Here is a 72,089-nt window from a genome sequence, read left to right as displayed (position 1 = left end):
CTAGAATAATATTGCGTGTTTGTTTTCACTCTTTGATGATTGATTTATTTTTTGAGTAGTTCATGTCTGTAAGCAATTGATCAGAAACAATAAGATACGAAGTTATATCAAGATTGAAAGGCTTGAAACGGTTGAAAGGCTAATTGACTTAAGAGAAACTTTTTTTCGAAAATTTTTAACTAGGTTAAAAAAAATAGAAAAGAGTGCTGACTTTTAATACATATAAAACTTAATGTCGCAAAAAAAATTCGCTCAAGTCAATTAGCCTTTTAACCGTCGATATATTATAATCACAGAACACAATCTTATTCCTGCATCTTTTGTATACAAATACACATTAGTAGGTGGGTTTCTTATGAAAGTATATATTACTATCACTTCACTTATTTCTCCTACTAATATAAAGTCTGGAAGCACTATTCTAGTCCGGATTAAAGAACACCATCGCCAGTCTAATTCTGAGTACTGTAAGACTTAGTATTTTATCTCAAGACGACTGCATGAAGTTTTCATTGATATTTAGGCGCTCACTACTTCGGGTGGAGCTTCATTTCCAATTAGTAGTCTAAAAATATTGAAATAAAACCAAGACGTGTTAATTTCAGTGGATATTCACCTAATTTATTGCTTCATCAACATCAGCTACTATCACTTTTAATTGTGTAGTGTTTCTCGGCAAATTTACAGAGTCTGCGCGAAGACTAGTTATCTGCCGTAGTTAATCAAAGGTGGAAAATTCCGTTCTGGAAATCCGTGTTATGTAAAGCCAACCGCCAGGCTGGCTGGTAGTTATTGTAACTGCAGATGAGTGTGGTTAGATATTCCCGCAACGCTTTGCGCCTATATACCATTACAGTTACATAACCTTACGTTGTTGTTTACTAATGTCTTCAGTCAGTACAACTCAGTTGCATGTTTCTGTAGAGGATTGAATAAGACAGTGATAATATTAATAGAACTCTTTATTGCATAACCAATAAAACACCCTGAAAATATAGAAGAAAACAAATACAAGACATGGTTGCATAATAGGCGGTCTTATCGCTAAAAGCTATTTCTTCCAGACGACTTTTGGATGGATAGAAACAAATGTAATAATAGATGGCGGGATACAATAAACAAGTGAGGAAAGAAAAGAAAAGAAAGGTTCCAGTCAGCCTTTTTTTATTGGAGACTTTCCCGCTTTTACACCCACCACTACAACTCCTGTAAGCTAGGCTCAGCAGTGACACGCATTATGTGACATCGAACGATGAAACTCGGCGAGTCTCATGGAACATTCATCTGTCCTTATACCGCAACGAGATTAGTCTAATAGATAGGAAGGAATGAAATTTAACTGATTTTGATAAAAATCACTGATATTTTAATCGAAACTGGAAAAGCTTAGCCTGAAACTGTATATTTTAGGAGCTTTAACCGCTTCACCATCTCGAGATAAAATTGGTTGTAATTTGCACATTTAATGTGACTAACGAATTGACCAAACACAACTGACTCATACACATAACGGTGACAAATAGATGATCTCATTTGCAATTCATGCATGCACTTATTGTATTCTATGATTTATTGCTACTTCTCTAAGATTGATAATCATAATTATATTGTATCATCGGGCAACAGACAACAGACAATTTAATTATTTTTCTCTCATGACCATATTGTAAATCGTTTTTTATAATGAAAACCATTGCTAATATAGTATAACTTCTTATTCTTAAAATCATTTTCAAAATCCGACCAGTATTTGCAAATATAGACCGTTTAAACAAAAAAAACTCTTGAGCTTTATGTGATAGAATATATATTTGTAAATAAAAAGTCAAAGCGAGCGTGTGAACTTTTGCTAAATAATACTCCGTACGTTCACAATCGAAATGAAAATTTAGGGCTTGTTGTCGACCTTAAAATAAGGGAATAAGAGTTACAGGGTTGCGTGTTCCTTTGTCTTGGAGACACGAGTCAGGAGTAGTCAGCTGCAGCATAAACCAAGAAGCAAGTATGTATGAGATCTAGCCAAAGAATGTTTAAAATTTCAAAACAGATATAAAATGTGCTCCATGCTTATAGTAAAAAAATAAGGATTAGTAAGATTACCGGTTTTTTGGGTCTGGTATCTTCCACCTTACGAAACACAACAGCAAACTGCCTCTTAGTGATAGTTTTCTGTAGACTATCCTGATCATTAATTAATTATTTATAATCTGTATTTTATGTATTTATTTATTTATTTATTTGTAATAAGGTACACCAACAGCACTACATATTACATCAATCAATATTATAAAAAACTATAAGGTACAGCATCTGATATGTGTGCTACTAATAGGTGAACACAGCATTTACCACTAACAACATGTTGAATTAAAATCTAAAAATAATAATAGGAAGTAGAAAATTATACAGTACAAAAAAAATATTAAATCAATGAGTAACAATTATATACTAAATAATTTGTCTATAAAAACTATTGTAAACAACGTCATATAATTGGCAACAGAAAAGGTTATTGAGAATATCTAGTTAACAAAATTTATAAAAAGTTACATATTACATATTTATAATATTACTTATATTATGTTTGTATTTAATATAAATTATAGTTACTTTTATGTATGTTTATGTGTTATTAAATATCCTTGATGCACCTACCTTATTTATCTCTGCACCACCCTTAGGTTGACTGGGAGAGAATGCCTTTGGCATTAAGTCCGCCGATATACATGTTATGTATGTGAAGTGCAAATAAATAAATAAAATCATTATACAGATATGTCTACAGCGTAACTCCTGCCCCTTTCTTCACTCATATAAAAATGTATATAATTATTGCCAATGAATACACCATTGCGCGAATGCGGTCATTAACAAATCAGGCACGTTGGCCGCGCATTTTTGCGTCAGTCAACGACGCGATGTAGTTCTGTGGAATTTATCGAGTGATCTCATGTGTAAACAGTATGGTTTATTTTTATGTAGAGTTTTGCGACATGGGTTGATGAGGCTGATTGCGTGGTTTCGATTAGTGCGTTTGTCTAGCGACTCGTATCGATGTCATCGCAAGTTAATGATGATATTTTTAAGCCATAATAGTAACGTAACCGTGTCCTGGGATCAGCCTGTTTATATCGGGGTCAAACCGGCCGGCATAATTTTGTCGAATGCTGAGTGGCAAGCGGTATTAATCTCTCATCAATCTGGACTCCACTACGCTTACCATCCAGTCACTTACACGGGCCCGCATAATACATATAAATCTTAATATTACAAAAAATCGTCAATACTGTTTAATGCATTATTGGGAATATGGATTACTATAAAAGTTTTTACTGCCACAAAAACTTACCACAAGACTTTGCTACTACATATAAATTAAATCAATAACTATTGTACATTGTTTAGCTGTTTGGAGAATAGTCAATTACTTCGCTTATTTACAACTTTTGTAAATCTCAGGTATCTACAAAACTGCGACATTCTTCAAGTTAATATTAAGCTGACAGTAAAAATTGCTGATAGCTGTCCTTGCTGTTAATGTTCCAAAAACAAAAATACCTTTCACTATTAAGCAAAACCATGTATAATGCGAATTAGATGTTTGTCTACATGCATATATTATATAGTAACGATAAATAGTTCAAACTTAAATATTTAAATCCCGCAAATAATTCGCAAATATATTGTAGTAAGTTTGCTGCCGGTCTTAAACGTGTTAAATATGTGAATCCGGTGTGATTACACAAAAAAAAATCTATAAATAAAGTCTCATTCATATTTTTAATTTCGTTGCAAATTAGCTTTAAACATTCAACAAACATAACTATTTATTATACCAATGAAAGACTGTACAAGGAAGCTGTCTTGGTGTTTTTTTTTTATTGCATCTGAATGACGAGCATGCTCCTCGCCTGATGGTAAGCGATACGACCGCCCATAAACAGTAGCAACACTAAACAAAACTTTTAATTACAGAATATTGTTTGGCACTCCACTGCGTTTGTCACCAGACAAAAGTTGTTAAGTCTCATAATGCTCAGTAATAACGCTTACTATAGTGTCCTTCAAGCCTGAACATAATAGCGCATGCACACTGTTGCTAGGCGGTAGAAATAGACAATGCGGTGCTATCTATCCAGACGATTAGATTGCTGCGGTGGCGTAGTTTTATTCCATGCGCGGTACGACGACTTCTCTGAGGTCCCGGGTTAAAATTCCGGGTCGGGCAAAATGGTATTTGGGTTTTTATGCCAGATAGATAGGCTTCCTCCCATTACGTCATGGGACAAAGCACTCCGAAAAGCGTGCCTTAGTTGCAGTTCTGCTTGCCCTTTGAGGGATCATACCTTTATGATGCGTTTGCGTGTGTATTGTATCTTCCACATGAACCTTACCAGTTTTATGTGCAATTTTTATTTCTGAGAAAATATTAAATTGTAAACACACGCTATTTTGATAATTGCGTGAAATCTGTCATATGTTGTTGTCAGTCCGGTTTATAATCGGCGCTTGGAAGTCAATCATACCTAAGCGACAAATATACCGAAAATGCATTGTAAAATATTTAAAATCGCCATATGTTTCTGCGTCATTTGATCTAGGTTTTGTAGGTCTAGGACAATTTTAATATCATTAGGCTATATCTTTATAAAATAAAAACTTGAATTATTATGAATTTTTATATTAAAATCGAAACTTTAAATCAATCTACTCAAACATTTATTGATTGTCGCTTAGATATCATTGCCTTCCAAGCGTCGATTTATGTATATCACTTTAATTTGCTTTCAAATGTTTATGAATACATAATTTTACCCATAAATATCACTTTAATTTGAAACACCTGAGCACTCCGACATTATAAGAATAATAAAGTAAAGAAACATATCAAATAACTAAAATATGGCAATTTCATTCACAGAAATGTTTTATATACAGCTATAAAATAGATTTAACGAACAGACCGGCATAATTGTATCGACCGGCGATGTATAATCGTCACTCGTCTGCCCATACTCTATATGAAGACCACTTCATGAGAAAGCTATAGCCAGTAGAGCCACTTTCTTGTGCCAGTACAAAAGAAATATTTTTTTCGAGGGCACATCCACTGATCACTGATCTCCATGTAACCGATGGTAAGTGAAGAGTTGTCTACAAAGATGACCAGCAAGAAATTAACATCCCCGGACGTTCGGCAAAATTACACCGCCCTGCTTTATTGCTTCTTTACACTCCGCTTGGAAGACCAGGTCTTAGGAAAGAACACATATGCTAGAAAACTTTTCCACAGCTTGATTAAAAAAAAAACAGTACAAATCACGCGTACTTAATAACACTTTCAAAAATATAATAAATTCCTAATGTATTTCTTAGAACTTAAAAATGCCCTAATAGGTATTCTTATTGTTGTAAATATATGATCATAAATCTGGCATAATATTATTCATTCCACAATAATATCTTTATCGTTAATGTAATTATAAATTACATGCGAAATAAATTAGTGTCAAGGAAGTATTTTATAGCATTGCACAATTATTTGTAAGCTCTACGATTAATTTATACCGTGACATAATAATGTATCCAGTTTTGCATTGTAGAGAATTCACGTTATCCCCATATTCCTATATAAAAAACGGGATCAAAATCGGTCCATTAATTTCCAAACAATACACAGACACACAAATACTTTAAACTAACACCCCTTCTTTTCCGACGAACGTAAAAAAATACGTGTCCTTAAAGTTATTTAAATATGCAAAAAGTTACAGAAATCATTAGGATATTTTAGTAAGGGAATGAATGTCTTGAAATAAAACTATATTATGGTGATTATTATATATTATGATTTCCTGATGTGTCTAAGACTGCAGCCTTCATGATCACGGGGCAGACCAAGGGAATGTATTCAGAACCTGTCCCTTTCTTAACTCCAAAATAGAAGCAACAACGCCACAGTTAAAAAAAATAATGTTAAACGCTCTTTTTACAGTAAACATTATATTAGCAAAATAATTACAGAATACAATTTTTATACATTCTTTTGACAACGTCCAACCAGAGAGAATAATAATAAAATAGTCGCTGCGTGACAATCTTCTCTTCTGCCAACCTGCCCGCGCAGCCGAATACTTCCGCAAACGCCCGATGTCATCGGCTAGGATAGCGGCGCGTAACATCGCAGCCACTAAACCATTAACCGATAAAGAATTAAATCAAAAAATTGTCACTTCAATTGGGGCCTGCAATTAAGCGTTATGGTGCGTTAAAGGGAGGGGGGGTGGTCAAAAATCTTCATAAATTGCTTTATGTAATACTTGAACGGCCCCTAACTTGCACCCATCGAAAATATTTCCTTTTCATCCAATTTTTAAATAGATGTCGCGGACGTGCTCTACTTTAGGAACTTTTCTACCAACAAAGGATTTCTATGCGAGCGAAACCGCGAGTAACATCTAGTTTAAGGCGCCACACTTTAATTTACCATTACCCATATTTAGGTGCAAAAACGCGTGAGATCAACATTATAGTACTGTTATCACTACTACGTTGTTTACATTGAGTTTATCTTTGTGAATGGCGTGACGCGCGGCCGTGCCCCCGCCTTATCAATCGCATGTGAGTGTAATTATTCGTGTGATTGCGTATTTTCTATTAATAACTACACTTGCCACCCACGTTGGAATCATCTGGGATCTATCGTTATATTACCACAGGATTATTTACTTGCAACTTATTTTGACCAACCTGACCAACAAACTGGTTGCTGAAGAATAAGAAGGCACTTTTGCATTAATTGGTTCTTGTCCAATAAATTAAAAATTGTACTATATTTAGTCGGTGAATAAAGGCTTTTATTATTATTATTATTATATTGTATCTTTCCTGCGGGAAATCACGGCATTAAGGCCGGTCCTTTTGGAAGGGTTGCGTGGGGACAAGGAGCCATTATAATCATTATTATAGGGTTTTGTAATCTGGGTGTTAGTGAGACCGGGTGGCAATGTGCTACAGAAAGTAGCGGATATGATCACTTTGTGTTCAAGCGGGAATATCCTCATCCCTTTGGTTGAATGAGGGCGTAGACAATATTTCACGACAATTTGTTTTCGATGGCTATTGAAATAGATTGATTGATTTGTTGTTTTTATTCGTGCACGCCAAAGTGACCCACTGCACCTGATGATAAACGGAGTGGGGTCCAATAGACTGTCGACTGACGAGAAATGATTACCCCTCGGCAGTCGACACAATTATGCCGGCCTGTTATAACTAGATATACACAGGCTGATCCCGGAACGGACCACATACGTGCGCTACTATGATGGGTTTTGACGCCTTGTGTATGGTGGTCACTATCTGGGCGGATATAAAATATATCCTATCAGCAAATATGAATAATTTGGTACAATTAACAAGAATAGTAGAAAAGTATAATGCGAGTGTAGTCAGTCTATTGATCAAGGGAAGGTACCGTATATACGTATTTGACTATAGAAAACAGCGTGGAAAACCCACCTTAGTAGTTCGTCTTAATGAGTCATGTTCTGGAGTCCACCGGTTCTTCCAGTAACGCATGTCCGCATAATAATGGCGCCGGTGAGAATTTAGTTACCCTACCGATTACATATTCAACAATACGTCATAATTTTCGAGCCATCAAAGACATTTACAATTGTCTAGTAAACACAATTATTGATCTACATACAAAGTAGACCTAACAGTCAATACTTCCAGCCGACAATCGAAATCATATAAAGCCTTACTATTTTTTAACACGGGAAAATCCGTTCACGGATTTCTGCCGTTCTCGCCGGTATAAACCATCCTACCGACTAAAACACCGCCATTCGACTCTCTCTCCCTAATTTCGTAGGTCGCAGGGTGCGCAAGCGCATGCAACCGCAACTTTACTATCAAACTTAGTATAATCATTTATTTAATACAAAAGTCAATCTAAAAACGACTAAAAAGTAAAGATTCAATATACGAAATTCTATATTCCATTCAACAGTAAAGAAACTATGCGCCAATATACACTAACATCAGGTTTAATATCGTCTTTTACTGATATAGGATACAAAAATAAACCTAATAAATAGCTATCCAAAAGATACGATGTTGTGTTCCAGTTCATGGCTCTCGCGACATATGCGTGACGCAGTTACTCCATATTTTTCCGTTGTTATCGTAAAGGTCATAATTTCGGTTACTTATGTGTGTTACTCGGATACTATATTGAGAATTTCATACAAATATTATTGCAGCTAGCGACGTAACAATGCCGTAAAGGGCCCGTGGCGAATCGAATGTAGCTCTGCTAACATGAAAAATCTTTGCCTTTTTTACGATTTTATTGTAATAACATCAGCCCTGTATTATATACTGCCTCACTGTTGGGCACGGGCCTCCTCTACTACTGAGAGGGATTAGGTATTAGTTTACCACGCTGGCTTAGTGCGGATTGGTAGACTTCACACACCCTTGAAATTCCTATAGAGAACTTCTCATGTATGCAGGTTTCCTCACAATGTTTTCCTTCACCGTTAAAGCTAGCGATAATTCACAAAGAATACACGATTTTTTTATTAGGTCTCAAAATACAAAAAATGTAGTACTTTTAAAAACATTTCAGGTCCCATAATTCGGAGTCGTAGTATTTTACCTGTCATGCCACAATAGTGTTACGCCACTGATTACAGATATGCTCCATAAGATCATGTTTACAATGACTATTAAATATAACTTGATGTAAGAGCATATCATTTTTTTCTTGATTTTTTTTTTCATAGCCACTGAATAGGAACGAGTTAACAGCCTATCTCATGGTAGATGACCACCATCGGTCATGTATATTCACATTGCCAGGGGTAAGACACGTTTTTAACCCCATTTCGTCGAAGAACATCTGGTGGAACTATTAACGTGTGTAATATTAAAACCCATGTTGGTTATAATGCATTGGATTTTGAACTCTAGGTACATAGGGTTGGCACCTATTACAGTTGATGAGATAGAAACGCTCGATTATACATACGTAGCTAATAGGTATAATAAATTTAATGCATCTCTGTCCTTGAGGTTTAAATACAGCTTATTCATAGCAATAATTCTGACACGTGTATGGGATTCTATGCAGTAATAGATCCATAACCATCATTTGAAGATAAAATACGATTTATGCGAGTTTTGTTTTACAAATATGCGTGAAATGTTGCAATATTTATTTTGGCCATTCCAACGTTGTGACGTACTTGGTTATAAATTATGTGTCCTGTGACCCCCAAATACGTGGGATGCAAGAAATAATTACTTGACCAGCTTTTTCACGCAAACACCAATAAAACTTGGCAAAGCAAAAAGCAATTTTCAGGCATAAAAGATTGACTAATGCCTATTTCCTATGTTATGATACTCCTGGGCCCGATTTACCTTGCAAATCAATTAGTCATGTAATACGTTCTTATTGCCAATACAGTGCCATTTTTATAAAAACCTAACAAAAATCACACATTTATCCCCGAAGGGGTATGCAGAGGCGCAACATGGACACTCACTTTTCGCCAAGTGTGCTCCGTCCCATGATGTGATAGGGGAGAACCTATCGCCATATCGGGCACAAATTCCAGACGCTGAACTGATACTGCACAGACCCAAATTTTTACATTTATAATGTAAGTAGGATTTCGCAAAGGTAAGTAATAAACTATATTAAGTAATCGCTAACAATAAAACAACAGTGTTGTATGGCTTATTTTTTGGGTTATTACTCGATTATAGCAATTATATATTACAATATAATCTGAAATATTATGTGTATTAACGCTTAATTATCTTACCTTATTTATCTTCCTTCTTACTATGTTACTAATTTTATAAATGCAAAGAGTTGTAAAAATGTTTGCACCATTGGATGTTTGTTCGAAATAAACGCATATACAGCTCAATGGACTTATAACAAATTTGACAGATGGATAAACAATATCCTGAAGCCGCGAGGAACACCTAGTTTTTAATAAAGATGATATTTTTGGAAGAATTTAGAGTTGGCTTTAGAATTATATATCTGGAATATATTCACTGAAAGAAGTTAATTGAATTATGAATGTTATGTTTGCGCATTGATAGTGTAGGAGAAATCTGGATTTATTCTGATCAAGAATCAACAATAAGACCTTAAAAAGAATTGGTCATTATAATAAAAATATTCGTTTATTAAAAGCTATCATTTAATGATATTTTTATGTAACAATTTCAGTATTACCTTTAACCTATCTTCAAATCCTCTTACCAGCGTAATTAGCATAATATATTCTCTGTTAGTGTAAGTACGGCCCTGTTATAATCTACTATAGTGGCATTGAAAGTAAATTTGAGCGGCCAGTGTGCTATCGAAACGAATAGCGTTGATATTTGCAAGCCAGAGAGTTAGGACTTCATCGTTTGATCGAGAATTGTTATAAATGGTCATTGTTTCAAGTTTTGGAACGAGTTAGAGTGAGATCACAGAGATCAGAGATCTTGGTGTCTTATCGGTTTCGAAGCTCATGCTCGATGTTAATATTAAAGAAATAGTTCACAAGGCTTACCGTATGCTTGCTAATTTTGTTTATGCCTTTAGCAAGCGATTGTACCACAGTCAAAGAGCTAAAAAAAATACTCTATAGAAGGGGACCAGCAGGCACTAAAAATATTACAGGGGACGAGTGGGTACAGGGTACGAATTTCAGGGGACCAGTAGGTGCGGAGCCTGGATTTTTACTGTGTTCGATCATGATCATGATTTCTATGTTTTTGTGTAAACTTGATGGATTGTGTTTTACGTATTTTATCTTGTTTGTGTTTGTATTGTTGTTCTTATAGTTCCCCTAATAAAATAAATTGTTTATGTTACAGTAAGTAATTTGTAACGTTTATTTTATCTAAGCTCCCGACGGGATCGTAAGTTGTGCTGTAAACTTATGTAATTACGAGCGGATTATCTATGACCCATTTTCTGTGTAGTTTGTGTAGTGTGAAATTATTAGAGTAAGTTGCCTTCTCCGTACTTTTTCTTTGAGTTGTTATTTAATTATTTTCCCTAACTGAGGTAGAATAATATAAAGACCCGGTAGTGGCACATTGTTTTTAATAGTAAAAAAGAAAAAATGAATTGCTGTTTTATACCAAAGTTTCATAATATGGTTCAATGACGAACAAAAGACTTTCGAATTTAATTTGTTACGCATGGAAAAACCATATTATGCCAACTTTGTACGCACTTCCTTTTACGAAAATAGCCGAGCCGGGTATTCCCTTTAAATATTACCTTATTTATAGTATTTTGCATTTCACTTTTAGTGTATCTAAAGCTCCGACAATATCTTAAAAGATGTTTTAAATTTATTTATCAATATTTTTTTAATACATTTAATTTAAGGCATGAAATGAAAATATTTACCTATCTTATAATAACTCTATTGAATTGACAGATCTAAAGCCTTAACATATGATTTATAAAAAGGATATACTTTAATATTTAATTATTATAATTTTTTTACGTGTACTTATAAGGTATGGGTTGTAAGACTTGGTATCCAAAGTCCATCTGAATCGACGTCACCGCTCGTTATGATAACGCGTGCCACTGCCAATCCTAGCTCACAAGAGATGCAATGGTGGGTTTAAGGAAATACATACATAGACTCTAAAAGCGTCGGTGTTGAAATTTATCGAAAAGGCCTATTTCCACCAGCAGACCTCCTGATCATGACGAATGACTTGATCATCTCTTCATTCTAATCGATAAACAAAGATACAATATTTTTCTTTTGTCTCTGTGTTCATTATCAGATTTTTCAAAACGATTACCGACTTGCATAACACGATAATTTAAATTCAATAGATCAAAATCTAATAAAAATGTATTTCGTAGTATCCAATGCCTTGACATTAAGTAGTAAAAGACAATGCTTATTGTTCTGGTACCTGCTCGTTTACATAATAGTTGGGCAATGGATAATAGAAACTACTATGAAAATAATAAACTATGATAACATTTCCTTGCAAGAGGAAATATTGTCTGTCGCGAAATCGTTGTTTTAGTAAAACTTTGTATAAATAAAAATGAAGGAAGATAATTCGGTTTATAATGTGTCTTAAAAATTGATTTTAAGTTATAACTTTACGTTATGTAACAGGGAAAGTTAATAAATTTCAAACTATATAAACAGACTAAAAAATTCTAATTAATGGGTTGGGCCAGTGGCGAGATTAGGGGTGAGAAATAAGGCAACCCCCAGGTGCTCGCGCTTCGAGAAACAGGACTTGGGGACCGAGGAAAAAAATCATTACCCTTTATCGGCAATAGGGTATAAAAGCCTCGCAAGTCTGCCGCCCAGGAACTCGCATTAGATAAGGTCACTACCATGTGGGTCTCTGGTTCTATGGATGTTAAGTCGACATCACACTCTTGATTCTTTCAGTATTATGTATTTATTGAGGTATTGACTTAATATCAGCTGATCCATTTGTATGTTAACTTAATTAATAAAATCTATATAAATTGAAAGCTTTGATCGTTTCTCCATACTTGGAGTCTGGTGAGAGTCCTCAATATTGACTGTTGCCAAGTGGATACAGATATCTACCTACCAGAGTATTATAGTTTATAATTAATATTTTATAAGTATATCCATTCTAGGAAATTTTATCTCGCCGCCATAATTTGATCTCTGACCTATAGTATCGTATATATAAATTAATAATGCTAATTTGAAGTTGTCTTTGCCAATATATATCGAATATACATCAAAACAGACAATACAGCAGGTAAAATTCTTTTAAATATTGTCCTGGCAATCTCAGCTGGCATAGTTTAAAAGTTCGCTGGTTTTTTTTTTAACTATTTTTAGAGTTATTAGAAACACTTTAATCAAGTTACCAGAGCAACATAAACCAATATGGCTTAGTAATAAATAAAAATATCTGCTTTGAAATCACATTCGTAACATCATTTACATTAACAATGCGATCACGTTTGATTTAAAATGTATTGTATATAATATCGAACAAAGACTATAAAAGCGGAATCTATTAATACTCATTTAAATAAAAACAATAATATCAAACTGTTCGTAATAGGTTGGTGACACGAGAGGTGAGTTAAAATACATTATGTATTATAAAATAAAATTAAAATTATTAGGTTTAAATGTCGAATGAAAGGCGTCCTTGATTCGCAAATCGAATTTGAAATTGTTCTACGTTAGTAAGCCATTTAAAAAGCTGCAGCTACTAACAGATATAGACTAGAAAAATGAAAGAATTCTTAGTATCTCAAATTTAAAAGAATCCATCTGATCTCCAAGCTATATTGGTCCGATATCGTGGACTACGATCCATTACTTGATAATGCCACATGGACTCTAAGTATTACAGCAGATTCTAATTGGAAATTCCCTACGCCACGAAGGTCATTTCGAAATTCTGCTGGTTTAATTATCATAAGTCTATGGAGTGCTACAAATAAATTTAGTTGGATCGATTAGAAGCATTCGTCATCGATTTATTTTTATACTACCGGGACCATCCAAGGAGCAACAGACCTAATTTGTGTCGAATTTTTTGAATGTGTTCCAAAACGGAATTCGTTTTTATATTTGATATTTGTTAATTTATATTCAGAACGCATTCTGTATTAATCTTCTATCGACTTTATATGTTACGGAAAAAATATCTGATCTATTGAGTTCTTCGCACTTTAACCTTCATAATGAAAGTTGGCGTAAACACAAAAATATTGTTTTTATTTTAGGATTTTTGCTGTTATCAGTTGGCGAGTTGCATTTTAGTGACACTATTTTTATTATAAATTGTTTTTCAACCATAATATTGTGATTTTAAATATTTTTTTTTATTGTTTGCAATAGTGGACAGTATTTGCTAACCCGTTCACTCACATGGATACGGACTACATGCTTAGTATTGAGTTATATCCTGGTAATGTTAGGCAGAAATAAGTTTTGTAGTTTGTCCATAGTAGATATATGTATATTTTGACCCATAGTATAATTGGAACGTTTCTACAGTTATATATTTTTAAACGAATCTCAGTCAAAGAAATCTTTAGATACCTATGTATAACTCAAAGCTGCTTTAATATATTTATTTATTATCTTCATATTAAAACCCACTTACAAGGTTTTCTTGGTTAGATACTTAGTATAGGATACAGATCCAACGTAGTCCGAGTCCGGTGAACTGCATAGTCTGCTGCGGCGTTGCTCGATTCTTTACCGCTTCCGCAAATAGTTGTTATATTTTACTAGGTTGCGATATTGTAAGGGCAGATATTTCGTAGTTTATATATACTTACTTCATTTTATTGTCTATTGTGATTCCACAGGGTTTAGGTTTTCAGTCGAATAAAAACAATAGATTAATCACTTCGATACGAATTTAATTTTTTATATACAATACTCAGGTAATAAAAAGTCATCCGCTCAGCGGAAAGGTACATACGGACATAATAAATTAACTTAATACTAAATCAGTCTAACGGTCGCGCCGAGCGCGGAGCGGCTTAGCCTAGTATCACAGATGAGTAGAGCGGTGGGTCGCGGGGCGAAGCGTACCCGCGCGGGACCGGGCGGGGCGTGCGCGGCGTGCCCTGCATGCGGGGCGTGCGCCACCACGCGCACCGCCAGCGGTCACTCGTCCGACGCGGACGACAGCTGCGTGCTCCCGCCAGAGCTGAATGAGCCTCGGCAGGTACCCGACTCGGCGGTCGCACCCGTCGCTTCGCCATTGCCTGGCGATAGCGTCCGCAACAGATCGAGCGCTGCGCGTGCGCGATGCCCGTCTGCCGCCGCCGATGACGCCGAGCCTGAAGTCCGCTCCCACGCACTCTTCTCAGGCAACAGCAATCTGCGCGCTTCACGCTGAACACGGCGCGAGCGCAGCGCGAATAGGAATGGCGAGGCCGCTGACGCAAGCAGCAGCAGTGCTAGTGCAGGTGTGCGCGCGCAGTCTGCCAAGCCGGGCACAGCGGCGGCCGCTACGGCGTTCACAGCGTGTGGCACGTGAAGCATCACCAACGCACCCGTCAAGAGGCCGACGCGCGCGGCGCGAGATTCTTCTCTATAACGGAACAGTGAAGCGTTCGAGATCCTACAACGTATCGAAGTTATCCGCGATCCGTTCTGCGAAGGCTGCGATGAGCGCTGTTGTACCGTCAGAAGCGGGGCTGCGAGAGACGGAGCCGAGCTCACCGACGGCAAGCCTTTCCTCAGATCTTCGTTGGATTTGCCCTCTTTTCGCGAATTACGAAGACTGGCGACAGAGGGGCAACGAACCGGCCGCTCCGGCGGAAGCAGGAACGGGCCAAATTTGCCGTCATTCTCCCCCGAGGCGACGTTCTCGGCGGCATCTATTCTAAGCGTGAGCCCCTCGCCCTCCTCGACGAGATCTGGCAGGTTTGGCGGGGCTTCATGCAGCTGTAGAGCACTGGCTCCATGCGCTCGCGCTCGCAGTCCTGACGAGCGCGCCGCACGGTATATCCTTGCGTACATGATGCATACGACGGCAATCGGCGTGACTACTCCCAGCATTAAGTACACCGCGTAGTAGGCAAGTTGTATGTCTTGCAGACTGGCCCCAAAAGGACAGTAATGCCGGACGATGGCAACTGCAGCGCGGATCACCGCGGCGCAGATAGCCGCAAGCCAAGTGGCGGCGCAGAGGGTGGCTGGACGACGTTGCAGCAGGCGCGTGTGGCAACGCAGCGGGTCGGTGACGGCGTGGTGCTGGTCCAGCGCGATGAGCATGACTGCCAGCAGCGCTGCAAGGCTGCACGCCGACGCTACTGTGTCTCCTGCCTCCACCCACAGCACCGCGTCGCTGTTCGACGAGTGCTCGCCGAAGAGCGCTGGCGCGAGCAGAGTGGTCGTCAATAAATTCGTCGCCAGAAGGTTGATGACGAACCTGTAACAATACATACGACAAAATGAGTACGTTGTATGTACACCTACTTACATAGAGTATTTACGACGAGCGATGAATGTTTACATTCGAGGCGCGTTCTCAAACAACGCGTTCCATTGAAGGCTGTTTGCGTCCCAAAAACCAAAGCGTAGTTGGAGCGTAACAAGGGTACGATTCGATTTAACGGTAATTAATTTGATATGTTTGACGGAAATCAAAACTGAATTGAATAGCTCTTGGCAGGTACAGCTTGTTCAATTGTTTGTTTACAAACATAACTTCATAGATGAATATAGAACTACGGAGTACCGATTCGGTCTGCAATAACTTAAAGCTTTCCTTCAAAACAACGAGTGGTCTCAGCGGGAATTACCAACATAATGGCGACCTTACAAAAGAGATTTACTTCTAATTTTGCGTTTCGCAAGTTAAGATGTGTTCACAGATATTCAACATCGGAGTGTGCAAGCGTACTTTCGTAAACCGTCGACGGCATCGACGCAATGTGACCGAGTTCTTTTAACGTGCTATTAAATATGATATCAATGTTACCATTCTTGTTTGCGCCCATAATTGGGTCAGGCCGGGACATATTGACTTTAAGAATGGCCGAGTAAGAAAGAACTAATTTCTGTTCTCATTAGCACTTACATAATTATTTTAAAGTTTCTTCAGGTTTATTAGATTAGTTCCTTTCATCGAGCTGTTGAGCTCTAATAAGTATCTGTAGGCAGTAATTAAACTCTGATTACATCGTAAAATATAAATATGTATAATAATATAATGTGAAAATATTTTCCGCTACTGGAATCCATTTATCTTATCATAACCCTACTAATATTACATGGCAATGAGGAAAACGTGGTTCTCGTCCATCTTTACCAAGGATCCTTCAAAAGTCACGACTTCTGTTAATTATGTCTCACGCGTTTAATAAGAAATACATAGAACCTTCATAAACATCTGTTGGAAAGTGAAACAAAATTTTATAAATAATCATCAATATATTAATTGAATTGTTGATAATATTTTTGGAATAATTTGGATGAACGATGCAATATAAAAAACAATTATAATAAGTTCAGCTATTACTGCGAATACCTTACAAATTCTAATACTTCATAGTTTCAAAACTAGATTTATGAAATTAGTAGCTTTAACAAATGGCCGAGGTAACGTTTTATAATATTACTTCTAAGTTATCAACAAAAGCACGTACTTCGTACCGTCTTCAATGAATCCTTAGTAATTTCAAACAATGATTGATGATATTGCAACGAAATAACAAAGTACATTACTGATTCGTGATTCATTATAATTATGACTCCGTGGTCTATTGTCATATGTGACGGTCTTATTACTTTTCGCACGTGCCAGATAAGGGATTTTTTTGTGAGACAATTAAAAACCTGTCTAAACCTTGTTAAAATAAAAATCATTTTGGACATTTCACATTTAATTTTCTTACTTCATTATGTTTTGAATTTATGTAACCTAGCTATTTTAAGCTGACCGAAAGCCACATGGCTACATCATTAAAATCACTCGATCCTTAACAACAATGTAACTAACTCGAACACATTATTAACTCTTATACAATTTAATCTAAACAGTGAATACACATCCGGTTCTTAAATTAAAAGACAAAGAATAAAGTGCATTAGATTATTTCTGATCTAAAAAACGAGACCTCTAAAGTTAACTACAATAACTATAATTAAGTCGGATAATGTCAAATTTTTACTTCCTCTTTGTTACGAAGAACGTTAGTCCGAGTTGCATTTTAATTTTGGTTTAGAAGATTGAATTTATTGTTTCTTTACTTCGTATAAACTTATTAACAATCTATTAAACCAGGGTTTATGTTAGTAAGAAAATTTCAGGTGTCTTTTTGGAATCTATTTTTACTGTGCAAACATAAAATTACTACAAATTAAGCTTGCAGGACTTGTGTCCCATGTATATATAGAACTATAGAAATATTGCCACTAGTGTACACGCATCTTGCGCAATATATTGCTACGAGAACTTGTCTAAACATATTTTAAAATCCATCTAATGATTAAAGCCTATAGTTCAATTAAATTCTTTTGTACCCTATCAAATAAATATTGTTATATATTTTTAAATCAGACCCATTATTGTCTTAGCCTGTCAAATTTCATCCTTGAAATAGTAATGCCTTTCCAATCTTAATGTGTAACAGTTAGTAGTTATTGTTAGTTGCTTAACCTTTAATAATAATTCATCAAGCCTTGTGCTCAGTACCCCGTACTGATGTTTGCATAACGTATTTAATTTTAGATTCAAACGAATCAAGACTGCATTTTGTTATCAACAATAAAAAAAAACAAAGTCTTATTAATACTTTTAACTACTGCCAATTGCTGGCTTTGCTTGTTATTTGTGTCTTTCATTACAATATTTAAAGAAGATTTCATTATGAACTAATTGTTATGGTATATAACCTTTGGGGAATTTCGGAAACTAATTGTTTATGTATTTAGACTAGACAAGGTTATTTTTATCCAGTTATAAAGATGTCTATTTCTATTTTGTTTTGTTACCGTTGTCTTCCTGTTGAATTAAGTTTACCTCTTAAAAAATATATTTTTATTAAAGTAGGTGTTATAAATATTTTTTATAACATTCAATACTCTTATTTCACGCATAATTATATTATCGCGTTCAAGGCAAGGTCATTCTCAAAGTAACTTCACCTTAGAAGTGAAGATTGACATAGATTCGATATACTAAACATCCTGAATATCTAGACGATTTTCTATTTTTATTGTTGCGAATTCCGAAGTGTATATCGATTATAATCAAACATTAATTAAAATCGATAATAAAACATTTAAAATGAAACTCGTATCTTTGAAAGAAATAATGTAATACAATTAAATTTAAAAAATCGACATAATAATTTGAAGAATTGAATATAAATTTTCATGACCCAAAATGATGAATTAAGTTATTCAGATTTTATAACTAAAAGATAAATGATATCTAATAGTCTACGAATGAATTATAATACACAATTTATATGTTGATCATACAAAAATATACAATTTTAAGTTCCCAGTAAATAAAATATAAACAAATACTATCATCAATAATTTCGACTACGATGAAAACTTTGATGTAGATTATAAAAAATAACCATCAATTAAAAAAATAAATGTCTTTATTATTCTCATAAAAACAAATTCACAGGTCACATCAACCATTCGCCGGCACAAAAATAATATTCAAGGCAATTGTCACTAAACGCACTCAAAATTTCAACAATAAATTAACCCTCAAGGAAACTCCACTTTTATACCCGGTCAGCCGTACAAACATAATTATATACAGCACCATAGAAATATCTTGGCTCTTCAGTCCCCATAGTAACCTTCCAACCGGCCTATCTATTTAAATAATCCAGATTGTTCGTTAATTTGCATACTGCCCTTGCCGACGAGTAAGATGTGACATTGGGGTTCATTCGACCTTCGGTATTGAAGATTGGCATTTAAAAATCAAATCGCCTGCTAACAAAGGCATATATGCAATTGTGTATGCAATTTTGTTCTAGTAGGCGGAATCAGTTTTGTAATGTATGGAATCAATGAATAAGGTTAACACGCATATCCAAGGATTAGTATGCATTTGCTTATGGTTTGTTTATTTTGTTGTTTTTGGTGGTGCTTTCGTTTATTGTTATTTATTAGAGATTATTCTGCTCCAGGACATAGTCTTATGTGTTTATAAGCTGGCCATTTCCAGGCTAGCTAATGTTAAAAAAAAGTCCAGGCCAAAATTGTTGCAAGTTATTTAAGTGTTAATGTTTATTGCAGAATAAAATATTTTGATGGTGTCACCTGGAGTGGCGCGGTATTCATTTGAGGAAGGTTAAAGGGACAATTAAAAAAGTCAAATTTTACGACATCTATACGTGAATGTAATAATTTAATTAATCAATTTACTATCCATTAATCTCTCCACAAATAATTTTATGAGTGCAATTAAATTTTCATTATCATATAATATTAGTGAAACAGAATTCATTGTACGAACTAAGATTAAATCAGTGTCCGGTTCGAAGGTGGCGCAAATCGTTTTCGCCACAAAGCTTCGTATATGGACGCCGCTTGCCATTTAAAATTGTGCCAAGATCAAATAATATGTCATGTACGTGTCTATTTTGTCAATTAATTCCTTTATTGAGCAATTTATATTTTGTTTTTAAGGTAAAACTGACGATCGCGAAGTCAGTTTGCATTATAAGGACTGCTGTTCTGACCAATCAAAATAGACGATGGGCAGAGATCTGTTACTAGATTTTATGACGATATTTATTGCATTTGCTGATTTAGTAATACATCTAGGGTTTAACAAGGTTAATAATCGGAAGCCATAAACGCGTACCTTGATTTCTAAATATTCAATGTCTTGCAATCGATAAATTCTCGTGTCCGGAAATCGTAAGGTAAATTGTGTCAAATGCCATTTTCCATCATATTTTAATGTATAGTTTTGATATTTTTACAGCCTATAAAATTACACGCATTAAACCTCAATGACATTAAATTTGAAAACTGATTCATGTCCGACTGAAAAAACATTTTCTGTTGCCTTGGTGCTGTTTATATTTTAAGAGTTCTTGTCTGAAGATCTCAAGTTTATTTATTTATATGTGTAAGCATTTTAATATTATTGATAAATCTTATGCTTTTAATGACGTATTAAAAAGCAGTTTATTTTTTCAAATTCATAATTCTAATAACCTAGTTTCGGTCTGATTATTAATACATAAGGATCTGACCTATATTTTGTTGACATTCCAATTTTAAAAAGTACACTCAGACGCACATAATTTATATTAAACTAAAATCGTAAAAAACTTTATTTTTGTATTTAGACGATTTTAATCGACACTTTTACTTTGCTGTTAACTTTAATAATATTATTTATTGCCCAACTGTCAATACTAGTGTGAATTAAATAACTCAGAAAGCCAACATCTCAGTATTTAAACGGTTTATATCGAGGCCGGGAAACCCCAAACAAAATTTACCTACGAAGATAACATGCGGCAAGTTTCTTTTGCAATAACATTAACAAAACGTTTATGGCCGAGTTATAGTCACGTATTACATTCGTGATAAGGACATTGTTGCATCGAGTTTTGTTATTGTATTGGATTGTGACAAAAAGTTTTAGTTTTGTCTGTAGTCCGATGTTATGTTTTTAAAATAAACGTTAAATAGGAAAACAACATTTTTTCTTAAATCATAATATAATATCCTCAATCTAAATATATCATGAGTACCTATTATATGTATGTTCTAAATAAAATAATTATCTATAGTAATCCTGAAGGATTTGTTGGTTTGAACTACAAAACCGATATTTACATTTTATAAGCTACTTTTATCCCGGAAAACTTAGTCACACAGGTTAAGTATATTCCTCTGTGTTTACGAAATATAACAAAAAATATAAAAGTCTTTTAATAAAACACGATCCATATTTCACCCACTATTTTAAAGAAGTAAAATTAAATATACATGTATAGTATTTTACTAGATATAATTTAAATATCTCAACAAATACAATATACTCAATAATTTGAAACAAAAAACAAAAGGTGGCGTTCCATTTCAATTAGTTTTTCATTAATTATAGCAGGGAAAGAGAAGCTTGTGTTTGCGTTATTTCTAATAATTTTTAACGATAGCTACTAGGAAAATCGTATCTATTCTAGCCATAACATTCATAATTGCATGGCATTATCATTTTAAGAATCATTATATCATACACAATTCCAAGTATTGAACACCGGAAAATGCAGCTGTTTAAATCTATACATAAAATCGCCATGTTTCTTTTTCCTTTACTAATTATATCAATACTAAATATAACCTATAAAACATCGATTATAAATAAGTACGGCCAGCTCCCAATAAACGTCAACAGTACAACGTCCCATATAAAAACTTCATAAATAATTATGGTCTATGTCCTTGTACAGATTTATTTGACGCGGACTGTATGCAATCCCAGGAGTGTTAGACCAAAATGCCGTCATCCGTTCCACGTTAACAAAATGGCGGCATTTATGAATTATTTCCATAGGAAGAACCCAGTTATAACAAGGAACTAGTTTGTTTAACACTCGAAACACGGCCCGCTAACGTGCAAGAAAATGGCTGTTCAGACCGACAAAAGGATAGAGATAAATTGAGCAGCATCCTTTTAGAGCACTTGGACTTTAGTGCGTGGATTGTAGCATCAAAAGAGTTTTAAGGTTGTATATGCAAAATAAGAAACAAAATGGATATTATGTTATAATTAAAAGAAATAAAAAGAAGCCAGTTCCAGAATTCTGTAGTAAATAAAGGAAAATACCCGATAAATACAATATGTTAATAAATGGAAAATTAATGATTATAGAAAGCGAAGGTTGAAAATGTTCTTCCAGTTTAATTTTATTTTATAGCATGCACATTAATAGTGTTATAATTATCAAACTTAAAACATCACAATAATACTAAATCTATATATACACTAATTAAAAACAACGTCTCTTGTATTCTTCTTGAGCTAAAAATAGTTTTTCTAAACCAAACAAACTCGCCCTTCTTACGTCGCGTAAGAAACGGTCCCATGACCTGCCAAGCTGTAGTGGAATTTACCGACCACTTAACTTGATTACGGAGCTTTCATTGATGACAACGCTGCAAAATAAACACGCGCGTCGGCTCTACGCGAAGGACTCGCAGCGACCTACATTACAAATTGGTCGAGTAATATGCTTTGGATACGCTGATTAGATTTATATGGTTGGAGTATATAAACCAGTAAATTGATGGGTGTTAGCAAGAGCGGAATAGTTGTTCCTGGTGAGGTAACAGATAAGTAAGCTATAATCTATATTTGATTTGTATATAATATTATATGCACTTTTGGCAGTATAGTCTTTGACCTTAGCCGGTTTTTTATGGAACAAATAAAGAAAAATATTTATGCAATATTCAAAGAGTTTGATTCTTAATTTAAATTTTAAAATCTAAAATATGGCCGTTGAAGACATACTTAACGCTTGACCACGTTTGAATTATCCCATACGACCTACAGACCATGTGCTACTAAAATTATTATTTAATTACTATATATCTTCCGCGTATATTATGAAAGCTAACTGTGCGCAGTACTGAGACCGTGTAGGAACTAGGAAGTTTCACTACCCCACCCATAACAACTAAACCGCAATAATACGCCTGACTGACTGTATGCTTGTTTCTTATGCTAATTGGTTACAAAGAAACGTAAAAATAATCGTTTAAATAAAATTGGTTAGCGTAAAAAATATTTAAATACTTGTTTATTGAAACTCTTTACATTGCATTTCTGTTTATCATAATCCGTAATTGTGGAAATGACAACCCTAGACGTGTTGGTCAGTGTAGTCTAAATGTTGACTAACGAGAGTCAAGTCCCTAGTCGGGAAAACTATACCGACTATGTATTTTCACCGTCTGACCCCGGAACGACTACATCGAAGTAAATCTACCGTTAACTGAACATAGTTAAGGTTTCTGCGCCAAGAATGTAATTACATAATTACGTTCGGCATATTACGTCACTTTAGTTAACAAGTTATTCTCGGATCTTTAACCTTATATAAACCAGAGTAAGATATTGTTTCTGTATTACTCGATAACGGCAGTGAGGAAAGCCGCGGGCTATACTACAACATATAATATAATAATTATTCCACAATCTCGTGAAATTAGCGGCACATTTAGATTAAAATAAATTTGTTGAGAATTTCCCGCCATTATATCCGCATACGTCAACTCTTTGACAGTGGTAATGGTGTAGGGCTACACATATTTTTTTTTCTTCGTCTTTAGAGGACAGGCTATAGTCTTACGACCATACTGCCTAGTCTTACGTATTTAGGGCTACACATAATCGCCATTTTTGTTATTATACGTAAAGAATAAGCAAAGGTATCAAACCACATACAGATGTCTGTAGTTTAAAAACAAATAACCTAGTCATGTCAATTTCTAAAAAAAAATTCATGTTACAAATGCGGTAGAAAAACAATGTTATTAATTATGTTTCTCGGAGAAATCCGTGATTAATGAAAACATGACTTTTTTAAAAGTTACACTATTTTAAGGAGAAAGGATTTTTAAATTCAACCTTATATATTTGCTATGAAGAATACAAATAGCAACTCATTAATATCTATCAAACACTACTTAACCCTTAACAGTAAAAAATAATGAGTATTACCCGACCAAATACGATAACAAAGACGCGGCTCTCATTGTATCGGTCATAATTAACTATTACTATGTAATGATAGCCTTGTCTATTATATTTAGACACGTGCTATACAACAGTGGAAAATTTTGTTTCCGTGACTAGGAAACCGTCCGCACTTTATCTTAATTAGATGGTATAATAAACCTATTTTTTGGTAGACGCCATTGCTAATGACTTTTTGAATGGTAACACAATTAGCTTGTTTCTAAAATGTAAACTCTGATTATGAATGTTGCTTTAGTATTTTTAAGTACCTACTCCCGGATTTGTAATTATTAATATGGTAATGAGAAGTATTGATTGCTGCTTAATAATTGAACGGTTAATTATTTAATGCGCATTTCGTCGATAATGTATTGCAATTTATAAAAGATAACGTTTACAGAAACTATAACAGAAATATCGTAAAAAAATCTGTGTAAATTATAGTCTATTAATACGCAATTTAAAAATACTATACTTCGCTTTATTCAAATTTAATTCTTAGAATTCGATATTCGAATGTAGTCTGGTAGGCCGTTATTTGAGTTTAGAATGTGTGTTTTCTTTTTTTTTTCGTTAGCGGCCAGTACTTTTCCGGCCGTGTCGAGTAAAACCTGTTTCGGATCCTGCAACTTCGTGTCTAGAAACTGCACTCTCTCTTGTTGTTGCACAGGTTAATAGACTATAGTATTATAAACGATTATGGTAATCGCTAGAACGCCGCACACTAAACAACACGAGCCTTGATTCCAATTGTGATCGAAAGTCAGAGAAAGAGTCGTAAATCTACATTAATGAATAAAATTTTAAGTATTTTTTTTGTCTTAACGATTGCTATTGACGTACGTAATATGTAATGCCTAATTATAATTTTAGAATTAACGTAAACAACGACGATAATTTGCATTTTGTCACCAAACTTATTGTCCATATCTAGAATAATCAATCGATGATACAAATTTAGAAAAACTTACAAATCCAAAGGTTTCCTATATAAGCTATACTCGCTTGCTTTGAGCTGTATTAAATTGATTTTATAGTTTACAAATAAATTTAAATATTATAGAAATCTATTTATCGATTAGTTATGCTATCGTAAAAAAATCGATTAAAAATCTACAAACAGACAACTATTGTGTATTGAATTCATAGCGCATACGATTGTCGCGTTTCGACCTTCTGCAAGCATTGTGTTGAATAATGCACGTTTTTGTTACTTCACACATTATAGCCAGGATAATAGTAATCATGTTTGGTTACTGATAACAAAATATTTCTAGTCGAATACTGCTTTTTTCAAAGTAGTCAAATTATAATTACTAGAGGCTGGCATATTATGTCGACTAGGGAGGGATAATTATCTCTCATCAATACTGTATCTAGACGCTATTTTATTTAATATACTGTTTATTTCATGTAAATAATCAAGTCATTTAATTAGTAGAGGCTGGCATACTGTATAGACTAGGGATGTATAATTATTTTGCATCAGTCGATAATTTATCTGGACCCTATTCTATTCACCAGAAGGTGTAAAATCACTTTGCTCATAAAAAAGTCAGTCTTTATACAAATCTACATGAGTCCCAAACACAACTAAAAATAACACCATTATGAAATCCCACAATGGCCCCGTCTACAAGATATTTTCCTTGTTTATTATTAGACCATTGTCTCCAGTGATGGTATCAGCCAAACTTCGGTTTCAGGGGATCTTTTGTCAAATTTCCAGGTATTTTTCCTTGTGCATTGTCCGTTCGCATCCGTTGTTTGTGTGCAAAGGTTTATGTTGTCCCAGTAATGTAACCAACTACTTACCAATACGTATTAAATAACTTACCTTGTTTATGGTTCTTGTAAACGACTGTCTATATCTATTTTTTTTTATACGAGTATGGCAGATACCATTGCATCTGATGGTAAGTGGAGTGGGGTCCAGTAGAATGTCAATGCACGAGAGATGATTACTCCTGACAGTCGACTCAATTATGCCGGCCTGTTGGAATCGGATATACACAGGCTGATCCCAGAACGCGACAGTCATGTGGACCGTGGTTGTCTCTATCCCGGCGGATATAAAATATGTCCTACCAACAATCTATTCCATTGAAATAAAGTTAAATATTCGATGATTACAATAGTGTAAACATATCATGAATATTCCAGAATGTAATTAAATATTTAAAAATTATTTATCGAAAGTATGTATCCGTGTCGAAAGTCCATAATATAGCGTAACCTTAGCATAGTAGTCAGAAATCAATCAAAACGAATGGCGGAAGTGCAATATCTGTTTTAGCGTGTACTATATCAGCTCGGTGCACCTGCACTGGTGAAGGGAATGGTTCAGAATATTTCAGTTTTTTACCTTTTAAGTAATTAATAAGTTAATTTGAGAAGTTTTTTTGTTAATTTAATTAATGCGAATGAGCGCAAATAATTTTTGTATTTTTTGGGCTTAACAAAGATTTTATTAAAGTTTTTTTGTTCTTCAATATGAAGTTCTTTTTTTGTTTATTTAACCCAAGTAATGTTTTTTAATTATAATTAATTTATAAGAAATTTTTTTTTTTATCTTAATAGTGATATTAATGATAAGATTTATTAAATTTCATTTTGTGTCTAAACAAGCACTCATGATGAGCCAAGAGCTGTTCCTACTTTCCCAAGTTTATATAGAGTGGAATTTCACATTCTTCCGACAGTAGGCACGTCCCTAACCATGTTGTAATCAAACAATATTTAATTACGCCTTAAGGCTCATTATAATCTGTAATTTGTCTGCTTCTGGGGTTATCTGTGAAACGTGACGATAAAAACCACGACATTGGACTACGAAGCGTGTATCATCGATTGTTAGTAATGAATAAGGAGTGTGGAAGGCCAGCCCAATGCCAGAGTCAAAAGTCTATGCATTATATTTAAATTGTTTATATTTTTCAACGCTTTAAATATTTGATGCATTAAGGAATTTATTTTTAAATAGAAATCAGAGTATGAGAATAGTTTACATTGGAGACTGCATTTAATATATAGTTTCTTTTAAATATAGTTTATGTTTACAAAACATTAATAGTAAACCTGAATAAAAATGCAATCCATTGAAAGATTTTAGAACAGGGTGTTGATTGAGATAATATAAATAAACAAAGAAACTGAAGATGTATCGATCTTCCAAAAACATGCAGTTTCATTCTTAATAGAAAAGTTGGATTTATTTGGTTAATCTTTTTACAGTGCATTAAACGCTGGCTGGTTGCTACCAACATTAAAAAATTTACAACAAAAAAAAGTATCAAAACAAATCATGTTCTATACCTGTTTTAAAAATAGAATCCAATCACGACATTTAAATTTTAATTATCTATTTTCCGTATCACATCTAATGGTCCCGGGAAGTCCGCAATTGGTTACAATAAAATCAATTTAGAAATGTATTCAGGTGGATCGTAAATGCAAAAAAGTCTTGTTTCATGAAATTGACACAATGATGTTGACGAGCATTGTGTGCGCGGAAGCAACGACGCAGCCATTGTTCTGCCTAGACACGGCGAATCATCGGACGGTAATGTTAACAAATCAAAAAGTATTTCAATCAACACACGATAAAAGGTTTGGAAATAACTTAGGAATTTTTAGTTCATAGAAAATTCATTTTCTTCGTTTACCCTCAAGTAATACAAAAATGTACATTTTATAATATGTATAGAAATGCAATTTATCTTCCGACATTACTTGTACATACTCTCATAAACTATCACAGAACTAAAAGGCTATAAATCTAACATAACCAGTCCATTACGAAAGCAGTTTCCACTAAAAGCCATTAATATGGAGAATGGACTCAACGCGCCGGCACAACTTTCCTGAGTGCACGAAACTATGCACCGACCTTCACCCAGTGCCCGTTGACCTAATTTTTGAGGCTTTACAGCGAGCAAGGGCGTGTTGTGCAAACAAGAAGTTGATATAACGTTCTTTCAAGGAAATATGCATCGCGGCCGCCATTTTGAGTGAAATATGTGATTAACAAATGGCGTAATTGGCAGCCATTTTATAAACTCACATGTTCACAATGATTTTCGCGCCTTTTTTGTATCTGTCATTTGGAATATTCTTTTGATATCTGATTCGCATGTACTAACTAAATATGAATCTAATTCTTCCTAACTTATGGTATAGAATAGGAATAACAGTTCCTGTATAAACCCTGTATAATTCATCAATAGCGAGCGGTATGCAGTATTGCACTGTAACGTTCAAAATAGGTCAATGGCAGCAATAAATGTGGTGGCATCAAGGTAATCGCTAGATTTACCTACCCCAGCAGGGCTACCAACCTAATCAAAATACATGACTAAAAATGTAAAAAAATTAGTTAACATAAATAACAAAATAATTAAGTGAAATTGTAATGCAAACAATTTAGTAATAAAAAGCATTTTAATAGGTTTAAATTCTAGGCCTTAGTCTGGAATACGTCGTAAGTATCTTGACCCGTGTCTTGAGTTTAACCATAGCTTAAAATGTTTGGCCTACGTTCTCCTAATATAGGACACCAGACCGATTCCTCAATGCAAAGCCAAAGTCAAGTTTGACGCATGTTCTGACGAATCAATAACTATTTCTCTTCCCATTATTCATCCGCCTTTTTACAAACATCAAAACGTCAAAGTAGAGCCAGGTGGACTATTTAATGTACCATTAGTCAGCGAGGTTCCTAACCCTATCTGGGTTTGAGCCAAAAATGTATTAAACTTTTCCGTTTCTTGTGAGGAATGGCAGTTACTTGGTGGTAATGACACTAATTCCGTGTTGTTTTTTTCTTATCTAATTATATTTACGGAGCAATTAAAGGTCTTTTAATGAGATTTGCAAATTTTTTAAAAGTTTAACGTCATAATTTGCCATCCCTACCAATCCATGTTTAGTTTGCCTCAAAATATAGTAAAACCGACTATAAATAATAGTATCTACAAGCATCAATATTGTTAATACACCAAAGAAATATCATGGCCATTTTGACATGTCCATAATTTCTCCCAGCACTTTACATACATTGAATGGCTCGTTAATATGATTGTGTACGTCGTGAAATTTTGCGATATGGGTACCTATTACATGTGATTTATGTTATTCATTATGTTTTTGTTTACATTCCATTGCTGATGTATCCGGATCTTTCCTTTTCATCTTTTATGTACATTTATTTACAAGAATCTGTGCTAGCTTTATTTGTATAACATTAATGTACTTACAAATATTAGAAACCTCAAACTGTTCCTATTTTAATAAAATCATACATCTAGTATCGCGAAAGTTCATATTTCATTGAAGTCGCTGACACAATCAATCATTCTTCGATATTACGTCAGAAGTACTGTTAACAAGGGCCAACTTCCTTAACACAGCTTCGTTACGTCATTCGACACATAAGAGCAAAGAATTCAAATCCACCATCTTCAATGAATTTACGACGATTTTTCTGTACGGAAATTGTAATGGGCCCTTATAATTGTCTCTAGTATGTTATCGTGTCATCTATGACGTAATCTGTATTATGGAGATCAGTGAAGTCTGTCATGTGGAAAACCTATATATTTAGGAATTCTTTATACAAAAATTCGTAGATAGACCTTCCAACCCATGCTAGGCTAACATGGTGGAGTAAGGCCTAATCCCTCTCAGTAGTAGAGGAGGCTCGTGCTCTACAGTGAATAGTATATAATACAAGGCTATTATTTTCGTTCCCAGTAATAGAATATTATACATTTAATACAGATAGTACCACCTGGTCTGGTTTCGAAAATTCTGTCACCAATAGGAAGCTACTTTTGCCTGATTTATCATAGAGACCGGTTTCAATGTATGTTGTGACTACATAATCAAAATTATGAAACGATATACAAAAGATTGTATTAAATTTCTATCATAAGTTTAAATTTCCTAATACAGGAAGAAAATAATCCGACTAAGAATTAAATTAGATATAATATTTGTACCGTTATTTAGTCATGGTCCCATTTCTATTTTATTTATTTATTTATTTATTTATTTATTACACTTTATAAACAAAGAGTATAAAGGCGGACTTAATGCCGAAGGCATTCTCTACCAGTCAACCTTTAGGTGGTGCAGAGACTAAAGAGGTAGGTGTACACAACGAGAGAAGGTGGTGGAGAGAACATTAACAAACAACACTGAAATCAATTAAAAATATAAAAGGTACGTCATATAAATATGCCCACATACATAAATACGTACATACATACATACAAACGAACAAACATACATAAATAATATTATATATATATATATATCTACATATATATCATATTGTCATAATTGAAACTAATGACGAGATTCTGCCAACCCATCCAAGAGTAGTTTCCGAACTCTCGTTTTAAAACCAAGCCGTGTAGTGGAGGATCTTACTTCGAAAGGGAGCGCGTTCCACAGAAGAATAGACTGAACATAGAAAGAAGAGTGGATAAAGTCAGATGTATGTGAAGGACATTTAAGTAGGAGATTATTAGAAGAACGAAGATTCCTGTTGTGGTTACCACCCAGGTACTGGAAGTGGGGGGATAGATATGAAGGTGAAGAAGGAGACTTGAGAAGCGAAAATAGTGTAGACAGTGCACGCCATTTACGCCGCTCTCGGATTGGTAACCACTTTTTACACACAAATAAAATTCAAAATGTATTTCGAAAATGCAAAAGAGTTTTGAGATCAAGCTCGCTGCGACCTATTTCATTAAAAACAATATTAAATAAATTATTTGAAATCTTTCATGCGTAACATCTTTATTTTAACATTAATATACAACTGCTCTTCACTTTACGCTGTTCTACTTTTTTATAGGGCAACGACTTACTTGTGTCATTCTGGGTGTTTTTATATGAGTTTATATTAAGAATTCGCGAAAACTATTTATCATACATACTCTTGGGAATTATATATTATTCAGTATTATACTGGTTGTATGCATTTAAGGTGTCAAAAATTCATTGATTACAATCAAAATAATTTAGTTACGATGCAAATCAGCCAATGGAAGTTTCTTCATATTGATTGACTGTTACACTAATAATTACAATACTAATTGGGAATCTAGATCAATCGCATTATCAACCATTCATGAAAGCAAAAATTCCGTAATACCTGGAAATTCAATTCTAATTATAGTAGCTCGCAAAAATCTCGTAATTGAGAGTACAAATTGTTGTCTACTGTAAGGTCAGTGACCATAAGGCTATATGAAAGCCGAGATAATTGGTTTTTAAAGGCCATATGGTATCATAGGCTCGAAGCAGACGGAGAATTAATTTTGCTAAAGACGTAATGGCATCGATCCCGGATGCTGTCGGCACTGATCGTCACTAACTTGTATGAAGCGTTGAGGTACAGTAGCCAGTTGTGGACAACTTTTTCCTATACGCTAATGTAGAATACGATACTTTGATCAAGTAGGATGCGTGCGAACAATATTTGTTATGTCTTTTGTTGATGAAGATAAAAAAATCATTTTCAAATTAATTCTAAAAGATTCCTCGTTTGCTTAATATACAAACACCCATAATAGAAAGCATAAACAAGTTAATAAAAAGTGCACATAAATAAATTTAAATATCGAATACCTACTATAATAAATAATCAAAAGGATTTCCACGGCCAAGCTTACGTAACACACCAAAAATAAATGAACATCTATAAATCCCAAGCATACATTTTATTTTACCCACATAAATAGCTTTGACGATACTGCGAATTTATGGTAACGATACAAACTGCCCAATAGCATGCGACGATATATTTTAATAATGGAAATTCGGTTTCCCTTACTAACTGTCTTTCGAAATGTGTTATCGGGCATACAAGGCTGAATGTAAGTCCAATTTCTGAGCGTTACTCAAGCCATCTTACTTAACATTACGCGAATTTTTATTTTCAAATTTATTCTGGTAAATTGGAATTAAAAAATATGTACACAGGTTTATGGACCCTAACTATGATTTATACGGAATTAAAAGTAGTATTAAATGTAATATAGACATAGGCTATTTTTTGTTCTAAGAAAATATAGAGCGGGACATTTGTCCCGAAAAACCTATTTCACGGGAGCAGTAGCTAGTTTAATATGTCTGTATTTTATACTTTTGCCTTTAACTTTTTTTTATTAAACAAGAGATTCTTAATAATACGTATCGTATTGATTAAGGATGATAAAGGATCTATCGACAACCAACATGTAAAAAAAATATATAAGTGTATCGAAGGCGCGTGGTACGGGCGAGGCCTTGACCGTGAAATCCATTTGACTGCCAGCAATTTTACCATTATACGTCTAATCAAAACGTGTTGGACAAATTATTTCTTATTTATCATCATTGCCTATTAATTTGTATTTGCTCTAGTTATAAGCATTACAATGACGCAATGATTTGACAAAATGTGACATGTTAATTTATTTTTATGTACAATAATACATATTTCCTAACAGATAATATATAAGTAAAAGAAAACACAATTTAATATTTGAATGAATTGTTATCTGTATAAAAATTGCATACGTGACTTTCGAAATTTGATTTTTTAACAAGAAAAATTGATAAGAGACTTTTTGCACCTATATACTCATAATATAACACAGGTAAAATGTCTGTTTATGAGTGTCGAGATAATCTCTGAAATTTCTGAGCTGATAAAAAAAAATGAACAGAGGTTTTATTGTATCAAAATAGCATATTTTTTATATCAATTAAAAAAAAATCGTCATCGAGTTTGATGTCGTGATAAACGTTCGTTCAAATACCTGTGAAGTTTTATTTAAGACTTCCGGTGGTAGCTCTATCCACACTAAAATATATGTTTTAATAAAAACCGCAGAGCGACGTCTTATTTATTCATTTAAAATGTCATGTTATGATCGCGTGGACGTCTAAACTAGTGCCAAATTTACGACAAGCTCAATTTATAAAAAAAAAAGACAATGTTCCTGTACGAACTATTTATAGATTTTAGTAGCGAATTAATATATTATGTGCGATTTATGTCGGTTCCGAGTAAATCGTATTTTCAATAATAATGTGTCGTTTTAAAAACTCGCTTTAAGATAATTCAATTTTTAAGCCCAAAATATAGAAATATAAATTTGTATTTGAACAGCATTCATCATAGTCTGACTATTGCATGCCATCTATTGTCTTAACTGACATGTGAAGAACTAGCCACTGAGTCAATAGCCACCTGGCACAAGCGAGAAAATTCTGGTCTTATGCCAGAGTAATATGTATACTATAAACCGTAAATGTCACTTTACCACAAACATTTTATATGAAGTGACAGCATGACTTTAAATTTCGAATGCGAATTTAAATCTTAACTTTCTACGTAGTGAGTTCAGCACACGTCACTATTTTTAATCTGTTGTTTAAAAAACTAGATTCTAGGCTTTATAACGACACTATATTTACAGCGCAAAGAAAAATTTAACTGACACTTGTTATTGTGACCCATTTACCGCCTCAGTGGAATTATTAATATTACATTATTCCACGAACTTGTTGCGGTTTGGAGATTTTATTTAATTCTAAACCCTGTATAATGTACAGCCTTATTTTTACTTAATGGTTATGACTTGTATTTTTGTCTGCATTCTTCGTCATTAGAAATTTGTAAAAACTTAAATGATGTCTACTAATATCGTTTTGTTATCGGACTTATAAATGTGGCTTAAAGTATCTGTACTTACTCTAATAAATTAGAAAGTAAATATTATTATGTTATATAAATATATTAATTTATATAATAGTAATTATGTCGAACCTTCTTCAATCTACACTAAACTATTTAGAAACAAACTCATTCTAATTAAAATGACTTTGTTATGGAAAGGACTATTTAATTATTTATAGTTTCAAAATTCAAATGTCGAAGCCATATTTCTTGGAATAAAAAATTAGTCACGATCTCTATGGCAAAGCGGAGATTCCAAAAGTTATGGTTTTTTTGCAAGTAGGCGGGATACTAGATCAAAGCGAACACGGCCAATTTAAGAAGGCCGATTTTGCAGTAGTTTTTATTATATTTCATACCTTCCCTTAAAACTTACAAAGTTATAGTGTAGGAGTTTACTGATTCATTGTTACCATTCTGGTAAGTTGTTTTACTCATTATGGTTTCTAATGATATGCCTGAGTTAAAGGGAACATTAAAAGAAAATAGGAAACCGTTGGTAGGTTAATGTTTTAGTATATTAGAGACCATTAGAAACACTTTGTGGGTACTTTAAGGAGTGTAATGTGTGATCATGTTTGATAAACCCATGTATGTCATGCATCCAAATTGTTTTTTTTCTCACTTAGTTCGATAAAATAACTCACTCTGTAGTCTGGGGAGACTTACATGCAATTGTTACGTCGCCCTACAAAATGACTGTTAACTTGGAGCGATTGTCATCTCTAGGTCATTGCCCGACGGCTAAAATTTACTATCAATGGAATATTTTTTCAATGAAAAAGAACTGTGTAATTAATTACTTTTATCAGATAAAGTGTAATGTACTTAACAAAATAATGGTGAAACAAATGTAATTTAAATTAAGAAAATTCTCATCATTGCCAAAGCCGTAAATCTTGTAAGTACTTAGTTCAAATATTGTGCATTTTAATAAGCGATCGTTCACACTGCAATACAATGTCGACAAATTTCTCCTTCAAACCGTCCATTCCAAATTTAAAGTGCGCACACGTTTCCGTTACGGTTTAAATTCAAAGCATCCTGTGCCGAAACGAACGGCCGCGGGTGGTTATCTCCGTGCCCATCCATATGTTTGACTATTCATTTATAAAAAAATACACAATCTCCAAATAGTTAAAATAATACTATTTGTGCATTTTTAAATTTAGAACGGCAGATATGATTTAGCAGCCTGTATCACATTCTATTTATATATTTTTTTTTAAGTTTGATAAAGGATCCGTTACATTTTACATGCATTGATGACACGGTCCATTATACAGATTTGAAATTCTTAAGACTATTTGAACAACTATTTAATATGTGTACATAAATATAGGATATGGAGAGTAAATATTACAAGGAAATTACACGTTTAAAGTAAATACAAGAGCACGAACGGCGTAGTAAATTATAGCGTGCCGGTGATTCACATCATCTGTATTCCGTTCATCAACAGTTGCCCAATCGTTTTTCACGGCCCTTGTCTTTTCTTGGTTGGTAACATACGCATCAATATTTAGTTAATTCTTATTTATAACATGGTCCAGTTACGATGCTTGAGTTTTGAAGTTTATATCTACGGTGTCAAACTGTCTGCCAAGATTTTGGCATTGGGCCAGGCTACAGGCCAAACCTTACAATAAGGCCTGTAAAATACGTACTTGTCAGAATCAAACGCTTGTTGAAATTTCAAGTAAACATTGAAACGGACTGTCGAATTTACACGTGTTTAATTTATAGGATCATTATTCATAATATAAGAATGAAATGCTGATGAAATGTCCGTCATGATTGTCAAGCTTTTGTACCAATAATTATATAATAATAAATGCAAACACGTCAAACGAAATATTATTGACGTTCATGTGAGCTTAGCGATTACCAAATAATAATGTCAATAGTATTGAACAAACATACTTGATAATTAATCAATCATTATTCACGTCATGCCAACGGGTAATAAAAGGTGTACAGACGAAAGTCCAACTATGGGATATAAATAATATATTTGGAATGAAAGCAGATATTTGCAGACTTAGCAACAAACCGCATCTAACTTGCCTTCAAAACACGATCAGTATTATGTCATTATTCTTTGATCGTCGAATGAAATGTCAGCAGCTTTAGGTACACGCGAATGTTTGTCAGTAAAAAAAATTCGAGAAGTTTCCGAAACTACCGAACTGAAGTTAATTTGACATGGACATTAGGAAATCCGATTAGAGTTAAGGTAATAGGTGGCTCAATGGCCCGTAACCACGCCGTAATGGCTTTTAAGATCCTAACACTTAAAAATTTAAAGTGTTGCTTCCGATTCCATTTGTACAGTAATTTTGTTTTTCCTTTTTAGTCATCATGTCTCATATCTCCAAATATCTTTAAACTCCACTTGTGTTCCATCGGATACTGATCCGATATATTTCGAAATAAAACAATAGCTTTCTATTATAGTTATTCTGCTGCCGGTTTTGTAAAGTGATTGCAATATGTCAAATGTCAGTGAAATTACAAATTCAAATACATAATGTCAGGTGCTAGAACCGGCACGAGGAAGTGTGGTTGCCACACTTGTTGATACAAGGGGCCTTTCGCTTCTAAATAGGCCGTGGACAACGGTAACCTCATTCGAATTACGAAAATTAAAAAAAAAATGTTTTACGAATAGAAATAAACGTAATATGGGTTCCTATCTATTTTTTATGATAATAAATAACTGGCCAGCATCATATAGATTTAGCAGTTAATAATGTTATTTCATAGAGTAATAAAATATGTAAAATAAATGTAAATACATGATTATTTAATATAACATTTCATTAAAAGTATCATTCATGTATGTGTCATAGATTTTTTCTATTCAACTATCGAAATCATTTTGTTGAAAAAATAGGTACGTCTTGTATGTACTTTACAAAGTAATTTAAATTTTTAAGAAGTGAATATATTTTTTTTGCTTTAACATATAAAATGTTGTGTTTAAAACCTAGCATTTATATATGCAACATATTTCTTAATACCAGAACCAACGTGCGATACCAAAATGGCCGCCATAAAAATTAATGAAATAATAACATTTCAAACGAAGAATGCGAATTGAAAGTTGAATTGATTGTTTTAAATGAAAGTATGCGTACGTCATTCGTCAGACGTCAATCTCCTGTCGATTTTAAATTATAGAAATCGCAACCTTATTCAGGGACAGTTAATATCAATACATTCAAAGTGATCTATGCTTAGAAAATGAAAAGTAAAAAAGTTTTTTTTTAAATAAAGCTATTTTTCGCGGTATTTTATAAAAAAAAAATCCGACGTTTCGAAGACTAGAACCTTCGTGGTCACGGAGCAGACGGCGGCGTTTTTTTTACGAGAACAACTATAAGATTCAGTCTGTTCTACACCCAACTAGGCTGTTGCTATAAAAATTAGGTAAATAAATATATTAATGACGGAAAATTTGGTGTTTTTTCCGACTCCAATGCAACAGGTGTAATAGTATTGCCAACATTATTGATAAATCAATCACTCCCATGCAACAAGCTGTTTACTAGAACAGTGGTTCTTAATTTACGGCTTGATTTTCACCTAATTTCCAACTCCAGTCTTAAGACATCATTTCTATTTTGAAGTACGCTAAGGCGCCTCAGTCGATTCAACTATTTTTTCATTCACAATCGATTTTAAAATGTTTCCCACGTTTTTCGTTGTAGTCGATTATTTCCACACTGGCGACGCGTCGTCCCACATTCGTAAATGTATTTGTGTTTTGTATATCACGGAATTTTAACAACGCGCTCATTAAGATATGGTGGAAATGTAGAAACTCACTTTAGTTGGACGATAACGTTTGAGCAATAACCTTAGGCTGTATGTGTTTTCCTTTGCTATATTGACAGACGTAGCGTTTTTCCACGCATACCTGGGTTTTTAGCTGACGATTTTATTGTTTTAAGTACAAATTTTTTATCATATAAAAAGTATGATATATAAGGAAAATTATAAAACATCGTTATGTCGCTTACAAGTTTATGACGAACTACAATTTCAAGGGCAATATTATTTAAACCGTTATTATTAATCCAGAAATATGATAATAATAATTTCCAAACAAAATACATAACCGTGCATTTTCAATGTTTTATATACAGCCTTAAGCAATATACCGAGACATAATTAACTATTTTAACATAGATATTTCTAATTAGCATACAATTTTCCATGGTCAGTTGATTGCTTTTGGTATTTCGAATGTATAATAAGTAATTAGACCGTATCTTGTACTTCGATCGATTTTATATTTAAATTTAGAACATGGAAATATTATGTATTACGTAGTTCAAGTATTTTGTTTACTTTCCAATATCTGTACGAAGTTGATTTATTTATAGGCAGAGAGGATTTAGAAATGCATAGACAATATTTATAAATTGTTTTTTTTTATAGGCAGAGGTAACCCATGTAACATGCGGTGAAAATCATTTTTATCTAGGATACGTATATCAAATCCCAAAGTAATATTACTAAATACATTTCACAATGAACAATGAAATTGTAACGTGACGCTGCTCTATAACACTAATCATTCGAGATAACTGTCGCAACATGAAACTAATTAGATAAAGTGCAATGTGTGTCTAAATGATTCATCGCTATATACCAATAAGAGAGACATCTAGTTTCTTAACATGGAACTACGACATTCTCAATATGAATTCTATATTCGGGGAATGAAAGAATAATTTTAAAAAACCTCTTTTCAATTATCTATCAATACCATTATAAGGTTGAAGAGTTTGGTTGAACGTGCTAATATCAGGAACTACTAAACCGATTTTGAAATGTTTTTAACTTATAGGGGGCTACATTACTCCTGAATGCTATAGATTTTTTATCCCGAGAAATAATTACCCCGGATTTTTTTTTCACGCGGGCAGAACCGCATGCAAAAGCTAGTAGAATATAAATTAATTTGGCTGTGGTGTTTTAATGCTTAATTTTAAACTCTTGTTGTGTAGTTTATGTTAAACCCGGACACAATCCGCATCACCACTTTTAATCGATACAAACAAAATCGAATAGCAAACAAACGTAAGCTTCTGTGATACATCGCTGGTTTTATTTTAGCAGTGAATCAGAGGGCCGAAAAGAGATACGCCGTACCGATGTAAAGCAAATCGATCAGCAAAACGATTTAATATCGATTAAAATGCGATTTATTACAACACTTACACGAACAGACGTGAACAAATGGTGGGACTATTTACGTTTTAGAAAGAATCTTAGTATTACATTTGGCTTTATGTAGTTGCGTTGAAGGAATATGTACAATAATGTGCGAAGATAAGGTGTAATTTAGGATGGCAATAGTATCAATACCGTTGTAATCAGTGACACCATTAAGAAAATTAAATAACAAATGAATTGTATATCGGAACATTATTGTTTAACGGAAAACATGATTGTCCGTTTTTTTAAGTTTCCGTAGATAAATACTTCGCGTTTAAATATTAAGTCAAAATTACTCATACAGGTTACTTATCAATAGCATCATACAATCATCGTTACAGGCACAATTTCCTATTATCTATGACAGTAGACTACAAATGAACTAACATTATTACCCAACTAATGGAAATACAGACATTAAAAAAAATATTCGACTCTATAGAATTTCCTCTCCTACTGACAGTTTCGAAAAGAGAATAGAATGTTTTTAAAAAAAGAAGCATTAGCTACATATACGTATTGTTGGTTTATAAACAACTTCAAAAAAGAAAGAAGTTCTTAATTCGACGAATATATTTTTTTTATACTTGAGCAGGCGACTTAACTGAACTTTAAAACTGATTTTATTAACCTAATTAGCATAAATACCGTAATGTCTAGTAACACTGGCTGCATATCTTCATTACATCATTTTCTTATTCCAGCCAGCTCTAAACGATGAATATATTTAAAATAAATAAAAAAATATTTTAAGTTTGTGAAACACGAATATAATAACACGTTGCAATAGCGTGATATGCTCAGCCGAATACGAGATATTTCAACGTGTTCTCAAGAATGCAATGATTTGGAATACTAAGAAAATTATATGTAAATTAATTTTTTATATTACGCATAGATTACACTCCAAGTCTCAAAATTGTTAAATTAAAATGCTTAAGTAGTTAGTAGTTTGTATGAATCCCTCCTAGAAAATTTTGGCCACGGAGGCCAATCTCAACGGAGATCAGGCAGGTACGCAGGAGATATTAGTCCACAAGTGTGCGCAATACACAGGCGCACTCTCTGTTCCTATCTCATTGTCCGGTGAGACGGCAATCCGACATGACCGGAAAGAGATCCAAGTAGTTGTAGTTTTGATACATCTGTCTATGGTTATTGTATGATGCCACTAAGGCTTTAACTTAATGTATACTGTAGTGTTTAATTTCTAGACGTACTAAACTAAATCTTAATTTCTTTCCGTAATATAAAGATACATTAGTAAAGTAAGCTTCAGTATCGCCTCTACCACGCGAAGCCGCGACCAAAAATGAATGCATATTCTCTATGAATATAAAATGTTTAATTCTGTGGTTATATTCGCCGCAAGGTTGACCGCTAATTAAAATGCAATACTTAAAAACAATGTTGCCTACAATTCAAACTTGTGTTCTAAATTTAAAATATTATAAATCAAATGATTGATTTATACATTTTCATTGTATACGCAATGACCAATGTATACAAATGTCATTCAGAAAGATTTTTATGAATGGATTGTGTAGATTGTTTTGCCGGATATCTATCGTAGCATAATATGAGTTATGACGTCAAAATCTCAATAATTTACCTTTCGTAATTTTTTTAAAATTGAAATGACTTAACACAAATGATCATAAAGTTATTATCTCTTTGCTATAAATCAAAAGGAATGTCTGCTATTTGAAGAGTAATAAACTTTATAAGAATAGGTAGTTACTAACAAAGATTAGCTCTTATCTTTTGTTTCTTTAATTCCATTTACGCTAATCTTCTAAAATCCGCAATTTGACCAGACTGTACAGATATCTAAGGATTATGTACTTCAAAATAAGTGTTTCCAATAGGCAGTTCGCGTTATAGTTTTCTAATTAGATAATGGAAAATTACTATGCTTGAATATCAAAAAGAGGATAATTAACATTATAAGCTAAAAGTACGTATAATTTCTATGTGGCCAGTATTACCAGCTTGAAGGACTTGAAAGACTTTTAAAATTGTAATCGATGTTCCTTTTTCAAACATTTAAAAATTCTATATAAATTTAAATATTATTGATTATTTATATAGTTCGATGTCATTTTCCATTGTCTATATCATCGACATTCTGTAGATTAGAACAATTTTTATCAAGGGCAATGCGGTTTGCTCATTTGATACGAGCTATTAATTATATCGAAAGGGCGTAAGTCGTCTGTTTAAGAGACGCTAAACTAATTCTTTGGATTGTTGGCAAGATTTATTGGATACATTTTGTTCATGTAGAAATTTGAATAAGGTTCCATTAGTAACTAGCAACTAAAGATAAAATATTCAATATTTGCACAAAATACATAGTTGAGCATCGAAGACTTGATATAATATGTAAATAATTCTGTCTAATCAATCCGTAAGTCTATAAATAAAATAACAGGGAATGAAATATCATTTGCTTTATAAATGTTTTCTGTATACTTCAATATAATAATGTTGTTGTTCTCGAAACGCATCGGTTTCTTCCATTCGATAATGTAGGGTTATCCTGCGTCATGCAGTCTTCAACTTTGAGGCCATCTCGAATGGTTTTATTTTTAAATTTAGAATGTCATCTAACTGGCCAGTATTTTAAGTTCCAGATTTGAAAATCTATATTTTGAACATGACATTTTTATCTTTTGACCCATCGTGCTGTCATATAATTTTAAGATATTATTTATTTATACACTTTATGTAAAGAGAAGTATACAGGCGGATTTAATGCTAGAGGCATTTTCTGCCAGTCGACCTTAAGATGATAATTAGTGGTAGATAGATAAATTATATAGTATTGCTATTATGTTTGATTGAATATTGGTCATTATTGTTAAAAATAATAACTAATATGCAATCTAACGTAATCGCATTATCATAATATATGAATCGGATTGCATAACAGATAAGATAGTAAAATTAATATAACAGGTACATTCCTCATATCAAAATTCGCAAAAAGATTTCAAATAAATATAAGCCCACGCTGGCAACCGAGATAGTATAATGTCTGTCAATGCCTGATTGAATAACGATTTTTTTAAATTCTGATCACATTTCTTGTATTAATATTCCATTCATCTTACCTAAATGATAGCAAAGATATTTTAAAATAGGAATAGTTTCTTGTTTTAGAACATTATAGACAAGCCCCTGTGGCCTAATGGATAAGGCATCGGCCTCCTAAGCCGGGGATTGTGGGTTCGAGTCCCACCAGGGGTACAAAACTAATAGTCAAGTTTTTTTACCTTGGATCAATACCTATACATATTTTCGACTCAGTATTGTTTTTGCATCTAGCAACTAAAAGGAAACAATAGATAATTCTTAGAATTAATATTATAAGCCTAGACTGACGCCTTATTATTTATCTTTGATCTATTGTGCGCTAACGCAGTTAATCCTAGCGCTATAATTCACAAAGGTTTTAGATAGTAACTAAGATTATTTATTAGTGTTACTTTGCGGTAATACACGAATCCTGATATGGTGAATAGTAAATATTTTGCAGTGTTTTCAGTTCAATAGAAATTTCACTAATCTTGCAATAAAAAATGACGGTAAAATCCGAAATAAAACAGTCTAACCCTAAATAAATTCTAAGAAATGAAATATACCCAAACAATATCAAACTGCGATCGAAATATGGAAGCAACTGTAAATATTTACCATAAAACCTGGCTATTGTTAAAAATTTTAGATATTTTTCTTTTAGTCTATTGGCGCGCAGCCATTGAAAGTAATTAGTGGTTCCATAATACAGGCGGCAATTACTTTACATTATTTCATAAATTAAACGACCTTCAACGATGCTCAAAACGCATTAGCATTTATTTATTAGAAAACGTTCAACAGAATAGTCAAATATTATTAATAGTTTCATTATCTATGTTCTGTAATATGCCTTTCAGGTTTCTCTATTTACTAACTCAGTTCCAAAACCACTAAAAAGTTAATAATTTTTTTTTATGGGTTTGGTAATATAATACATATAAGGATATGTTGAAAAGTGGAAATCACGATTTTAGATACCACAGTTTACTTTGGAGCCATCGTGTTGAAACAGTTTCCACAGATAAGTATATAAGAAAGATGTGTATTGTAATATAATCAGTTAAGAAACTCCAGATGCATCATAATCGATGAAAGAATAAAATATTTTCCTAAAGATAGCATATTACGTTAAAATCGAACTAATGCACACAGACGTGACAATTCCATAATTAAATACAATATGTTAACGTAACAAAGTATTGTAACATTGTTTGGTAACAAAAGAAACAGGTCACAGTTACAGAATCACTTAATTACATATATAATTATATGTTTAAACTCGTATCATGGAATGCAACGTTCAATACGATTTTGAATTATTATTTTAAAATTCGCTTTTGTTGTTTTGAGGATTATCGAAGAGTTTAAAGTTATTTAATTTAATATGAACTGGTTTATATGAAACTCGTGAATAAATTAATTGAATATATTATTGACGTTCGATTTAATATTTTTTTTTATAAGTTTTTTTATAAGTTTTTTTACGCCATTTTCTTGTGGCAACGGGCATTGGGTGCATGCGTTCCGTCGATTGTTACTTTCATAATTAAAATAAGAGTCTTAGTAATGCAATCACAATTTAAGGCCATTTTTCATGTTGAAAAAAATGGTCTGATTTAACTTACAATAAAATACGAATTATTTATAAACATCGTGGGTTTACAATAAACACTAGCTGATACTACACTTACGAATACAGTAACAAATTATATAAATAATCAGTCAACCAGAAACTCGTATTATTTTTGTCGATGTAATTTTAATCTATATGCTTCATTCAACGTAAATTTGCATATTCTTCTAATCTGTATACATATATTTATTGCATTTGACCAAAAAATACAATTTTTATTGGCCATTTTAAATTTAAATGTGCCTTTTTTATCCTTTTTAGAAAAACATTTCACAATTCAAATTCAATAAAGTCGTATTTCCTTTGAAAACTTGAGGCCATACAAAATTGTTGTTGCCAAGGAGATTTCATAAATGCTTATAATAATTGTTAAGTGTATATAAAGATTAATTGTACTCCATCGAAGGATATCGCATCGGAATTTTTATTAATTCAAGCCTAACCGGATAAATTAAATAGCTCTACTAGCGAACTATCCGCCCACAACAGCCGTATATTTCAATTGGCCGCGTAATAGTTTGGGGTCAGGATTGAATGAGTCAGTGGGGGTCATGAGAATAGTTTATTATCAAGCGGAGAACTCCAATGAAGGCAATAAAAATAAACTCAGGAACAAATTATCAGGTCAGGAACCTTTGTTGATAGCTAATTTTGCTTGACAACAGAGATCTACAAAACAGATTTTGGCGTAAGAGGAAGTTATGTACATTATCTTTTTCTCGCATGTTATTAATTAATTTATACCGATCCTAAATAAATATATTAATTACTTTGTGTATGTATTTCCTGATATAATTTACAGAAAAAATAACAATTGGCAATGTATCGCAATTTTTCATTTTAAAGTAATCTTTTTTGACATGTTAACTAACTCTAGTTTGATTTATGTTCTCGTAATTCTTCGCGTTTGAATGATTATATACTCTATGTTACGTCGGCCAAACAAAAATAGAATGGGATTATTTTCGCATTCATTTTCTTGATATTTCAATTCTCAAGCTTCCGGCACGTGAAGACGTTGCTAGTCTAAACATTTATGTTTTAAAGCAGATTGTAATTGTAAATGAATCACACTGAAACCCAATAAATAAACAGTGTTTACTAAATTAATAATTAAAACCTTCTAACACCATTGCAAATTCTATACAAGAGTTATAAGAGAAATACTTATAACAAGTTTACGAAATATAAACCTCTTTCTACAACATGCGATTCTTACTGCTGCCCTATCAAGTGGACCAGCGTGATAAAAAACCATAAACTCTATTAGAGATCTTTAACAAACAATGTAACAGCAAGACAGTTTGAAAAGACACAAAAAATTTAAAAATAAACCCGAGTTTCTCGAAAACTCCAGACTTCATTACGATAGGTTTGAATTAGGCGAAAAAATTTGGCATGGCCGACGTGGTTTGTCTTCGTTGTCACCATCGCTTGGAATAGCTGACGAAGCCCAGACGAGGCCTGAGATAACGTCATTAAGATCTGGTTGCACGTGCAAAAATATTTATACAAAATCGATTTTTAAACGTTTTGCGTCAATAGTTGGACTATTATCTACTTCTGAGGGATTGTATACTATTTCTTCGTCATTGATAATATGAATCCTAATTATAAGGCTATCACGAGTAACCAAGTATGCACTTACATTATCATTATGATTGTTTTCTACTATGATTCTGGGGTATTTCTTGTTTATAATGAATTTTGTTACAATACTGAGGCCATGCGTGCACTTAAAATGCGAAATTACGATCATATTAGTTGCATTTGGTTCATTTTCCATTTACTCATTGTCACAAGCCATTGTAATGCTTTACAATTAAATGGTCTATAAATTTAGGTTCGATATTAATCCGATCTCCAGCAAAACAAAAAATCTTTTAGCAAGTCATTGTTTTAAGAAGTCATTAATGAAGATATGCATACCGGTTCCACAGCTGACTCACTGTTCAAAAAAATGGTTGTTTAAAGATCTCATGCTCCGTTTTCACGCTCATAACTTGCCACAATGGAATGGAATGGCAATTGTCTATGTTTGTTTAGGTAGAAACATCTTTAATGAGTTTAGATGAAACGACCAGCGTAATTTGTTGGGTTAATTGGTTCGGATAAAGCGACGCGCAGACTGCTATCTTGCTAGGAAGCACTACCATTGAACTCATAGTTGCTCTAACAATTTCTATAACTTCAGCAACTGTCAGTTTCAAAGTAGAGTAGTGTTTCCCAACCACAAGTTGACAGCGTCTGCACGAATCCTTACCCCCTTATTCATAGACGTTTTTTATCGAACGACCGAGTAAGGCTGTGATAACAAGTCTGTTTCTCAGTGCTGACGGCATGGCAGTTTTCGCAGTGCGTAGACGTAGGGACGTTGTGATTGGCTAATATTGAAATACAACAATAATAACCAATCACAACGGCCCTATGTCTATTTCTCAGTGCCGTTGGGCACTGAGAAACAGGCTTGTTATCACAGCTTTACTCCGTCCTTAGATAAAAAACGTTTATGAATAAGGGGGTTAATGTTTAATGTGTATCATAAAATTCTTTGCAGTCATGACTGTGATATACAAGTCGTTTTTACAATAGAAATGATCGGCTATTGTGTTAGCAGGTGATTTCTCAAGCACGATATATTTTTTATGAGCCCATTCTTTGACATCTAGAATCGTGAACCGTATTAAGACCAAATCTTTTGTCCTTTTATCTGTTTGTAGACTGATATATATAATTCGACGTTACTAAATGATGTCAGATTAAAAAACGAATAAAATTTTCAGTAATCAAATATACATGGACCTCATTTATTTATACATAGATACGAAAATTGAAGATATAGTTTACCTTCTTGTATGGCAAATAAATTTCCTTAAAAAGGAACGTACCGCTATAACCTAAAAACATTTGGCAATGTCTAAATCTGCTTTTAATTTGCTTAAAACAATAAAAGATGTTAGTGAATAAAGTTTTGTTTTTACTAAAAAGGTGTAAACGCAATGTTTAACCCAAATTTTATCGCATCTTTTGTTGCCGTTTTTGTTTTTCGAAAACAGAACGGATTTGTTCAAACAATCTCGTACTGTAGATAAATAAAGACAAATTGACACAAATACAAATTGATTGGTACATTTTGGACACATACCTCAGAGGATTTGTTGGTTCAGTAAAAACAAAAACAAATCAAATATTTTAAACTCTGCCTTATACCTTGTTTGTAAATATAAATTTAACAATATCAATTCTTTCAGTTTTTTGCATTTTAATTTACCTCGTAGACTATATCATTAAAGGCTCGACTTATTACAATATTGTTACTTGTTAGGTGGGGCACGGGTTAACTCTAAGTGATCTTGACACACCTCTTTCGTCTCATCTATTTTTATAGCTCTCTTATGCATTCACATCGGTTTAGGACGCTCTTCACCTTGTCGAAGGAATTTTCTCATTATAAGTTTTCTAGCTTTTGTTTGTGGCTTTGCTCGATGGGAGTTCGTTTGGAGATTCATATAAAAATGTCCTTAGGGTTGAAACATACTCTGTTCCAAATTTTATTAAAATGTAGAGTAATTTATGCGTGGAAGCGTAGCCACTAGAAATTCTGTCGCTATTATATGAGTGTGGATAGGTTCTAACTTTAAAAGAGATATTTATCGTAAAAAACCTTATTCATTGCATTTTACGATAATAAGTTAAAACTTCAACTGCCCACTGAACAAACGACCTCACCAGAACTAAAAAGGCCGAAGCAATAAATTGGATTTAAATTAATTCTTGGTTTATAACAGACGTTGATTATGCTCAAATGATTCAATGATACATTAACAATTTAAAAATATATTGTCTTAAGGTTTTGGAATTCTTATCTTTGAACATCTATAGCTATACTTTTGAAAATGCTTTGTTTATGATTATGGACTAAACTTACGAAATACATAATTAAGTTGAAATAAAGATAAAAACACTTAAAATCCTTGATAACAGAATTTGGAACTGGAAATAAACTAATGAAATGTCAACATAGATTTTCGCAATTTTAATAAACTTTAAGAATGTTCGAGAAACTATTCCATTGTAGTTTTGTTGTATTTACTAACAGTGTGGTTTGCTTAATTTTTTTAGTAAAACGACGAATTAGTTTTAGTATAAATAAGAATTTATCTCTTTTTGAATTCGTGTTGACAAACATTAATGGTTTTGCAGTGTTCCAGAAACTTCTCATAGATTTATTTGAATGCTTTTAGGTCGAACGTCGAGATATTCTTTATTGTCTATAAATCAAGGTGCAGGTAAAATATCTTTGTCTTTAAACAAATCGACTTGTAAACTGGATCAAGGCGAGTGTAAAGAGCGCATGAAAGTATTATGACCGATGTCTCATAGATTTCGACCAAAAGTAATCGCTTGGCCACTACCGGCCTACCGTTACGATGATCAGCCAATTTTTTATCACGCGTCTTTAAATGGGAAACGGGTTGTGACCTTCTATTCTGACGAAACATCGTGGGAATAACCGTCACAGAGTCTGCTTGTCGTTTTAATTATTGATAATTCGTTTGTTTTTACAAATATTTCGTAATGTTTTGTCTTATGATATGCAGTTTACGAGTCATAAATCATCCGTTACAGGATCCATTGAAAACGAATACAGGAGAACAGCTCAGGTAGAGCGTCTTGCCGATGCTAATCGTCTAATAATACTTGTGGTTTTTGGCTCCCAGCCCGACTCGGGGATGTTACCAACATAAAAAGTAAATATTTTTAAATCGGCCCGGTAACTTAGCCTTTGTGATTAATAACATAAGGTTTTCTATACGCTCTAACTTAGTTTTGAACACTGTTGCCAAGCGGCCAAAAGTTGATTCAAGGGTACAAACTTCGGTATTCCATTATTCATTGATATTCTTAAGTGCTGTCGAAAGTCATAATCGACTTTCGCTTCGTCCTAAGTACTGCAACTAGTTCGCCATGTATTCTAAATATACGTATCGCTCTCTCTAGTTTCATAACTTACGACTTCTTTAAGACATCAAAAGACATCGCTATATCCGGACTCCGGCGACATTTTAAATTCTGCATTAATTTGACAGCCGTCAGCCTTGATGCTGTATTTTACAAGCGTTCCTGTATTTTATGAGCGGTCATATAAATCTTTAATATAAGTTTAAAAACTTTATACAAAATAACTTACCTATTTGAAATAGTTCTTAGCGCAGGGCGTCGGCAAAACACTAGAAGTGGTAGCAAGTTGGCCGCCGTCGATACAAGGAATAAAGTGAGGAGCACTATCTCCTCGACGAGTCGGTCCCTCGGTTCCATCCCCTCTGACATCAGAGCTTGTCCAGGAGACATGAGAGCCGACGATTCCATGGAAATGTCATCACTAACACACAACACTTGCAACTCAACACTCGGTTCAAATGTTTTAGTTTGCACTGTTTGTTAGTCGCGTAAAGTTTGTGAGAACACGCTGGTCGGAGCGGCCGCGTCTTTCTCGCTTGGCTGTCTGGTGACAACTGGCTGGTGTGTAACGTGTTGCGGGTTGCGAGAGCGCGGCGGGCCGGCGGCGGGCGCGTGGCTCGCTTCCCCCACTCGGCCGTCGCTGCTCGCCGCTGCTCCTCGCACTCGCCGCGCTCGCTACTCACGCTGAACTCGAACGCTCAAATAAATCTACAATAATCTCGGTCAACACACTTCAGCCTTTGTTTAATCGCCGTGAAATTTCACATGGTACATTATTGTCGTTATTTTACGTCATGTAGAGGCTCCTTAATCTTTGACGAATACCATTCTATTGTCACGTTGTAATAAGGTTTCGACTTAAAGAGCAGTTTGAACAATTGCGTATAAGAGTTATAGGTTTTAAATTGACTAATGATTACGGTTTGTTATCTAAATTCTCGTGGTTGTACCCGTCTTGCGCCTTACCTCAGTTCACTAACGACTCTTCGGGACTCTACCGGCCGGCTTTACGCGGCGGTTAAGTATAGCCGCAGAAACGGCTTAATACCCGCTTGGAAAATATTTGTGTATACAATATTTTCTCTCACTGGCATGATACAAGATAACTCGATTTATTCATAGTCCATGTGCTCTACTGTCTAAATTTTATTACAGACTGTAATATCCAACATGGCTAATTTATCATTATAGTTTGTTTAAAAGCGATTAATATACTTTATTCTAAATCTATCACGTCATTTACTAATATGAACTAATGGTATTATACATCAAGCTTATATATTGTTTATCTATTTTACCAGCGTTTTGCTCCTTGGAGCAAAGCATAATGCTGAGCTGGGGCCTGATTGCGGCTGCAATATTTCGCAAATGGATATGTATTTGTCTATTATCTATTTATATCTTTATACTGTGTGTTAATTGTAGCCAAAACATTTTTATTTATCTATCTATTTAGTATTGGCATTATGATATTTGACATCTTATGTCTTAATATGAAGAGTGCAGTGCAGGGGCCTTATTCTCTATCCCGCACGTTATTTTGACAGTGCGTAACAAGCACGTAACACAACGCGTCATGTTTAGGACTCTAGAAATTTGGCTTACAGAATACCATTCCACGCACATTTCTCGAAGATAACATGACACGGCTGCGTTACGCGTTAACACTATCATACAGAATAAGGGCCCTGACCGGTATGGCTCCTGTTTACGGGCAGTTGTGTAATTTACGATAAGGTAAACATTTTGCTTGACTTCTCATTCTGTCGTATTCAACACCAAACAGGCCGGCATAATTATGTCGACTGGCAATGGGTAATCATCTCGCGTTAGTCGATATTATTTGAACCCGACTCCATTTATAGAATGCAGTGACTGAGTGGGGTCACAGTACCCTTATAAAATATTTTATTTAATTTTCAAGGGTATACAATACATTCGTGTATAGTCCATGAATTTGCTTTTTCATGGCCTAAAAACTAAAATTGCGCAGTAACCATCTTTGACGTATTAGGGTCGGCTTCAGGCTTCCACCGACGGAAGTGTCTATTTGTCTGTTGTGCCCTTGCGTGGTGCCGCCTAATACAACCCGGAGTTCCCCACAAGAGGAGACCCTCTTGTCGGGAAACTCCGAAGCCTTCGCACTCCGTAGGACGCTCTCAGCATCTACGCAGCATAAAGACATTTTTATGCTCCGCAATTGTAACAAAAAATTTCTTATAATGCAAGCATGGTAACATAGCTAAGGGAAATATTTTGTGTGTCAGAGTATTATTATTACAATTATTTTAATTAGTTTTACGTAAGATTAAGAGTATTAATTGCAAGCTGTATTGCTTCGTAATAAATTATAATAGAGATGATAGAAATTGAAATCATGCTTTATATCATTGCCAAGGGTTCCTTTCTAACCGACTTCCAAAAAGAGGTTCTCAATTATTGTTTGTATTTTTATGTATTTACTCTGATTACTTTGAGAATTGTAGACCGATTTTCATGATTCCTCTTATTTAGTAAATAGCTTTTGCTCGCAAATTCGCCCGCGTGATAGAGTTTGCCAGGATAAAGTTCTCGCTATATATTTTCCCAGGATATAAAGTAGCTTATAACCTTCTTAGGGTCTTAAACTATCTCCATATCAAATTTCATAAAAATCCGTTCAGTAAATTTTGAGAAAATCGATGACATACAGACAGACAGAAAAAAGAACTTTGTCTTATATGAATAGATTATTTATTTTGATCTTGGTAAGATTATTATCAACTTAAAACAATATGGTATATAAAAAATACTTGTAAACCGATGTTACATACTACATCACGTGTATTTATTCATTCAAAGCTTGTCATTGTTGGCACAGTGGGTGCTAATTTCAGTCTAATTCCAATGTAAATAAAGTAACATTTACATAAATATCATTCATATTATGCAATTTTCTCACAGTTGAAATGGCGGAATGAAGATGTCCGTAAAATAGTGGATACAATGTTATCCACCATCTGTGTGATGTTTTAATTTCTAATAACAGCTCCTAATGGTCTGAAGCGGATGTTCTTGAAATCAAATGGGATCATAAGTAATACGATCATAATTTGTTCGTTCATATGGAGATCCGAAACCCCAACCAGGCTAGGCAGGTCGTTAAAGTAAATCTATCATAATTTGATCGTCCAACTGGAGGCAAAAGGCTAGGCAGGCTAGGCAGTCGGTCATTACATTTAAGTCATATTGAAAAAAAAAATATTTTACGGATTTTATCGCGGTTTTTTATATTATTATTTTTTCTAAGATTTTACAGCTTTCGTGGTCACGGGGCGGACGTATGATGTTAAATGTTAGATACATTTGTGTAAACGTAAGATCATTAACTCAAATTGTTTCTGCAACATGCTTGAAAACATACGTTGGCCTCAACAACGCGCCTTTATCTCTTCATCGAACATAATGAATCAGTAGATTAGTTCAAATATTAAATACTACAAGAGTGATACTTGTCTGGGACCGCAGCTATATTATAGAAAAGAGCTGTTCAAATCCAAACTAAACTCTAATAGGGGATTAAAAAGATCTAAATTTCAAAAAACAAAACCAATATGGCCACAAAGGGATATACCCGAGCGGGCGATACACATTTCAAAACAAACAAACTTGAGCCGCTGAGCGCAAGGCTCTTGTCATTGTTCTGAGGCAAGGCTCGTGTCGGTTGCGGCAAAACTGTTGCCATGGCAACCGCGACAACAGCTGCGGAAACGTGTCATACTTTTAAACTTAGAATACGATTTTAACGCTTTTGTCTTAGACTGAGAGACTCGAAATGAGCGAAATATTTCAACAGGTTAAATTGGCACAATTCCTTAAACAATCTAGGTGAGAGCTAATAAGGTTTTTATAATCTCTTTTTATAATCCCCAAAGAGGATTGTTTGACAAATGTTCTTTGGATAGAATATTACAACTACGTAGAATAAAAAAGGAAAAGTAAATAAAATAGGGCATTGACACAATCAACAACTTAAAAACGTATAGAAATGTCATTACTGTATTTTAATACTCTTTAACGATTGAAAAATCTTGTTTGCGTCTAAATATAACTTGTTTGTTGATTCTTTAATACGAAACATTATATCTGGACTTTACCCGAAATAAAAAATATAATCAAAAACGTCATAACATGAGTTCACATCGTTTACTTTCGAGGATTAACATTCAACCGAAACGTTGTTGCAGGTGAGTCAAATGACTTAATTAGTTAATATCAGCCTTAACACATATTCATAAAGTCTTTAATGGCTCGATAACCTCTTGGACCCGTACAATGTGACGCATATAAATTATGGTAGATTCCATGTTATTAAGTCAATAATTCTTGTTTTGGTGAATATGACGTCACTGGTTATTTGAAATGATTTTGGTTTTTAATTTTTTTTAACCTCAATAGATAATAGACAAGACGAGTAAATTACTCGTTTTATATATCCCGCGACTGCGTAAGCCCAAAAGTAACACCATAAACAATTGTAGAACGCGATGCATTCTGAATCTCAATAAACAAGAATTTAGATATAAAAATGTAACAGCAAATAATACGAAACAGGAGCCCTTTTGTGAAAACTGCATGGAAATTGGTTGAGGTTGAGATAAAAATTTATATTTCAAATATTATAATGTGCCGAAGGAGACGTGTAGTGGGAATATCGCTCCATCTCATTATTTCCCATCGTTATTCCTGATGACGTCACATGCGCGTATTATCTTTCTATTTAAATTTAAAAGCTTATAACGTATACATTTTTAAAAATTTGTGTTAGAATTTATATCAGTTAATTAATTCGATAAACATCAAGAACAAAAATTAGTCAAATTATTAAAGTATTGAAAGCGGAACAATTCAATGTTTCCTTACTGCTGCTTGGTGGCAATAATAGACAAAACGGTACCTAAAACACATAACAGAAGCACCACATTCAAATTTATGACTCATTCTGTTTTCTTAGTGTTCAAGTTCACGCTAAAAGCGGAAGAAGTACGCAAACCATGTCATTCTGCTAAACAATTACAGGCGCGTTTGAACATATTTGTGAAAAATGACTAAGAAATACCAACGATCGTAGTTTCTTAAAACTCCAATAACAAAACTGATGGATGGATTTAGATATTACTAGCTGTGCCTGCGACTTCGCCCGCGTAGAAATCATTGTGTAAAAGTTTTCCCGCGTAAATCCCGACCCACGAGATTTTTTACAACCACACGACCTCTTCAACAGTAATCGTTATATTTCAATCAATTAACATAAAACCGTAATGTACTATTAACGTAAACCTTCCTTAACAATAGCACTATATTTAGTAAAAACCGTATAAAACCGTTCAGTAGATTTTGAGAAAATCGATCACATACAGACAGCTTTTGGGAATTTTGTTTCATAATATGTATAGATTTATATAAAAATTCGAATGTTTGTCAGTCAGTGTCAGTACTAATATCCTTAATGTAAAAATGTATGTAGTAAATTTTAATAAAAGTAACAACAGAAAACCCTAATCGGATTTAGATAAATAAAGGGGAAAAAGTATACATACACTTTTTCAAACTCCTAAAAAATACAAATTTGTAATCAGTAAAAAATATATCCAACTATTTTTTTCTCCGTATAAAATTGTATTCAGAAACGTCTCTTTTTCTTATTATGGCAGAATATTTGACACATAGAAGAACATATCCCGGATTAACATATCTATAGGCTGTGTTTCCTGAAAAACTATATATATAGTAGCGTTTTTGTAACAGGAAAATATCTTCACGCAGGTAAAGCCGCGAGCGATGTCTAGTCTTTCATAAATGTAAAATAGTAGCTGTATTTGTAGAAATATACATGTCACAGACCACTGCTCAATTCTTGGTAATATTTATTTCAATTCTTCAACTTGGTTTTAACTTGTGAGATATTCTAAATGATTTTATGCATGACGCAGTTTTGAGATGTTCTAAAGGATTAAATGGATGGCGGGGATTTCAAACACAATTTTCCGTGACTCGATATTACTTAAGGTGTGACGTCATGGACGAGATAGTAGTAAATATATATCGAAATGATTATCGTAATTTGTTCAATTCATTTTTAAATATTTCTTCATGCATTTCATTAGGAGTGGGAGTCCTATTCCGTTGTATTTTTTAGAGAGTTCTACAAGTTTAATGTTTCCATAAAATCTATACCTTATTTTGCTAGTGGTATGATATATTTTAAACCCGCCATAGTGGCCCACGTAAGTGTGTCGCGTTCCCGGATCAGCCTTGTATATTCGAACAGGTCAGCATCATTGTGTCAACTGCCGAGTTGTAATCACCTCTTGACAATCGACATTCTATTGGACCTCACTCCAATCATCATCAGGTGCAGTGGATCACTATGTCATGCTCAAAAAAAAAATACCTATAATTCTATAATGATTTCTTATGTTTACGCGAATGTTAGACATTGATTTCGGTATGTAGATATTGTAACTTTGACTTTACGGATGAACAACACGTCAGTCCCCCCCGTGACCATGAAGGCTGCAAAGTCTTCGAAACGTCGGGAGAAAATAAAATACTAAAACCGCGATAGAATCCGAAAATTAGTTTAATTTCAATACCTATAATTCTGTTAATAGTCATTTTCATCATATAGCTTCATTGACATATAAAAAAATATATATGTTTTATAACCAACACACAATAAATATGAATCAATAAACGCCATTTGTCCAAATCGGCTCACTAGGAGTTATGCTAGAGCGGAACAATACGAATATAAATACTTTCTTGCTTCGTCATAGTCAGTTAAAACAAAGTTACCTAGTCAATCTTAAACTCTACGCGAAGAATTTCCAGGTTACCTTAGGGGACATCCATAAATAACGTCACACTATAAAAGAGGGGGAGGGAAGATTCGTGATATTATGTGACAAGCGAGCCGGGGCAATAAGTTTAGTGACGTCACATAACAAAATGTGAAGCATTAAATACAAAACAATAACTGTCAACGAAAAAATTAAAAAATATTCTTTCCCTGGCTATATAAGGTTTATTTTATAGTGAATTCTCACTCGCATCAAGCGGCTGTTGTACCATAGGGTCGTTTGTCGGCCAGAATTGAACCAAGTCCACTCACCACGCGGCCATAAGTCGCCGCTTGACACTAAGGTGTTGATTTTATTAAAAAGAACAATGCCTAATTTCAGAACTACTGTCAGGGTTAAGAAATCGTGAAATACATGTGACGTGATTTATGGATGGCCCCTTACTAGTAAACATAAATTTAAACACACAACCAGGTGTGATCATCAGCACTTTGTTATTATTGTGAGCTAGGGTTGAACTTTTAAGGTTTGGAACGATTTTTTTATATTATCTAGTCTGACAATACTTGATTCCAATTACTCATACATACCAATTCTTAGTATAAAAACGAATAACCACATTATTTTTATATCGACGTTCGTTGATCGTTGGAAGGCTAATTGTGACATTTTTTGCGACATTAAGTTTTATACATATTTTAAATCACCATTTTTTTCTGTTACTTTTAAACTAGTTAAAATGTTTCGAAAAAAAATATCAGTAACTTGTCGATATAACGTCAAACGGATGTGAGTGACAGAGATAGACTCTACGAAGCGAGAACTAACTGATTTTCTTTTTTTTTTAAAGCCAATCTTTAATATTTTTACACGACATGTAAGCATAATACACTTACCATGAAGTAGCGTCCCTCGTGAGATTATCCTTCGTCAGTGAATACAAATATACCAGCCTTTGAAATTAAATACAAACATGCTGATTTCGGAACGCGAGACACATATGTGAGCCATCATAGCGGGTTTTAAGGTCATCGATATCCGGAGAGGCAAGAACATCTTACCACCAGCAATTACCAGTTCAGTGTTGACTATCGACACCTCGACGGTCCCCAAGAACAAAATCTTATCTGCAAAATGTCTAGTTGGAGTGGAAGGATTTAAGTTAAGTGAAAATATAAATATCAATTACTTATTTCAAAACTACTGATCGTTATCAAAAATGTACCGTTATCAAAAAATTATTTAATTTCTATTTTGAGGTGAGTAATTGATTTTTATAGTTTTCACTTAACACCTTCATACTGCAATTAGACGTTTTGCAGATGAGATTTTGTTCCTGGGAACCTGGGACCTATACCAGGATGTGGACTTAATATTAACAGCCGAGATTTTTGTTATTCGTATACTGCCAACCCTATCCGTATTGATGCTATGAATGATGAGCACGCGGATGACAGTGGTCATTACCAACACCAATTGTACTGTCGCCATTGCGAACAATAACGAGAAATGCAATAAACCTAGTCGAGACGTCATGAGACATGGCCGTATTGAATGGACAATACATATTACAAATCAAAGTCCCCTAAAACTGTCTGTATTTTATCGATTTGCTCAAAATCTACTGAACGGATTTTTGTACGGTTTTTACTAAAAGATGCAATTCTTGAAGAAGGTTTAGATTAATAGTACATTACGGTTTTATGTAAATTGACTGTAATATAACGATTACTGTTGGTCCCGCTCCTGCCTGAACAGGGGGAGATAGGGAGGAATAATATATTGGAAAAAATTACCGATACATAGGTTACAATAATAACAATAAAATATCAAGATAATATACTAGGAAACTAGACTTTCAAAAAAATTAAGGCTGTAGGATTTTAGAGAGGACTATAATTTTTGCATAATATACACGGTAGACATTTTTTAAAACTGTAATTACTGCTTACTACTAATGTCTACATATCATTATTAGGAGTTTTAAATGACCCAAATTTCTTATTACTACAAAATTCCTTGTCGCAGGAATTTCATCAAGATTTTTTATGACTATTAGCTCTACTGTGACAATGAGGTATCTATTACAGAGGAATTAAAATTTTCTTTACGTTTACAAGCAAATCACGCAATATTTTCACCCTAGACCTACTTAGTTAATGCCTAGGCATTAGTCAGATTTTTCGTGTCACACAGCACTTGCGTGTCTTCAGATAAGTTAATCCGCGTCTTATCTTTTCTAGAAGTGGAAAACGCCTGGAGATTTATATAGAGCAGTCTTGGCATGACCATCATAACGTGAGTAATATTGAGATTAAATATTACAAGCAATAGTCATACTGTGGACATATTTGTGTTTTTTTTTATTCCAAGACGACAAAGTGACTGCACTGCATCTGATGGTAACCACGAAGCTGAAATATGGATAAATCGAATCAGATATCTATATAACAATCAGAAAACTACGTTATTAATATAAGATAAATCAAATTAAGTTAGAATAAGTTAAAATAGGATAAAATTATAAGTAAAATAAGTCTAAATAAAAAACAATGAAAACACAAAAAAGATAAAAGACTGTAAAAAGAAACACAAATATTCCTTGTCCTGGATAGGGGGACCAGAACAAATAATATAAATAATTAAATAAATAAAACCACGAAGCCGTCTAGATATAATTATTATGTTAATTTTGTAAAACAATTTTAGTATCGACTTTGGCATTGCGGTTTATTAATGCTATCTCTTCCCGTCGCCATCCTGGGGGATTATTAAGATCGTGACGTTTTGTAATTCCCCTTTTCCTATTAATCAGTGAATGCCTATAAAGTTCTGTTTTCCCTACCAATCCTCTATATTCTAGTTTATCCGAACATGAAAATTATACTCTACAGCACCTTGTAAGTAACGTCCAGATAAAGTATCAAATGGTCGTATGGATAAAATTGCCCCGAAAGTTTACCGCTGCATAACCTAAATAATATTTTACTATTCACTAGAGACAGCATAGAGCGACATAGTCGTGAAATAACAACCAAGCTCCTTAAACAAGGATTAAAAAAAAACAGAGACAGCATATCTTCATAGACGGTGCATGTCGAACAAAGAGATAGATGCATGTCGAATAAACGATAGCATCTCGTCAATCGTCTATCTGTACTCTAGCACGAATATTTGCGTTATAGTACACTTATAAATTATGGTTTCGTTTGAGTAACTTTTTGTATCGAAATTTGAACAGCACTTCGTGAGGTTGTTGGGGACTGAAATTCAGCAGCAATATCAAGCGTGTAGCCATAGAACCATAAATTTTAAATATACGGAAATCGGCAGCACGAATCCCTTATTTGACGTACAGTATCGTGCAACGACTGTAGAATTTTTTTGAATCGATACTTGGTATAATTCCTTATTATTCGTTCTAGGGGTGGTGGAAGGCACTCCACTTACCATTAGGTGTATTGGAGTCACATTAACGTGCCCTAATGAAGTTATTGGCCAACATATTTTTGTCCCGCTATCGTCCTCCAATGATACAATCTTTCAACAAATCAATTAGCCCCAATTTCTAGATTTTACCGATGGACTAGCTCTTCCATTAATACTATCAAACATCTGATTTTAACTGATAAAATTGGAAACTATAAATTGTTTTGTTGGAATCAGTGGAAATTGTTTTTAGTATAATAAAGATATAAACAGACGATGACCAATATTTGATACAATAAAACTAGCACGTGTGGTACATGTAACCATATTTCACCAACTATCGTAAAATATGTATAATATAATAATTTCACTTTCCCAAATCGTAAACGTATTACGTATTCTTGCTCTTAAAATATTATATTGGTGGTTGAACGTTTGTATGTGAGAACCCGGGTGAGTATGTATATTTTTGTCGCCAAGCAACATTGTGCAGGCACTGTTGCGTTCTGGCTTGGAGGATATTGTAGCCAGTATTATTATTGGGCATCATGAGGCGTAATATCTCAAAGTGACGAACAAAGTGCAATATTGTTTATGGAAAGTCGCGTCCCGCGCCATCAGACAACCGACATATCCCGTCTCGTAATTAATTTAAACAAAAAAAGAATCTCATGTCGCAGAATGGCGAGCGCAGTGGAATACCAAACAATACTTTGTAATTCAAGGTGTTGGATGGTGTTTCTACTGTTTATGAGCTGTCATATCGCTCACCATCAGGCGAACGGAGAGCTCGTCTCGTCATTCAAAGCAATAAAAAAATCCTTAAGAATTGTGTAGGTATGTAAAGCCTGCGGACCTGCACTAGAATAACCAATTGAACTCTTTTAGTAATAAGAGCCGGTTCCCAGAATTGAGATAATAAATTATACGGGGCTAGTTTTTATTTTTGCTGTGTATATATTTATTATATTCTTTATTGTACATCAAAACCGTACAGAAAAGTAAGTATACAGCAGAGATGATGAAATAAGAGGAAGTACGAATGGCGGTCTTATCCCTATCGGCGATTTCTTCTAGGCAACATTTGGATGTATCTAAAACAACTAGGAACGAAGCGAGTGGACGATCATAATTTTAAGTAATAAAAAGGTTTGGTATGTACTAAAGTATTAAAACATATATCGCACTATTAATAAAATAATTACCTATTTCAAAATTGGTAATTTGTGGCAGTCGCCGGAAAACTAATTTTTATTTGCTACCGTTTTTTGAAGTTGCTATTAAATTGAGCTTATTAAAGATAGGTAAAAAATGAAACCTATAGCATGAAAAAAAAAGGGAAAAACTTAAAGGTCACAAATAGAAATTGGCTGTTTGACGATTCCCACGAATTGGCCATTTTAGAATGGGTCATTATTTTATTAAGAGTGCGAATTATGTATGTATATAGTCTACATATATATCTCTTATATGTATATATGTGTTTTGATGCAATGCTGTAGTAATATTGTACCCAGCCAGTGCCACATCATGGCTGACAGCCGCAAATTCAGTTTCGCAAGGCACGCGAACTTAACGATTTCAAATAAAATACAAATATACAAAGTCAGGCGATGCCAATACAAAGCTATTTTTGGCTTACAAACTGACACGAGGTGTATAAATTCGTTTTATTTAAGGTTATGCTTTTCTATTAATACTTTTATGGAAATACGGTTGTGTCATACCTCTATATCAAGAGGGTTTTTTTAATATAATTATTTAAATAAATAAAAAAGTTGTATTTGAAGATTAAACGTTTTTTTAAAGTAGTATGCAAATAATCAGTATTTTAACTAGGTATTCTGTATTCTGCGGGTGGAAATCTTTTCAAAGTAAAAAATAAATGTTCCTCATTATACCTTTCAATTAATGTTTCTTTGAATAAACTCAACATTGTCATAGATTACTTACTACAAATCGACTTAAAAACTTATCTTAACCTCTTAAATACTATCGTATACGTTTACTACTTACAAGATAATCAAATTAATTAAGAACACTATAAAAATGTAACAGCGCTATGCGGATGAATAAAAATAAAACCCGCCTAGATAATCATCTATGTTTATTCATTATCTTGTAAATCAACACATATTATGTGTGTCGAATACATAACACTTACCAATATTTAATCAGCCATTAGCCTAATCAATGTTTTGTTTGGTGGCAGTAATATTCATGAAACAAAACTATTTTTTATATTATAATTTTGTCTCGACGTTTCGAAGACTTTGCAGCCTTCATGGTCACGGGTACTGAGGTTTTAGTGCCAAAAGTCAAAGTTACAATATCTACTTACTACATTTAGCAATAATATAAAAAAGAAACTGCGATAAAATCCGGCAAAATAGTTTTATATCAATGTCTAACAAAAATTTAAGAAAATTAACAATTAGTTACGGCGCTGATTTTTGGAAATTTCTAATAAGAATTAAATTTCAGAAAACATTTAATTCATAGTATCTTACAATCTATAACGTATAAAAATCTATTGGATTAACGGTACATTTATTTTTAATTGAACAACCAATTGTCTCGTTTCTATCAAAGATAAAATAACTTCAAAGTTCCTCGACGAAAGCACTTAGATGAAGGCTTGGACGAACTTTGTTAGCAATAATAAGTTATTGTATTGTCAATTTCCTTTCTATTGCTCTTACCTTTGAAAGGTCTTTGCCCTGATGGTCACCAATGTTTGTTTATCGTTCGACTGTCATACCTTTAATTGAATCGAATTTAATTTTGATGTCTCCAAGCAATTTGTTATTCATGCTGCACTGTCATTCACATAAGTAGCTAAATAAAAAACTGCAAATTGCTTATATTTACACTTTTTTCTTACAAAAAAAAAAAATATTTTTTTATTTCTTAAATAAAACTTTTTTTTTTATTTTACTTCACGAAAAAAAAACAATAAATTTAATGTGTATAGGATTTTGAGTTTTGAATTTGTTCAGCTAGTTTTGTGGCTGACTATACAAAGGGGCAAAGGTCATTGAGTTGGTTGATAAGTGCCGTGAATGTGATCCTCGGACCAAATAAAAAACATATGTTAATGATTCGCAAATATTTTAATTATGTTCAGAAGTTGTTTGCTGATAGGACACATTTTATATCCGCCCGGATAGCGACTACCATACACAAAGTGTTAAAACCCGCCATAGTGGCCCACGTAAGCGTCGCGTCCCGGGATGAGCCTGTCTATATCCGGATCCAACAGGCCAGAATAATTGTGTCGACTGTCAAGAGTATCATGTCTCGTCAGTCGACAGTCTATCGGACCCCACTCCACTTACCATCAATACAGTAGGATCATTTTAATGGTAATGTCTATAAATGTAATATATATAAATAAATAAATAAATAAGTAAATAAATAAATTTTTCTGTGAACATATAAAAAAGAACCAAGTCATTAACAATTTCTAGTACTTTGAAAACTTGTATCATAGCTTGTGTCAGATAATGTTATTGTATAACTGTTAAGCATATTAATAATGTTGTTTACTACTTTCACGATTTTATAATAATAATAAAGAATATAAAAATAGCCATTACCTTAATCGAGATCCGATAAAAACTATTTTCAGATTGTGCTGGGAAGTCCCTTATCTTTATATAAAATTCGATATATTCAATATAATGTCGTACATGGGTTATTACTCTCAACTAACATACTAACCTGCTTTTACCTTGTCCACGAAAAACTTACATTCAAATTGATATACTTATTTATCTAGTCGGCTTTCGGCCCCGGCGGCCAAACTCAACGGAGATCAGCGAAGTACGCAGTAGATATAATAGTGCACAACTGTGTGCGCAATATACAGGTGCACTCTCTGATCCTTTACTCTCATAGTTCAGTGAGAAGGCGATCCGCCATTACCGGAGAAAAGATCAGGTGCGAGACCAATGGCTTTATGTGTTTTCCAAGGCATGAGGTTATCACACCGCCAAGTTTTAGACTCCGAACTGCAATTAAGTAATTTTAAGATAGAAAAATTAAGTCGTAATTATTTTTGGCCTAACTTGGGATTCGAACCCCGGACCTCAGCTCGACAGTCGCGCTTTAACCATGCACAATTAAGCCACCAAGGCAGTCATGTTCTAGCCGAAGGGATCGTGATCATTTTCTACTATGTCGTGTGTATGTATTTGTAATATATGACATGTCGTGTTTTTTTTGCTATATTCTAAGGACACTGGAGATACTGAAACGGAATTCCATCGGAACGAGCTAATGTCATCACATATCGAGACTAACCTACTCTTATACTTACCACTGCAATAGGGTATTTGACTTATTTTTATTTATAACTTTTATAAGATTTATTGGTACTTCATACAAATTCTAAGATAAGAGGAAATCACTGAAATCTGGTGAAAAATGTATAAGTATAAGCCATTGAAATTAGGTAGTAGGGGTAAGTGTCAAAAAAAAACAAAAGGGACGAAATACTAGCAGGTGACGTCATCGGGAAATACGAGGCGTGCGAAAGAAAGAGATGGAGCGATAGCCCCACTTGCCGCCCTCTCCTGCATGTAGCAATATATGAAATATGAATTACTGCCTCATTTCTTGTCGAATTTTTATGCTATTTTCACAAAAGGACTTATTTTTTGTTCTAATTGCTGTTACATATTATAAAATGCACAAAATCAAATATAGTCAAATACCTTATTATTGGAAACCAATATTAATAACACGAATATTTCCATACACAGACCTTACCTTGAATACTATAATGATACAATTATTATAAATAGTTGCTTTACTTCTTTGGTACTACTGCGTAATATTTTTGTAGCGATATAATAATATATACTTTTCAATCTATATTAATATATAAAGCTGAAGAATTACTTTGTTTGTTTGAACGCGCTCATCTCAAAAACTACTAAACCGATTTTGAAATTTATTTTCACTAATAGGAAGCTACACTTCTATAGAAAGCTATAGGCTACTTTTCATCCCGGAAAAACTATTACACGGGCAGAGCCGCAGGCAAAAGCTGTTTTACAAATTTAAAGAATACTAAATATACTTTAAATTTCTATTTTAATTAATCATTCAAAGAACTATTTAGTTATAAGCCCTATTTCAGCTATAAAGCATTTGAATTTAAAACAACTTAAATCGCGGTTTTAAATGGCAATGCTCTATATATTTGAATACTCAATCTATTGTTTTCTTATTTATTACTTTATTTCCATATACATACAGTGGGTTTTGCAGTATTCTTATATCTATAGGTTTCCTATCAACATTGAACAACACCACTTATCATAAACATCAACGTCAACAGAACTGTAATTTGGTTTAGGACAATGGACGTCTGCCGACCTCTTCATGGGTTCAAACGGGCCGATGTTTTTCTTTGATTATCAGAAATCAGTTTTTTAAACGATATTCATCTAATCAGTAGATAGAGTGATGGGAGATACAAAGGCGGATCTTGGAAGGTGATTAGCAGAAACAAGAAGTGAATCATTATGACACGTACCAGGAATTTGGGTGCGCTTCAATGAAATTTGGAAATCCATGCAAAATTGGAAGATATACATATATTTGGCATAATTTATATACTAAATAACTCAGGTCACCAACTCCTTAAATATGCCAATGAGCGTAGCGGTGCTCAAAGCAGAAGATCGCGCCTCGTGGAGAAGATTGCTGAATGACCTTGGACGGGATAACGATCCTCAGCATTGAGGGGTCGATTGAAGAGAGAGAAAGATACAAAATAAATACTTGATATTATTACATTGTCGCAAAGCTGTAAGTTTGCCAGAAGGAGTAAACTAATAAGTGAATCACCTAAAATTATGAAATTTGTACATTTCGAGCCATAATATTTTTATTATATCCATTTGAATATCTACCCATTATTGTTTTAGGAAGACAAAGATTTGTTTAAAAGTCATTAAAATATTTTTTATTATTACTATCTATCAATGTTAGTATTCAAAGCAGAGCAGAAACTTGAACCGAGCCATATGCCAAGCCCACACGAAGTTAAACCACGCCATTAAAGGTGTCCATAGTTAATCAATGATATCCAGTAGTCGTTAAGAGTCATACAATAGAATTATAGAAGTAGATATTTGTCTTAAATCAGAACATGATAGAGCGGCAATGATTGATCTTTAAGAATTTTGTCATCGAAAAATCTACTTTATAATACCGATATTGTTCACATATGCTTTTGGACTTTGAACTTAAGATAATTTTCTATAATCTTAATCGGTATCACTATCAATGCAATATCTCACTTTTTCCTGTAGAAAGTCATTTAAAATAATATCGCTTGGCAACACATACACATTGCCTTAACATATTTAAACAATGAATTCTATCAAAATGATCTCCCAAATTCTATTATTTAGATAACAATAATTCGACAGCACTATCTAACATTGCCGGCTAACTTGTTCATGGTCGTAAAGTTAGGCGACGCTTTACGTCGAATTTCAATTTTGTAATGTAAACAATTTACACAATTTCTATTATAATTTTACTCCATAATAACTTCGCAGAACAGATAACCGAAGGAGTCCGCGTGTTCTGGGGAGTGGGAGACCGCGTCTTGGCAAACTTAACGTGGAACGACCTCTGGTCAGATGGCGGGACAACTTGCACAAGAGAGCCGGCAGCGACTGGATGCATAAAGCAGTAGACGGCCTGTGTGGCGTTCCTTGGGAGAGGCCTATTTCCAACAGTGGACTGCAACAGGCCGATGATAATAATGATGATGATAAATAATTTGAAGACAATTTCCCAACCCTCCAAAAGCGTATAGTAACACTGCATAATAAAAAACATTAATACTATAATATAACGCAATGGATACAGTTTGTAGCGATAACCAACTTTATTACTTATGTATTTATTTCGCAAATTGTTTAAACACTAAATATAGCACAGGATTATATTTTTTTCTGCATGATTACTGCATGATCTTAAAAACAACTCATTCTAACTAAAAATAATATGATAATCATTATAAAAATATTTTATCATCCACAAAACATGTTTTCGAGTGAATCATCTGCAATAAACGAATCGGCGTTATCACTTCAATAGATTTATGTCGCAATATAAAATATTCAAAGAACTATTACTTCACTCGAGTATGGAAAAAGACTTATTGTTTATCTACGGATATCTATAATGGAACACGTACAGACCGGATGATACGTTTTATTCCTTATTACCAGAAAAAAAAAACAAAACAATGTAGTTTCCGAATTCCGCGCCCTATGAACTAAATGTTGGTTTCATATTTTCTTCCATTTTCATTGAAACTCACTTCACTCCATTATCCCCATAGGGTTAGGCCAAGGTGCAACCAGAACACTTTTCGTCATGTATGTTCCGTCCCATGATAGAGCCGCAAGCTTCCATATCGGGCACACATTCTAGACTCCATGAAGATACTGAGCAGAAAAACCCAATATCACTTTGCCCGACCCGGGATTCGAATCCAGGGACTTCAGATTCATCATACCACGCACACAATTCTACGCCATCAAGGCATTTACATTTAATGACTGGTTATTATGAGAAATCACGCTATCTAATCTGATGAACGTGACAAGTGTAGTATACTATGTATACCGTCTTCTTCAAATGTTACATGGTCTTGGTTAAAACCAGCCTACCTGGCGTAACTGCGATTCGCATGCAGTATAACTATTGTCCTGAGGTCTCGAGTTCAACCCCCGCATCGGGCAGTATTCTTGAGTCTTACGCTCAATATCAACATGGAGTCTGAAATAATGCCACAAATGATAATAATCTGGACACTATTACTTAGAACTTGATGTAGCCGAAAATTGTTAAGGCAAAAGGCGTGATGATATGCATGTGTTATGGATGTTGCTAAAACATTACTAAGAAACTTATTAATAGAAACAAAAATATCGTCGAGGGTCGGATCAGTATTTGCCAAATCTGAATCATATACCAACGCCCTTTGTGTCAACAAAGATACCTCAAACTCAAAATTTCTTACTTAATTCAAATAGTCTAGCACAACTTCTTTTATATCATGAAATTACCACCTCTTAGGAACGTGTTAACGCAGCGAAAAAGAAGCAGCCAAGAAACTCCCTCAGCAATACGATATTTTGTGAATACTGAGTGCAAGATACGATCCTTAAGTCCCATTAACTTTCCATCACTCGAGAAGAGTGCTCTCAAGACATAATAGGCAATTCACGTCATAGCATTCACAAACAATTATCATCACATTTAGTTTTATAGGAAACAATTAATGTAGACAACTGAAAAATCACGTCTAAAGTACCACTCAATATGAAGCGTATTAACCTTATATATTGCCTTGAGGAGTCATATTGATGTATATGTCACTTTACAATACAGGCCATTGTAGCCACTAATTACAGGGCATAAGATAGTTATTAACATATGTCTCAAGATGACGAGCGCAACGAAGTGCCATAAAGAGTTTTATAATTCGATCTCTGTGTGGTCTTTCTTATACAGGATCTTCAGGGACCCTTTTGTTCCCAGGCACAAAACGCTTTATCGCTACCATCGCTTAGGGAGTGAGTGGATCGGTTATATTGATTTCACTGGTCTTACGGCTCAATGTCGATACTCGGGAGTATAGTATCATCAGAGAAAGCATTGAGTCCCTAACCCCTATTTAGCCCAAAACAGCATACCAATCAAAATCTGCGACAGCTTTCTTCGGCCCCGGGGTATCTTGTTGCTCTGTGAATCCGAAACTAAGGAAGGGCTGTTTCATCCTTTAGGTAAAGTTGAGACACTTATCACACTGGCGAATTCCAATCCACTTTATAGCGAAGCGAAGACGCTGCGATGCTCGTTCAGTGTAATAAAACCGATAACATGTCCACGTATGAAACAACGAGAGATGATTATCCCTCACCAGTCGACATTATGCCAGCCTCTTCGTAATGATTTCTTATGTTTACGCAAATCTAAGACCCTGCGACCACGAAGGCTGCAGTCTTCGAAACGTCAGGAGAAAGTTATAATAAAAAAAACCGCGATAAGATCCTTAAAAATAGTTTTATTTCAAAGGGTCTTTGAAAATACAAAATCGGTTGTACTGAGTTAGGAAGACTCTAGGAACGGCAGGAAGGAAGACTGTAAGAAGGTGCAAGTTAATATTTACTAAATGAGAAGGAGTAAGAAGATATATATTGAGGTTACTTTATCATTAATACAAATACCAACATTATAATTAAACGTTGAAGTGAAATTACTTTGGTTACAATATGAATATTTGACTCGCATATAATTATTTAAACAGTTGGCGGCTGAGAAAGTTTGTTTGAACAGCTATTAGACTGGAATAATATTGATAATGTCGGTGTAGAGGCGATAAGTTTACTGAATGATATTTGAAACAACGACGGAGTTTGGTATTTATGATTTGAAGGTCATACAAGAAATATGAATTGTGGACCGCTTGATAGCTACATCATCATGATCATTATCCGCCACATGCAGTCCATGGCTGTACACATGCCTCTTCAAAAGACTTCCAGTAAAAACGTTAATAAATAGTGCTCCATCAAAAGTAATCAGAGTTAATATTACATTTAAAGCACCTTTGTACTAAACATATTTTACTTTCGCATAAAACGCGTTAATCAATAGAAAGAAAGAAGGAAAAAGAGTTTTATTATTGGCACAAAATGCAGTTATAAAAAATAAAGTATTTTTTTTTACAAACAATTAAATTTATGTGCCAACAATGGGCTACTCATTCAGCATAATGCTGCTGCAATACAGCTGCAGCGCTGGTTTGTCAATGAGAAGCCCAAGTGTCGCACGCAATACCTATGACTTCTTCTTCTTAATCGTATTCTTCATTGCTGAAGGTCGTGTCCCCAGGCATGACTCATACAAAAAATGTGCACAGAATAATCCAATTAGTGCCGTTATTTCATAGCGAGATAAGATTTAATTTGAGACCATTACCATTTATATAGCATGTATATTGATGTCACTAGGTTTTCCCAAAATTGACCCGGCATGACTCCTATTTTGTGCGTATGTATCAATATTGTGGTCAGTGGATCAGACATAAACCTTCATGTGTAAGGTCACTTCACAACATCCATATACTTATTTTTCGAATTATTCTATGAAAAATATTCCACTTACATTTTTCAAAAAGGTGCCAAGACCGTATTTGGCACTGCATAATCTCTGCCTACCCTTAGGACCTAGGGTATAAGTGTATATTTTTTACAGGCATGTAAAAGTGACCTCACGACACCTGATAGTTAATCTTAGTGATGTCTAGATAGAATATCAAATGACAAAAGATCATTAATACTATCCAGTCGAAACAATTATGTCGGCCTGTTTGAACCGGATATACACAGGCTGATCCTGGAACGCGACACATACGTGAGCGACTTCTACGGGTTTTATACATTATGTAAAGTGGTCACTCTCTGGGTGGATACAAATATTTGGTTTGGATATATGTTTTCATAATACAATATTATATTTTAAGTTAAATTTATTATATTTTCTAATAGTTACAACCGTTATTACACAAATTATAATTATTAATATATGCACGATTTCCTTAAATAGATTATTACAAATGTAAATAGAATTAAAATTAAACTATTTTTCGGATTATAATATATCGGTTATACGACGACGTATATAAAATTAGCCATATAAGTTCTTGGCTTTCCATAAACAATGCCAGTTTCTTCTTAAGATTTTACAAAACTAATATACCAATATCCTGGTATATTAGTTTTGTAAAATCTCAAGAAGAATATCCTGTTACCAGCTACTTAATAAAATTTTCTACCATTCTTCCTCCAACAGTACCGCCATTTAATTTGTATAGTCACCTCAATGCTCGGTTAACGACACCGGTAAAACAAACGGATCAGTAAGGTTTGTGCGTTGAATGAATTAATAAATCAGTTATTAACTTCAATAAACTAAGGTCAGGCTATGTGGTCCAAATCATCGTGTAAAGCGGTGAAATGCCTTAAAATAGATTTGTAGATTAACGAGACGAACAAGTCACTTGTCTGTCAAGTGCACGACTGTCTTGAAACAGTACCAGTGGCTCTGCTTGCACTCAATAACCTGGGTTAGGAGATGTTAAATCTCATAATGTTCAGTGATTACCCTGCCTATAATTTCTTTGATACCAGAACGGAGCAGGAAAATGATAATTGACCAATTATATTTTTGTAGAATCTTTAGAAGTTTAAATGCCTAAACAATATCCATAAACGTTTTGCTGATAAGACGTATTGATACCTCTTTTTCAAAGTAATAAAATGAAATTAAAAACTTAAATAACTAAAACAGTGACTTGTCTACTTGATAACAAATCATCTGGTGATACTAATTATTAAAAAAATATATTGCTAAATGTAATGTAAAAACCTGTTATTTGATTACATTATATTTAAGTACTTTACCAACCCATTTGCTTTTAATAGCCTGATTATAAACTGGATCCACTAATCTAACAATTAGTTAATGTTGTAAACATATTAACATTGTTTTTATATAGATATTCTAATAAAAGTAGCGCGTTGCTATATGATTTTATGTAATTCGCTTTAAACAAATAAGTCTGTTTGTATTAAGTGGTCCACATGATAAAAGACTAAATATAACATTAGTTTAGTTCAAATTTTGTTTCAGCGGTAATTACACAAAATGTTATTATTATATTTTTTATTGCTTTGAATGTCGAGACGAGCTTGCCGTTCGCCTGATGGTAAGCGATGCGGCCGCCCATAAACAGTAGAAACACCATCTAACACCTTGAATTACAAAGTATTGTTTGGTATTCCACTGCGCTCGCCATCCTGAAACATGAGATGTTATGTCATATTTATAGCACAGTCATAGGATAGTAAATGCTACGACATTTTTTATTATATGCCGTGTATCCTTCGTTGGAGGTCCTTGAATAAATAAATTAATTAAAAAAGTGTCCTTATGTTACAATATCTTGGATGGCTTGGATCAGAAAAATCATGAATGGCTGATATTTAAGGAAAAGAATAAAGATCAAGAAAGATATTGTTTTGATCACTGTAAATCTTATCTTAATAAAAACAAGTTGTCAATTCCAGTGAAATAGAAACTACAATGGTTACGTTGTTTGTTGTGTGAAGATGCCACTATGCCACTTTACAATGCCAGGGCACAGTAAAATGGCAACAGAATAAAAAATGTATGTCGAATGCCAAATGCCAGAGCGAATAGCAATTGTTAACATAATAAATACACAGCATTCTAGTTCACACAAAATAGTTTTTTTTTTTTTTTTTGTAATGTAGACGATGTTTGAGATACAGCTTTTGTAATGTAACAATAACATAACGGGAATTATAAGACTGCAATAAACGTGTTTAAATATAACCATAACTTCGTAAGCACAAGAACAATGCAAAAGTATTTGTTTTCTGTACATTTAAATATAAGTATATCTAAGATTTAAAATTTTATTTACTCAATGCAAAAACTTTTTATGATTTTTATGTCTATTTACATCCATTTAACATATCCTTAAAATATTTGGTAAAGTATAAACTAAAATTCGTTTATTCTATTTATATGTCACGGGAGCCTATCATCTTATCACTCTTGAATTCTAATCCCAAACAACTACGATCGCATTACTGAAAGAAATAGTTGACCTTTGGAAAATAAACTTAGAGTTTCGTGATTCATAAATCCCATCCCATAAAAGGTAAAAAAGCGTGGAAAAAAGAACGATGTTTCCTTCCGCCATCATCTATAACTTGCGCTGCACTATCACGTTGTTCCTTGAGGCGCCGCACCGTCATACACCGTT

General features: G+C 33.8%; 1 protein-coding gene and 1 non-coding gene across 2 annotated transcripts; one reads left to right on the top strand and one right to left on the bottom strand.

The window, feature by feature from the left end:
- Positions 1-14,422: 14,422 nt before the first annotated feature.
- Positions 14,423-49,512, bottom strand: LOC115452810 (putative tyramine receptor 2). Its single transcript, XM_037436844.1, has 2 exons — positions 49,153-49,512; positions 14,423-15,966 (listed from the first exon to the last, which is right to left on the bottom strand). The coding sequence occupies exons 1-2, from the start codon at positions 49,329-49,331 to the stop codon at positions 14,694-14,696; spliced, it is 1,452 nt and encodes a 483-aa protein (XP_037292741.1). The 5' UTR covers positions 49,332-49,512; the 3' UTR covers positions 14,423-14,693.
- Positions 42,424-42,496, top strand: Trnar-ccu. The gene has a single exon. It is a non-coding gene; the product is annotated as a tRNA-Arg (tRNA).
- Positions 49,513-72,089: the final 22,577 nt, after the last annotated feature.

The sequence above is a fragment of the Manduca sexta genome, chromosome 9 (genome assembly GCF_014839805.1).
Source record: "Manduca sexta isolate Smith_Timp_Sample1 chromosome 9, JHU_Msex_v1.0, whole genome shotgun sequence".
NCBI lineage: Eukaryota > Metazoa > Arthropoda > Insecta > Lepidoptera > Sphingidae > Manduca > Manduca sexta.
The sequence above is the reverse complement of the archived record's forward strand: the minus strand, read 5'-3'. Positions and strand labels throughout refer to the sequence as shown.

Excerpts from the sequence above, each read along its gene's own strand:
- LOC115452810 (XM_037436844.1), bottom strand. The coding sequence starts at position 49,331 with ATGGAATCGTCGGCTCTCATGTCTCCTGGACAAGCTCTGATGTCAGAG. Across the intron at positions 15,967-49,152 it reads CTAAGAACTATTTCAAATAG|GTTCGTCATCAACCTTCTGG; the intron begins GTAAGTTATTTT and ends GTATTGTTACAG.